Here is a 72,089-nt window from a genome sequence, read left to right as displayed (position 1 = left end):
TCATGTCTTTACTTGTTTTATGGTTTTTGTTTTGACAAATGTGATTGGAAATAGGAATTGACATGACCACCCTTCCACTTAAACTTGGATCATTTTGCATGCAAGGGTAAAGGAGGAATTTGGCTAGAAAATAAGAGTTAGTGGGGTGGTAATTGTCTCTTTAGCCCTTTTGGATTGAATAGAAAGGATTTGCATGCAAGGACAACTATGTAATTTGCTAATTATAACAATTAACATTTATAAAGATTTATTTTTATAAAATAAAACACAAGTTCAAAAATTATAAAATTTATACCATAAAATAACTTGGATTTTTAGAAATTTTATAAAACTACTTTTGAATTTGTGAACAAATAACTTTTAAAAAGATATTTATTCAAGGTTTAAAAATATTCCTTATAAATCAAAAATGAAAGAAATAAATAATATTTTTTTGCTTTGAAAATTTATATACCACATAACGAAAATTTAAGACGCAGAAATTCTCATTCACACAAGCATACAATACTTGAATATATTGGCATTCAGCTTTATAATTACACCAAATTTACAATTAATATTACACAGAAATGCCGGGTGTAACACCAAATCTCTGAGGTCCTGGCTAATCAAACTTCTCAACAGGCTCAATTGAATGATATTCAATCTTCAGTGGAACTTCTTCTCTCACTTCTACTATCAGATAATGCCAAAAGGGGGAGAAGATAGTTAAGTCCAAATGCTCTAATAATCAAAAACTAAAGAAGAAAGATGATGAAGCTGATGATCAGGGAAACCCTAGCAAGGGTATAGGTCAAGTTCAAGGAAAAGAGCAAAGCAGCAAGGTTTCTTCAAGGAAACTAAATACTGATGCAAACAAATCTTCTCAGAAGAAGACAAGTTCTGAAGCTGCTGCTCAAACTCAAAATCTGATAGCAAGTACTGAAACTCAAAATCTGATATCAAGTTCTGATGAACAAAGTCTGATGACAAAGCCTAATGTTCTGATACAAGGTGGAAGTCAAGATTCTCAAAAGTTCATGCAAACTCTGAAGCTCAAGGGAAAGCAGACTACTGTCTACTACAAGGATCCCAAGATTCAGACACTTGATGAGGAAATTGCTAGAAGATTGTTTCTGAAACATAATCCTAGAATGGATTTAGAAAATCTCAAGGAGGAAGAAGCTAGATTTAAAGCTGAAAAGAAAAATCTAAAGCCAAAAGCTTTTGTTGCAAAGAGACCTCCAAGGCCTAAGGTAAAAGGCATTGTGATCGAGGAGAAGTCACATACTAAGGCATCAAAGCCCAAGAAAATATCACAATCTGAGATTGATCCCAAAGACAAAGGGAAAGGAAAAGTTGATGAACCAACCATGCCACTGGAGATAAAAATTCCTCAAATTCTGATAAAGCCAGTGTGCAAAATGGTTCAAGTTACTGATGATAATCTTGCTGAAGATAAAGATGTTCAAACTCTGAAAAGAAAGAAGATTTCTGAAGAATCAAAGACAACCTCTGAAAAGGCTCAAGTTGTTCAAAGTCAAGAATAACAAGCTATAACTGAAACAGCAAGTTCTGATAAAGTCATCAAGACATTAACCTCTGACAGTGCTCAAGTTGATTTAGACAAGATGAAAGTAGCTAACAAAAAGAAACCCCTATGGAAAAATTTCAAACCATCAGATTCAAAGAAAAGCCAATTGTTATCTGATTTCATGATTGTTGGATTGAAAGCCAGAGAAGCAAGAGACAGAGCTGGACTAGGTTCTGATGAAGCTAAGATTAAAACAGGAGTTGAAGTGCTTACTAGAGATCCATTTCTTTTAACTGATCAACCTCTTGAAGATGTTACACAGAAACACCTTGATAAGGTTATCTGTATTCAAATGGTACTGGATGCTCATGACAAGCACAATGTGAAGGAAAATCTAATTCTATTTCTTGAAGATGGAAGGACATATCAAATGTCAGAATCAGATGTGCTAAACAAATCATTGAAAGAACTTCAATTCTTTCATTACCTTTTAGAGGTAAAGTCTAATATTACCAGGAGATGGTCAAACTTCATATTGAAGACCATCAGAGATAAAGCAAGAATTTCTGGTTCAAGAGTTACAGAATTCATTCCTAGTATTGTTGAAAATGATGGAAGTGAAACTCCAATGAAGAAGAATTCTGCTAAGCTTGAAGAGATACTGAAAGAGAAATGTCTGTGCTATAATGAAGATTCTTCTCATCCTAGGGTAATAAGACTTAATGATGGTTTAGAAAGAAACCATATCTCTGCTTTAAGGACTGTAATCTACCAGATTGGAAGTCGGAATGAAGAGATGAAGCAAGTCAATACTACACTCTTTCAAGTCATGAGGATTAAAGAAGAAAAGCTAATATAAAGATTTGTCAAGAATCATTATGGATTCAGATTGACTCAGTAAGATTGGTAAAAGCTACAAGTACTGTAAGTTATAGTTAGTTATCTAGTTAAACTCTTATTGTATTTGTACTTAAATGTTTTTGACATCATCAAATCTATTAACTTGTATATTTTGCATAATTTACAAGTTGGGGGAGATTGTTAGATATATTTTAGATGTCATGTCTAATATGATTCATGTTTAGTTTTCAGATCTTAAAAAATAGGTCATATCAGGACTTACTGGAATCAGGACTTACTGGATGTCAGAACTTAATATCAGAACTTAAGGTCATATCAGAACTTAAGTGCGGGAAGACTTTCATATAAGGAAGGAAGCTGATTTACAGTAGAAGATCGAGAATAAAACAAAAGAAGATATGCATGGAAAGAGTTAGAAGACTGGAAGACTTGTAGAAGATATCTGATTGATATATTTTAGGAGACATAATTATATTCCATATCAATTAGAAGTTATCTTGTAACTGTGTACTATATAAACACAGACTTGGGTTTACACTATATGTGTTATCATTATCGAGAAGATTATACACTGTAACCTAGCAGCTCTTAGTGATATTTGTTCATCACTGAGAGAGAACAGTTCCATTGTAATAGAGTTTATCATATTGAATATATCTGTTTACTGTTACTTGTGTTCAAAATAGATTTGATTTTAATAACATTGTATTCAACCCCCTTCTACAGTGTTATGTGACCTAACAATACATGTATGTAAAGGCGGTTAGAAGTTGAACACTTGTACTTTTATTTTTCCCGGGATTCCACCAAACACGGAAGGAATTAAGAGTACAATGTTAGGATTCAAAAGGATTTAAATCCAAGGGTTATGAAAGATGATTAATGAAGGATTAACAAGGGACTAAGAAGGTTCTAGTAAACCCTAACAATATTTCCCTAAAGATTTCATTTAAATGATAAAAAGGATTGAACGATAAACGAATAATAAAGCAATTAAACGGCCAAAGGGCAACCTAGTGCAAGTGGCAAGCAAAGTAACCAATCTAGTTACAAGATACAACTAATACTTAGCAACTAACCACTTGGTTAAGTATCAAAGACATCATCACACCATAAGAACTTGACAAGTGGCATACAAGTGAGCTAAGCTAGGTGACATCACTACTTTAACAACTTGTACCAAGATATTATCAAGCCTTAAACCACTTTTTGCACTCATCTCAAAAATCACCAACCAAGCAAATCATTTTCTCTTCTTCCTCTTCCTTGCTCTCGAATTTTTCATCATTTACAAACCCTAGAAAACTCAAACACAAGCTATACTCCATGGAAAATTGCAAGGTTTATTTCTTTCAATCCTATATTTTATAACTAAAAAGAGCAGTTTGAGGGCTTGAATCCAAGGCTTTCTAGCTCAAATTAATCATTTTAGTGGAGGGTTAATAGTAATCAAGTTAATTTTCTTTTGATTTTCTTAGGTTTTATTGAAGATCCAGAGGGCCACATAAGCACTCCTTGAAGTTTCTAAGTGAATCTCCACTCCTTAAGGAAGGTATAAATCTCTTGAACCTTTAGAACTAAGTTGGTTTAATAAGGTTTTAAGCATGTTATGATAGTTGTTAGAGTATGCTAGGATTTGATATGATTAGTGATAAGATTTAGATGGGTTTAGGCTTGATTATTGTCTTTGGTTGCTCATGTATGATGCTTAGTGTTAAAGATGTTGTTCTTGAATGATTTGAATTATAATTGGTGGATTAGGATGTTTTATTGATTGTGAATGATGTTTGGGTTGTTCTTGGTTGATTTGATGAAGTTGTAAATTTGAAAACGTTACGTTTATAGCCTTCGTAATGCCCAAATTTTCCATGCCTATTTATGTGTAACTTTTGGATTCCATGAACCACTGATTAGCATCACCACTTCCATTTTTAGATAGCTCATGTTATAAGCTTTATTTTGGTATAAAGAACATATAGAACAGATTAACGATTCAGGAGTTATCATCATTTTAGCTAGCGAAGTTTAACGAAACCGACTATCGCATAATAGATAACTTTAAGGCTGTCTTTAAACCCCTTAAAAGACTAAATAGGTTATGAAACTTTTTAGTAAAGTATTTTGGACAGTTATGAAGGTCCTCGCGAAGATTTCGCGTTAAAACGATTATTTTTCAATTTTATATAATTGTTAGAGTCGAGGGTGTGCGTGCAATAATGTTATGTATTGACTAGAAAACGAGCGTTAACATACATAAAGAGTTAAAACTTAGTTTTCATAATCGAACCGTGATTAATCCCGGGTTATTATGTTATTGTTGTTTATAGATCACCGGACTAACCCGAGACCTCCTATCACCCCGAGACCCTCATGCAAGTTTTCAAACCCTTATTATTGTTGTTATTGTGATCAAAGACTTTATGTTTTATAATGTGATGCAAATGCACGCATGTTTTGAACTCATATCTTACGATAACTAAAGTATGATTTAAATGTTGAGCTTGTATGCTATAATACCTATGATAGCTCTAAGCCAGATTTTTACGAATACCCTGACTATAAGGCCTATAGTTTGGACATTGTATTTTGAACCGGGAGATGATGTTCCCGAATATGTTACGTGTGGTTTTCAATAACGGATAGTCGAATAAAGTTTATTCAATAGTCTTAAATTTTAAAGTGAATATAATTTCGAATATCCATTTAAGATTTTATTTACGAACAATTATTATTAGCCAATATTATTTTGATTATTCAATTAAAGAGTTACTTATAAATACTTATATTATTTATTAATTGGATATTACTTTTGAATATTCATTTAAGTATTTAACTCCCATTTATTTTATTTGAATATATTCTTTAAAAATAATTATTTAAGGAATAATATTTAAATATTTATTTAATATTTTTAAATGAGATTCAGAAATGATTTATATTATTTAAATCATCATTGGCCTTCAATATTTTCGAAGAATATTTTCGAACCTTATCAAAATTATTTTAAAAGTAAAGAGAGTATCCCAAACCCCGTTTTCAAATTCAAATCTTTCTTTATGAATGAGATTTAAATATTCGCTCAAAATATAGGGGATCATGCTCAACGATGAGTTTTATATTCGCAACGAAGTTGCTGAAAAGAAAAATAAAGAGGATTTTGTTACTTACCAAACATTCAGGAAGTAAGTCAGGGAAGAAGTTAATCCACTAACAAGCATCGTTTGGGAAATATTAGCGAGTTTCCCCTTTCCATGCTGATACGACTTCCTTGTGGAGTCCCATTAACAAGTTTCTACTTGGGGAAAATGGAGGCAAACTTTACGTTTCAGAGTCATGGATTTTAATCGAACTAGAAGTTGGCGTAAGCGGCCGAGTGGCGCCGGTCCAACATTATTTATTAGGCCTAAATGGTCAGGAAGTTCCGGAAAGGTGGTTCATTCCTTAGGTGTCCAACGATCAGTGGCCAAGTAAATCTGACTGTTCTCGGACTGTTCTCTCCTACATGTAGGTATAAAGTGGGGTTGTACGACTGCGACTGATCATTGTAAGTTGCACACCCTTGCGCGGAGATACTCCATAAAGTAGTTCATCATTCAGATTGGATTTTTATGCAACATCATTGAGAGCACCCCAATGAGAGAAAGCTACGACTGAGTGACTGGTGAGTGTTGGCAGGGTCGAGCATTAAAAATGTAGATTTTGAAATAAAATATCTTGAAATTTCATCTTTTAAATGACATTCTGAGACTTTGGTTATAGATAATGTTAGATATATTTGATAATGTCATGACTAATGTGATTTATATTTAGTTTACAGATCTTACTTAAACAGGACAAATCAGTACTTAACTGAAATCAGCACTTATACTGAAGTCAGAACTTAAGTCATCAGTACTTAAGGTTCAGAAGATATTTATCAGAAGATAATTGTAACACCCCCAGATCCGGGGTCGGGGATCCGGGTCGTCACGGTCTTTCTTTCCACAATATCACTTCACTTAATTAATAAATAACCTTATGCTGTGACCCCACACTAACACACACCACAACCCGTTATAGTCTCAGAGATGAAATTTAAATAAGTACAAGTCTTTGAATCCACAATTTAAAAGTTATTACAACCCAAAATGATTACTTGATAAATTTACAGTTAATTGCCATTATCTGCCACAAGTTATAATTATACATAATTGATTCTCAAAAGTAGATGGTCTGATCTACAATAGATCTACCTCTGCAGCTATAGCAGCTACAACATCAACGGGAAGACACAGGACGCTTCCCACGTGCTTGCGCTGGGTCTGCTGGAGTCTGGCCATCTTTCCTAACTGTTGTTGTGTGATGAAGAAATAAAGCAAGGGTGAGCAGCAAGCCCACCAAAATAATATGTATAATGATTTACAATATATGAGCCTACTCATAATACTCATGAAAGTCTTGGTCAAAAGAAATGAACCAAGTTGATATCTTAATGCGATGAAGTCGCAAAATATTCAGTATATATATATATATATACATATATACTTTTCAAAATATTGGAAGTCCTCTTCCATGCATAATACACACAGAATTCCAGTGTATAACTGTATAAAAATATCGTTGCAAGGTGATCTCATATATCTAACCTTGTCTCAACGTTTTTCTGAAAATCTTTGTCATGCATAAGTTAATCATTTACTAGATATAAGTTTAAAAGATGAAGTTACAAAATACTCCAATATACTTATATCTTTTCCAAATACTACTTGAACTACCATCATTCAAGTTATAATTAGTTTCCAAAGTTCATCACATAGACGAGACTACAAGATAATACTTGAATAGATTCAACCTTTAAAATATCATCAAAATAAAATGAAGTTATGAGATACTTCATTTGATGCAAACATTATTTTGAAAACTTGACCCTGCCAACACTCAACAATCGCCCAACCGTAGCCTTTCTATCGAAGTGCTTTGGGTAGTGTTGCAGAAATATCCAATTGGATGATGAACTCATTACGGGAGTTTACCGCGCCAGGAAGACCACTTACGATGATCAGTCGTAGTAGTACAACCCCACTATTTTCTACATGTAGAGGAGAACCTGTCGGATTTACTTGTCAACCGAACACTGAACTCCTAAGGAATGGACCGCCTTAGCGGAACTTCCAGGCCATTTGGGCCAATATAATAAGGCTGGGTCGGCGCTACTCGACCACTTACGCCACTCCTAGTTCAGATGAAATCCATGACTCTGAAACGTAAAGTTCGTTTCCCCCTTTTCCCCAAGTAGAAACTTGTTGATACGGCTCCACCAAGAAGTCGTACCTAGTTGGAAAGGAAAACTCACCGATATTTCCCAGGCGATGCCTGTTAATGGATTAACTTGTTCCAAGAATTTTACTTCCCGAATATTGGGTAAGTAATCAAAAACTCTTTTACCAAGACAGCAACCTTGTTGCGAATATAAAACACACCACCGAGCCGGATCCCCCAGGTTTTGAGCGAGTATTTAAATCCCCTTTTTAAAAGGAAGATCTTAAATATAAAAATAGTTTTGGGATCCGCTCTAACTTTTGAAAATCATTTTAAAGACTCGAAAACACTTTAAAGGGTGTTTGGAGTAAAACTGATTTAATGAAGTAAATCAGTCCCCAGAATATTTAGAAAATGTCTGAATATTATTATTTAAATAATATTCCCATAAAAAATAATCTTTATAAAATAGTTGAAGTAGAAGTATTAAAACTTATACTTGAAATGAATAGCAAATAATCAAAGATATACTTATACGAAAGTAATATCTTTATTTGAATAATCAAAAATAAGTTTGATTATCGACACCTTATTCTTTAATAAAATAAAGAATATATCTCAGCAAATAATCGGAGTCATAGATCCTCAAATGAATATTTAAATAATATTCAATAAATAAAATAAGCTGAGTCATAATACCTCGAATGAATATTATAAATAATATTCATTAAATAAAATAAAGGAGTCATACATCCTCAAATGAATGTCCAAGTAATATCCAATAAATAATGTAAAGGAGTCATACGCCTTCGAATAATATTCGAAATAATATTCAATAATAAAATAAAGTTAAAGTTATCGAATAAACCTTATTCGATTAATAGTTTTAAAAACTATATCCATATATATATATAAATATATATATATATATAATATACTCGGGAACATCGACTCCCGGTTTAGAAATATGTTCACATTTTATCCCCTATACTAAGGGTATACGCAACTACTTGCTTATTTCTAGCATAGGTATTATGCAACTATAAGCATTGAAATCAACAGATAGATAACCAGATTACGAAACAGACATGCATATATACCATATTAGCATGCTCCAATATATCGCAAAATTTGCTAATATAAACAATCATGCAATATCACAAGATAATGCATATACACATATTTACATCACAACAACAGTATAACGGGTAGAAAACTTGCCTGAGCGACTGGGGTTACGAATGGCTCGGGACGAGTCTGGTAACCTATAAACAACAAGTAAGTTGGAATTAAACCAAAATCACTTGTAAATCTATACTTTAACTAACTTAGACTCTAACGCTTGATTTGCGCTCACTGATTTGCTTAAGTCACTCGGGTACCCTCGGCTCCACCATTTTTAATAATTTAACCTTTACGAGTTTTAAAGCGATTCCTTCGCGAGTGTCTTACCAACTGCCTAACACACTTACCATAAATGTTTCATACATTAATTAACCCTTTTTGGTCTTTAACCTATGTTTTAAAGTAAGGCGAGGGAAAAAGTTTCGTTCGCGAAACGCCGTTACTTGAAACGGTCGTTTCTCCTAAACCGTGCATCGGAATCGAACGAACTACATATCAAAACGAAGCTCGTAACATGAGCTATCTAAACATGGCAGTGGTCATAATCTAGCAGGGGGTTCTCGGGTCCTAATGCTATGCACAAAAACAGTCCAAAGAAAATCGGACGTTACGACGGCTATGTTTACGCGTTTTCCCAATTTTAAACCATTCAATACCAACCACAAATCAACCCCAAATCAATCATACAACCAATATCCCTCCAAACCACATCATAACAGCCCCAACAAATCCACATTAACCATTTATACTTATTCCTCACATGAACTAAAAGCTTTACTTAGGTTCTTTAACTAATTACCAAGATTTACAACTCCAACAATGCAACAAAACCAACTAATCTCTACAAACTCAACCAAACTTCAACCAATCAAGCATCATGCTTCACATATGCTATATCAAACACATTCAATCCTAATTACTCAAAACTAAAGCTAGGGTTTGTAGTTTATACCTTCCTTGGAGAGTGGAGAATCAAGAGAATGGCTTGGAATCACCTTTAAAGCCCTTATCCAAGCTTAATCTAAACAAAACTTCAAGAACACAAATTTTAGTTCTTGAAAACACTATTCACCATCTTCTTTCATGATTTATAGAAAAAGATTGGCTTGGAATTAGAAGCTTAAACTTATAGGAAGTATGTAACTATCCATGGGGAAGCTTAGATAATTACCTTGCTAAATAGTAAGTGGAGGAGCTTGGATTTCCATTTTTTAAGAAAAAACCCGAGAGCTTGAAGAAGAAGAAGAGATATTTTTGTGTTTTTCTTGGTGAAATGAAATGATTTGCTTGGTTGGTTGATTTTTGTTGTTTGCTTTAGTGAATTACCTAGTTGCCCTTGGTTTTTGTGTGGTTAAAAAGTCACCACATCTCCTTCCTTTCTTGTCATGCCTATGTCATCCTCATGATGTCATTCTCCCTTCCTTGTCCTCTTTCTATTGGTTGGATGACATCATTCCCACTAATCCCTTTGATTATCTTCCTAATCGTTTGCCTAATGACCGCTGATCTGTTATACGGTTCGCTTAACTTTCGTTTTCGTTTATCGTTTGAGGGATCATACCCGGGATCTTATTACTTAGGTTCCCTTAACCTTTCTCAATATATTATATTCCTTTTATGATCCTCTCCTATAATCCTTTTATTTAAATCCTTTTTATCCTGTTACCTTATACTCAATTCTCTCCGTATCTTGTGGATTTCCGGGAAAAACCAAAGTGTTCGGAATTGGATTCTGACGATCTTTACATACACTTATATACTTCATAGAGTACTAATAATATCCCATAAGATCAATAACAGAACCCCTACATAGCGTGGCATGAAAAGTTTTCTCGTTCAGCAAAAACACTATTCATAAGGGTTTCAAAATTTCTCAAAAATTGGGGTTATTACAGCCTCCCCTCCTTGAAAGGATTCCATCCCGGAATCGGATAGAAATAAATAGGGATACTTTCTTAGTATTGCACTTTCTAACTCTCAAGTCAATTTTCCCACATTGTGGTTCTACCATCAAACTCTTACTAGTTTGATAACCCTTCTCCTAAGCACTCGTTCCTTTTCACTCTATAACCCTTCCTGGTTGCTCCATATAGGTTATGTCGGGTTGCATATCTATGCGCTCATATGCCTCTATTTATCTGGCATCTGAATTACACTTCCTTAACATTGATACGTGAAACACGTTACGACCTGCTACATGTTCGGGGTTAGGGCTAGCTCATATGCTAACTTCCCAAACGTCTTAATATATCCAAGGGTCCAACGAATTGTAGACTTAGTTTTCCTTTCTTTCCGAACCTCATCAATCCTTTCCAAGGGATACCTATATCATTACTAGGTCCCCTATTTCATACTCTTTATCCTTTCGTGTCAAATCAACATACTTATCATGTCCATCTTGGGCTACTACCAGCCGTCCTCTGATTAGATCTATCATATCCTTGGTCCTTTGGACTACTGCGGGTTCGAGCATCTTGCGCTCTACAACTTCATCCTAACATAAGGGAGATCGACATTGTCTTCCCTCAAGGATCTCATAAGGCGACATCTCGATAATGACATATGATCTATTGTCGTAAGATAACTCAATCCGAATTAAGTGATCATTCCAAATTCTTTCAAGTCTATTACACAGACTCTCATTATTGCTTTTAACATTAGAGCTTCTACTTCTCAATACCCATTCTTTTCCAGTTCGTAATCGCTACTACCTTCCGTTCCTAATATTATACTGGTTATACTTTTGCTCGTTAGCGTTCTATAACCTTTTAATAACCACGTCAACCTTAGTATCACGAATGTGTTCCCATTCCGCATACTACCACCACTTTATTACTCCTTTTTCAGCTGCTTCTATCTTTGGAAGCTTGATCAATCATATAGAAGTAAAGGAATTTGTTGAGAGATCACTATGATCATGAACACTTGTTATATTGCATAGTTAGTACAGAAGGTGGCCAGCCTTTAGTACTTGACAAGCAATTAAACAATAGATGGTATCCTACTAGGCTTCTATCACACAGATAGATAGTCATTCGGCAATACCTCCCCTTCTGGAAGGGTTGTTCTTCTCAGATTACATGAAATGAAAAGAAGAGAAAAGAACGAACTGAAGAGAATTGTATATATAAAAAAAATATATATATACTGCCACAAAATATCTGGCTTGGAACCTACCTCTGAATTATAGAGGTTTGTCATAGGAGAACAAAACATAAACGTATTTATATCAGCATCAAGTATTATAGCATCATATTTCACGTGCCTAAATATTTTTGTTATCCCGTCCATCATTCTATAGACCCATGCTCTTCCTCGAGCTTATACACAATTACCTTTGAAACTCCCTCGATATCAAAAATCGAATCTGGGATCTCATCCTAGACATCATCGTTACTCAAATTCTATGCTTGCATCGCAACCTTCCTCGTATAATAATACGACTCTCTATTGATAAGAAAGAATAATAATTCACTATGTAGATACTCTACTTAATTAGTCTATCAATGATAACTTATACACTACCACTACCCGATTAGTGGTATTCAATCTCAACATCCATTCCAATACAACTCTCACGGTTATAATCAGCTCACTACTCGCAGAATCATTGCTGCCTTACTATGGTCCACCACTGACCCACTGTCATCATTCACTTTCCATGAAATCTTAATAGCTAACCATACGGAGTCCATACATCTCGTATCTAATTCTCCTAAGGAGTTAACATAACCACCAATCACAATTCATGAATAACACTCCAAACTCTGACGTACTTTCATGACATGAAGTAGATAAAATTGCAGAAGAGTTTCAATCAAAGCAACGATAGCAGGTTAATACCATTCTTAATCATATGCCTTAAATAGAAGACTTAGCTCAAAGGTTCATCTAGTCCTTTTTGAAACATGGTCCTGGCTTATCTCAAGATAGGACCTTCTAAGATAGATAGCCCGTTCTTTGGCAATTACACGAATTAAACTTTTACCAACTACTATTACGGTTGGGTATTGCACAGTCATCAGAAGGAATGTCAATCTTCCAAACCATAATACAACCTTCCCAGTTTTAACCATCATCACTGTATTCCTCTGGCACAAGCGCCTATAATTATCCTCTTACCTTTAAAGTGTCGGCCACCTCTTTGGCCTTTCCTGATATTAAAATTTCCTTACAGTCAATGTCATTTTAACCACCTCCAAATAAATTTTCTACCTTATTTCAATCACTGCTTTTGTGAAGATGTATTCCTTAAAATCTGATGAGTAAAAAAAAATATCACCATTTTTCCATAAGTTATTGCCTCAGTCTTTAGAGGTTAATCACTGTCACGACTGACTCTCAATCATACTTAGAACATCTTTTATCTTAAGTCTTAATTGCCCTGAATAATTTCGACCTTTACTGGTTCGATCCATACTTTCTCGTGGTTTAACACGTGCCCTACTTGGCATCATTATAATTACGTCATATTTCCTTTATCAACATTTCTATTCTTGAGAATTTTGAATATTACCTTTCTCCTTGTAAAACCTCTAAGGTTATCCTTCAATCGTTCCTCCTGTATTCCCTAGATACAGGGCATATCAAAATACCATTTACTAATACTTGAACCATTGTCTATATACTTCTGAAAAATTTCTCCACTGATTCTTAAAGGTTGTTGCTACCTTAACCCTTTCCCAATCATACTGTCAAAACTCATACTGTCCCTATTAAGGGTGAAATGCCAACCTTTATGCATTCCCCAAGGATTCATTTTAAGTTACCGATGTTCTATCCTTAATTCCACCTTTAAAAGGTACCTGCATCCTTCCATGGATAAATCAAGTCATATATCCCTGATAAGGGTGTCTTATTCAATCATTCCCACCTCAATAGTATATGCCTAATTTCACAATAACATTTGTATTCCAAATGAGGTCAATCAATATGGCCTCCAAAAGATAACAACGGTTATCCACTTTTCTTGCCTAATTTGGTAATGATAACAAGGATGTTCTGGAAGATATTGGTCGTGTTCAACGTGAACTTCTTCTTAATAATTCCTTATTTACTTTTGTTGTTTATCCCAGCAGTCATCTCAATGTTGGGATATCTCTCATACCTGGAATCTCCCTTTCTGGGTATCGAGCCACCGGTCTTACATTTCACATTCCTGAAGGTCACTTCCTTCATCTAATTTTCCTAATTTCTTACTTCCTTGTCTCCTCAGTCTATCCGCGTCTCATTATTTATCCTTCGAATTACCTCAAGGTTTCCTCGAATCCTCCCAACTTACAGGGGATAAAATATATGTATCTCTTATGCCTTCAACCAGCAATTTTAACTCATGGAGAATCACCCTCATCCTGACGATTACATACTTTTCTATTTCTATTGCTACGAGTCTTTAGGGTTTCCTCATACCCAATTCCTTTATCATTCCTCAAACTCTATTGCCTTTATATTCCTTTCCACTTCAGTTTTTTTTTTTTCCTTTCTCTTATCATTATTTCATGAACCAACACAACTTAAGCATTGATTTCAAACATCCCGTCATTCTGGATTCGTGTCCTTAGAACGAATCTTGACAACTTTTACAACTTAGATTCATAATTCATCATACTCGTCTGCCTTTGTTCTGGCTCTAAAGCTTTTACACTATTCCATAACCTTGGGAATTACGATCCCGAAAACAATTGGCTGAACTTTAATCAGTTTATTATAATCTCTTGCTCCGTGCCTTCCTTGGCCTTTCACCAGCGGGTGGTCTCTCTCTTGGGAGGGTAAGTGACAAAACAGTCTTTTGTGGTTCGTCAATCATTTAGAATCTCAAATGATTCATCTATTTCCTTTAGCCAGGCTCTTCCCTCGACTGGGTCAGCTTGTTCCTTGGAACTCTGAGAGCTTAGCGACTTAAAGGTCATGAAAGAATTTCCCACCGCACTGTCTCCTCAGAGTGGTGGTTGGGGATAATAGTCTAAGTTCTGTCTAGACAGGTCTATGAATTGCCGTATAGGAGTACCGTCTCGGGTCTCCTTTCCTTACTCGACTTTCTGTTTCCTTATTATGAAATGTTTCATCCTACTCCCCATAATCGGGGTCATCTTTTAATTTAAAATCCTCATTTTCCACTCCATTATGTCATGGGTTCCTTCTATCTTGATGGCGACCTCCCTGACTATCGCGTTCAGGGTTTGCTCTAAATCTTATTCCTCAACTATGGCTCTCATCTAAGTTCTCATCCTTACACTCTTGAACTTTCGGAACCCAAATTCTATAGGAATACCTCATTATTCCCTTATCATCTTTCTCGATATTAATCTTTTATCTAATTGTTGGCTCTCTGCCTTCATTCATAACTTTTTCTGGCACAATATGATCTTTTCCAATAATTCGGGCTGTATTGCAATCTCAAACAGCTTTTCGGTACCGGCTCCGGTTACCTTCACTTCTATTTCCATTTTCTCAAAATCTCTTATAAACTCTCCAAAAGGCATTATCATCTTGAGTCTCTCCTTTTTACTAAGGGCATCAGCCACCATATTGGCTTTCCCCGAATGATAAAGAATCTCCCAATCATTATTCTTGGTTAGCTCTAACTGCCTCTTCTGGCATATGTTGAGCTCTTTGTGACGTGAAAATGTACTAGAGCACTTATGGCTTAGGTAATTCTCGCACTTCTCTCCATACAAGTAGTGCCTCCAATCTTTAGGGTAAAACTATTGCAACGAGCCTAAGCTCATGGGCGGGGATATCGAATTTCATATTACCTTAATTGTCTTGACGCAGACGCGATTATCTTGCTGCGCTAAGAAGCACCCTAATTCCTTATGCGAAGCGTCACTTACAAATCACAAAATCTCCTTTTTCCATCCGGCAACGCCAACATAGGGGCCGTCACCAACCTTTGCTTCAGTTCTTAAAAGCTGTTCTCGCATTTCTCTGTCTATTCGAACTTCTCAGTCTTATGAGTAAGCCGCGTTAAAGGGGGATACTATCTTTACAAATTTGAACGAACCTCCGGTAGTGATCGACCAATCCTACCTCTGGTAGTCGACCCAACCAGGGTCATCAATTCATCAGTGGTCCTTTATCCAATCTCGTCAGGATCCTCCATGGGATCCTCCTCAGCAACTATCCCTTCTAGGATAACATCCTCAACCGCTACATCCTCAATATCAACATCATCCGGTCCTGCGTTAGGATGCTCTATTGGATCCACAATCTGATCTCCAATTAGTAATAAAACATCATCGCGTTGATGTTCCTCAACTTCAGGGTTTGGAGTCCCGCTACCATATACGATAACGAACTACGCTTCTATCGCTACATTTATAAGGGTTCCCATAAGGGTTTTAACTGTCAGTACTACGTTAGGTAGTCCGACTATGAACTTGGCAAGAGTTCTTATTATCTTAGTGAACTTATTATCTTTACGTCCCATCATCTCTGAGGTTTATAACGCTTAGCTCTGATACCATTTCTGTAACACCCCCAGATCCGGGGTCGGGGATCCGGGTCGTCACGGTCTTTCTTTCCACAATATCACTTCACTTAATTAATAAATAACCTTATGCTGTGACCCCACACTAACACACACCACAACCCGTTATAGTCTCAGAGATGAAATTTAAATAAGTACAAGTCTTTGAATCCACAATTTAAAAGTTATTACAACCCAAAATGATTACTTGATAAATTTACAGTTAATTGCCATTATCTGCCACAAGTTATAATTATACATAATTGATTCTCAAAAGTAGATGGTCTGATCTACAATAGATCTACCTCTGCAGCTATAGCAGCTACAACATCAACGGGAAGACACAGGACGCTTCCCACGTGCTTGCGCTGGGTCTGCTGGAGTCTGGCCATCTTTCCTAACTGTTGTTGTGTGATGAAGAAATAAAGCAAGGGTGAGCAGCAAGCCCACCAAAATAATATGTATAATGATTTACAATATATGAGCCTACTCATAATACTCATGAAAGTCTTGGTCAAAAGAAATGAACCAAGTTGATATCTTAATGCGATGAAGTCGCAAAATATTCAGTATATATATATATATACATATATACTTTTCAAAATATTGGAAGTCCTCTTCCATGCATAATACACACAGAATTCCAGTGTATAACTGTATAAAAATATCGTTGCAAGGTGATCTCATATATCTAACCTTGTCTCAACGTTTTTCTGAAAATCTTTGTCATGCATAAGATAATCATTTACTAGATATAAGTTTAAAAGATGAAGTTACAAAATACTCCAATATACTTATATCTTTTCCAAATACTACTTGAACTACCATCATTCAAGTTATAATTAGTTTCCAAAGTTCATCACATAGACGAGACTACAAGATAATACTTGAATAGATTCAACCTTTAAAATATCATCAAAATAAAATGAAGTTATGAGATACTTCATTTGATGCAAACATTATTTTGAAAACTTGACCCTGCCAACACTCAACAATCGCCCAACCGTAGCCTTTCTATCGAAGTGCTTTGGGTAGTGTTGCAGAAATATCCAATTGGATGATGAACTCATTACGGGAGTTTACCGCGCCAGGAAGACCACTTACGATGATCAGTCGTAGTAGTACAACCCCACCATTTTCTACATGTAGAGGAGAACCTGTCGGATTTACTTGTCAACCGAACACTGAACTCCTAAGGAATGGACCGCCTTAGCGGAACTTCCAGGCCATTTGGGCCAATATAATAAGGCTGGGCCGGCGCTACTCGACCACTTACGCCACTCCTAGTTCAGATGAAATCCATGACTCTGAAACGTAAAGTTCGTTTCCCCCTTTTCCCCAAGTAGAAACTTGTTGATACGGCTCCACCAAGAAGTCGTACCTAGTTGGAAAGGAAAACTCACCGATATTTCCCAGGCGATGCCTGTTAATGGATTAACTTGTTCCAAGAATTTTACTTCCCGAATATTGGGTAAGTAATCAAAAACTCTTTTACCAAGACAGCAACCTTGTTGCGAATATAAAACACACCACCGAGCCGGATCCCCCAGGTTTTGAGCGAGTATTTAAATCCCCTTTTTAAAAGGAAGATCTTAAATATAAAAATAGTTTTGGGATCCGCTCTAACTTTTGAAAATCATTTTAAAGACTCGAAAACACTTTAAAGGGTGTTTGGAGTAAAACTGATTTAATGAAGTAAATCAGTCCCCAGAATATTTAGAAAATGTCTGAATATTATTATTTAAATAATATTCCCATAAAAAAATAATCTTTATAAAATAGTTGAAGTAGAAGTATTAAAACTTATACTTGAAATGAATAGCAAATAATCAAAGATATACTTATACGAAAGTAATATCTTTATTTGAATAATCAAAAATAAGTTTGATTATCGACACCTTATTCTTTAATAAAATAAAGAATATATCTCAGCAAATAATCGGAGTCATAGATCCTCAAATGAATATTCAAATAATATTCAATAAATAAAATAAGCTGAGTCATAATACCTCGAATGAATATTATAAATAATATTCATTAAATAAAATAAAGGAGTCATACATCCTCAAATGAATGTCCAAGTAATATCCAATAAATAATGTAAAGGAGTCATACGCCTTCGAATAATATTCGAAATAATATTCAATAATAAAATAAAGTTAAAGTTATCGAATAAACCTTATTCGATTAATAGTTTTAAAAACTATATCCATATATATATATAAATATATATATATATAATATACTCGGGAACATCGACTCCCGGTTTAGAAATATGTTCACCTTTTATCCCCTATACTAAGGGTATACGCAACTACTTGCTTATTTCTAGCATAGGTATTATGCAACTATAAGCATTGAAATCAACAGATAGATAACCAGATTACGAAACAGACATGCATATATACCATATTAGCATGCTCCAATATATCGCAAAATTTGCTAATATAAACAATCATGCAATATCACAAGATAATGCATATACACATATTTACATCACAACAACAGTATAACGGGTAGAAAACTTGCCTGAGCGACTGGGGTTACGAATGGCTCGGGACGAGTCTGGTAACCTATAAACAACAAGTAAGTTGGAATTAAACCAAAATCACTTGTAAATCTATACTTTAACTAACTTAGACTCTAACGCTTGATTTGCGCTCACTGATTTGCTTAAGTCACTCGGGTACCCTCGGCTCCACCATTTTTAATAATTTAACCTTTACGAGTTTTAAAGCGATTCCTTCGCGAGTGTCTTACCAACTGCCTAACACACTTACCATAAATGTTTCATACATTAATTAACCCTTTTTGGTCTTTAACCTATGTTTTAAAGTAAGGCGAGGGAAAAAGTTTCGTTCGCGAAACGCCGTTACTTGAAACGGTCGTTTCTCCTAAACCGTGCATCGGAATCGAACGAACTACATATCAAAACGAAGCTCGTAACATGAGCTATCTAAACATGGCAGTGGTCATAATCTAGCAGGGGGTTCTCGGGTCCTAATGCTATGCACAAAAACAGTCCAAAGAAAATCGGACGTTACGACGGCTATGTTTACGCGTTTTCCCAATTTTAAACCATTCAATACCAACCACAAATCAACCCCAAATCAATCATACAACCAATATCCCTCCAAACCACATCATAACAGCCCCAACAAATCCACATTAACCATTTATACTTATTCCTCACATGAACTAAAAGCTTTACTTAGGTTCTTTAACTAATTACCAAGATTTACAACTCCAACAATGCAACAAAACCAACTAATCTCTACAAACTCAACCAAACTTCAACCAATCAAGCATCATGCTTCACATATGCTATATCAAACACATTCAATCCTAATTACTCAAAACTAAAGCTAGGGTTTGTAGTTTATACCTTCCTTGGAGAGTGGAGAATCAAGAGAATGGCTTGGAATCACCTTTAAAGCCCTTATCCAAGCTTAATCTAAACAAAACTTCAAGAACACAAATTTTAGTTCTTGAAAACACTATTCACCATCTTCTTTCATGATTTATAGAAAAAGATTGGCTTGGAATTAGAAGCTTAAACTTATAGGAAGTATGTAACTATCCATGGGGAAGCTTAGATAATTACCTTGCTAAATAGTAAGTGGAGGAGCTTGGATTTCCATTTTTTAAGAAAAAACCCGAGAGCTTGAAGAAGAAGAAGAGATATTTTTGTGTTTTTCTTGGTGAAATGAAATGATTTGCTTGGTTGGTTGATTTTTGTTGTTTGCTTTAGTGAATTACCTAGTTGCCCTTGGTTTTTGTGTGGTTAAAAAGTCACCACATCTCCTTCCTTTCTTGTCATGCCTATGTCATCCTCATGATGTCATTCTCCCTTCCTTGTCCTCTTTCTATTGGTTGGATGACATCATTCCCACTAATCCCTTTGATTATCTTCCTAATCGTTTGCCTAATGACCGCTGATCTGTTATACGGTTCGCTTAACTTTCGTTTTCGTTTATCGTTTGAGGGATCATACCCGGGATCTTATTACTTAGGTTCCCTTAACCTTTCTCAATATATTATATTCCTTTTATGATCCTCTCCTATAATCCTTTTATTTAAATCCTTTTTATCCTGTTACCTTATACTCAATTCTCTCCGTATCTTGTGGATTTCCGGGAAAAACCAAAGTGTTCGGAATTGGATTCTGACGATCTTTACATACACTTATATACTTCATAGAGTACTAATAATATCCCATAAGATCAATAACAGAACCCCTACATAGCGTGGCATGAAAAGTTTTCTCGTTCAGCAAAAACACTATTCATAAGGGTTTCAAAATTTCTCAAAAATTGGGGTTATTACAATAATATCAGGACTTAAAGGAAACATTCAGATAAGGAAGGCAGCTGATTCACAGGAAGAGAAGATCGAGACAAACATAAGAAGAGATATGCATGAAGAAGGAATTCTATGAAGAATAGAATATTTGGAAGAAAAGATATATGATTGATATATTTTAGGAAGCAGAATTATATTTCATATCAATTAGCGATTATCTTGTAACTGTGTAGTATATAAACACAGACATAGGGTTTACACTATAAGTGTTATCATAATCGAAAAGATTATTAATTGTAACCCTAGCAGCTCTCGTGATATTTGTTCATCACTGAGAGAGGACAGTTCCATACTGTAACAGAGTTTATTGTTTTGAATAAATTTTGTTTTCTGTTACTTGAGTTATTAAAGTTCGATTTGATTGTGCTATACACTGTATTCACCCCCCCTCTACATTGTGTGACATAACAAGTAGAATCAGAGCCTATCTGTTAACACACAAACAGTTTAAGATCCAAAAATAATCATGTCTGAAGTAGAAACTCCAACTAAGCCCACCACAACTGAAGAACCTCCAAAGACACAAATTCAAAGCCGATATGAGACTATTAGAGTTCCCATATTGAGACCATCTGAATATCCCATATGGAAGGTGAGGATGACCATGTTTCTGGAAGCTACAGATCCAGAATATCTTGATAGAATCAAGGAAGGGCCTCACAAACCAACGAAGCTCGCTGTTGCAGTTGCAGGTGAAGCAGCAAAGTCAGTACCAAAAGAAAAGAGTGACTACACTGCTGAAGATATCGCATCAATTGCTAAGGATGCTAATGTACGACACTTACTGCATAGTACTATTCATAATGTAATGTCAAACAGGGTAATAAACTGCAAGACTGCTAAGGAGATATGGCATGCCTTGGAAACAAGATGTCAGGGGACTGATACGATCAAGAAGAACAGGAAGATAATACTCACTTAAGAGTATGAACACTTTGACTCAAAGGCTAATGAGTCATTGACTGATTTATATGATAGATTTGTCAAACTCTTGAATGATTTGTCACTGGTTGATAAGGAGTATGATCTTGAAGATTCAAACCTAAAATTCCTGTTGGCTCTTCCTGAAAGCTGGGATTTGAAGGCAACAACAATAAGAGACAACTATAATCTTGATGAAACAACTCTTGATGAAATTTATGGAATGCTCAAGACTCATGAACTTGAGATGGAGCAAAGAAGAAAGAGGAAAGGAGGAAAGTCAAGGACAGTTGCTTTTAAGGCTGAAGAAGAATTCCCCAAGGCAGCTACCTCAAGGAAAGACAAGGGTAAAGCTCTCTTCACAAAGTCTGATACTGAGTCATCAAGTTCTGAAAGTGATGATGACTCAGAATCTGAAAGCTTGCCTGAGATGGATGCTGATGAAGAGATGATGAAGCTGTGTGCTCTTATGGTGAAAGGAATCACAAAGATTGCATACAGGAAGTTCAGAAAGGGAAAGAAGTTTTCCAGGAAAGGCGCAAGTTCTGATAAGAAGAATTTCAGAAAATCTGAGGGCAGAGGAGGAAAGTCTGACAGAGGAGATTATACAAATGTCATATGCTACAACTGTGGTGAGAAAGGCCACATATCTCCTGATTGCAAGAAAGTGAAGAGTGACAAAGGCAAGGCTCTTGTCATAAAGAAGAAAAGCTGGACAGACACCTCAGATTCTGAAAGTGAGGAGAATTATGCCTTGATGGCAAATGCTGATAAGGCAAGTGCTGAAAGCAGTTCTGAAGCTGCTGAATTAAAGGTACCTCAAACTACTTATGCCTTTCATACTGATGATATTAATGAGTTGAGAAGATATCTTAAAACCATGTTCATTAGTTATAGAGATCAAACTTTAACATGTGAAAGATTAACTTCTGAAAATATTGCTTGTAAAAAGAGGAATGATTATTTAGAAAAAGAGTTAGTCATGTTCCATCAAACTCAGAAAGATAGAGATGATGCTTTCTATGTTAGGGATGAAGTGCTTAAAATAAATGAATCTCTAAAAGCTGAGTTAGAAAAGGAAAGAGAGATTATCAGGACTTGGACTAACTCTGGCAGAACAACTCAGAATTTGTTAAGTAGTGAAAACTGGAAAGAGGGCTTAGGTTATGGAGAGGATAATAATGATAAAGGAACTGTAGATATTAAGCCTGTAGTTGTTAAACAAAAGCCTAAGTTAAAACCTGTTAAGTTTGTAGCTGTAAAGTCTGATATTGAGAAATCAGAAGTTAAGAAGGAATTAACTTCTGACAAACTAAAACAGAAAAAGACAACTGAAGTAAACGCAGGCTTAATGACAAAGAAGCAGCTTAAGTATAAGCTGAAAGAAGTTAAGAATGCAAACAAGGTAAAATCACCTAGGAAAAATAGGAATGGAAAGGAAGGTGTGAATAAAAGCAATGATTATAAGCCTGTTCCTGATGCTCCTAGAAAAACATGTCATAACTGTGGAAGTTCTAACCATCTGGCTTCTTTTTGCAGGAAGAATAAGAACATAAACTCCTTACCTTCAAAGTCAGGAGTTAAGAGTCAGTCTGTTAGATATAAGCCACAAAATTCTTGTTTTCATTGTGGTCGTTTATGGCATTCCATTTATACTTGTAAGGAATATCATAGTTTGTACTATGATTATTATCAAATAAAACCTTTTTTAAAGAAAGTTACCATTGTTCCTTCTAGTGTAAGTTCTGATTCAAAGTCTGATAGTGTAAATTCTGATAAGAAAAATGTTAACATAAACTCTGATGCTAAGTCCGCTGCAAATGTTAACAGACTTAATAAGGCCAAAGGATCCAAGCATGTTTGGGTCCTTAAAACTAATCATTAGTGGTCTTTGTGATTGCAGGGCAACAGAAAAAACATCCTAGTTCTGGACAGTGGATGTTCAGGACATATGACTGGAAATAAAGCCCTGCTATCAGACTTTGTGGAGAAGGCTGGCCCAAGTGTTTCTTATGGAGATGGCAACATTGGAAAAACATTGGGATATGGCAATATCAATCTTGGGAATGTCATCATTAAGGAAGTAGCTCTGGTCTCAGGACTTAAACACAATCTGCTGAGTGTCAGTCAAATCTGTGATAGAGGTTATCATGTGGATTTCTTTGAAGAACACTGTGAAGTTGTAAGTAAATCTACAGGCAAAGTTGTTTTGAAAGGATACAGGTATGGTAACATCTTTGAAGCCAAGCTTTCAACATGTATTGTTGGTTCTGCAATCTGTCTGATGAGTAGAGCATCAATTGAAGAAAGCTGGAATTGGCACAAGAAACTCTCTCATTTAAATTTTAACAATATAAATGAGTTGGTCAGGAAAGATCTCGTGAGAGGACTGCCAAAGTCAGTATTTGCTCCTGATGGTCTTTGTGATTCTTGTCAGAAGGCTAAACAAAGGAAATCCTCATTCAAGAGCAAGACTGAATCATCAATTCTTGAGCGTTATCACCTTCTACATGTTGATCTATTTGGTCCAGTAAATGTCATGTCTATTGCAAAGAAGAAATATGCTATGGTCATAGTGGATGAGTTCACCAGATATACATGGGTGTATTTCTTGCACTCAAAAAGTGAAACTGCATCTATCTTGATTGATCATGTCAGGCAACTGGATAAATTGGTCAAAGATTCTGTGAAAATAATAAGGAGTGATAATGGTACTGAGTTCAAGAATCTGATAATGGAAGAGTTCTGCAAAAACCATGGAATCAAGCAGGAATTCTCTGCTCCTGGAACTCCACAGCAAAATGGAGTTGTTGAAAGAAAGAATAGAACTCTTATTAAAGCTGCACGAACAATGCTTGATGAAGCAAAGTTTCCAACCTATTTCTGGGCTGAAGCTGTGCAGACTGCTTGTTTTACTCAGAATGCAACACTAATTAACAAACATGGAAAGACACCATATGAGATGGTGAAGAAAAAGAAGCCAAATCTGAAGTATTTTCACGTGTTTGGATGCAAGTGTTTTGTTCTTAAGACTCACCCTGAACAGCTGTCCAAATTTGATTTAAAAGCTGATGAAGGAATTTTTGTTGGGTATCCACTTTCCACAAAAGCCTTCAGAGTCTATAACTTGAGAACACGAATGGTCATGGAATCTATTAATGTCTCCTTTGATGATAAGAAGGTTACTGGGCTTGAAGACTTCAATGATCATGAGCAGCTGAGATTTGAAAATGAAGACTTAAATTCTGATACTGAAAATCCTGACAGTCTAAATTCTGATACTGCAAACTCTGATGGATTAAGCTCTGATGTTATTGAAACTGTGGTGACTATGCCAAAGGAAAATGCACCTGTGTAGGGGGAGCATACTGAAGAGACAACCACATCTCAAGAAGCATCAGAACAGACAACTGGCTCTTCAAGTTCTGACTCATCAAGTTCTGATAAGCCAAGTTCTGATAGTTCTGAAAATCTAAATTCTGAAGAATCCAACACAGAGAGCATAGTTTCAGGGGGAGCATCAGAAAATGCTAATGAAGATAGCATGGATCATGGGGGAGCATCCAGTTCTAGAGAAAACCTTCCATCTGCAAGGAAGTGGACTAAATCACATACACCTGATTTGATAATTGGAAATCCTGATGCAGGTGTCAGAACTAGAACAGCTACTTCAAGTGAATGCCTTTACAATTCTTTTCTTTCTCAGACTGAGCCAAAGAAAGTGGAAGAAGCTCTTCAAGATGCTGATTGGGTACAAGCAATACAGGAAGAGTTAAATGAATTTGAAAGAAACAAAGTCTGGACCCTAGTGCCAAGACCAAAGAACAGATCTGTTGTTGGTACAAAGTGGGTATTTAGAAACAAAACTGATAGTGATGGCATAATTACAAGGAATAAGGCAAGGCTGGTTGCAAAAGGATATTCTCAACAGGAGTGAATTGATTATGATGAAACATTTGCACCAGTTGCTAGATTGGAAGCCATAAGGATATTTTTGGCTTATGCTGCTCACAAAAAGTTTACTGTCTTTCAAATGGATGTGAAAAGTGTTTTTCTCAATGGAGAATTGGAGGAAGAAGTATATGTTGAACAACCTCCAGGCTTTGTAGATCCCCAATATCCAGATTATGTCTACAGGCTTGATAAAGTACTCTATGGCCTTAAGCAAGCTCCAAGAGCATGGTATGAGACTTTAGCTCAGTTTCTTCTGGAAAGTGGATTTAACAGAGGAACTATAGACAAAACACTGTTCTACCTCAACCATGGAAAGGACTTACTTCTGGTTCAGATATATGTTGATGATATCATCTTTGGTTCTACAAATGACAGACTTTGCAAGAAGTTTGCCAAACTGATGCAGTCAAGGTATCAAATGAGTATGATGGGGGAACTTAGCTATTTTCTGGGCCTTCAAGTCAAGCAGAATGAAGAAGGCACTTTTATTTGTCAAACCAAGTACACCAGAACTTTGCTGAAGAAATTTGGGATGCAAGATTGTTCAAGTACATCCACTCCCATGGCCACTGCAACAAAACTGGATAAGGATACTGGTAAATCAGTGGATATTACTGATTACAGAGATTTTGCAGGTTGCAAAATTGACAAGAAAAGCATAAGTGGAAGCTGCCAATTTCTTGGAGGCAGATTGGTTTCTTGGTTTAGCAAGAAACAAAAGTCAATTTCCACATTAACTGCAAAAGCAGAGTACATTGCTGCAGGAAGCTGCTGTGCACAGATTCTTTGGATGAAGAATCAGTTACTGGATTATGGGTTAACATATTTTAAAATCCCTATTTACTGTGATAATCAAAGTGCTATTGCTATGACAGGTAATCCAGTTCAACACTCAATGACAAAGCACATCAGCATTAGGTACCACTTCATAAGGGAACATGTGGATGATGGTACAGTGGAATTGCACTTTATTCCAACAGATCAACAACTAGTAGATATCTTCACAAAACCACTGTGTGAAGCTACTTTTACAAGATTGGTAAATGAACTTGGAATGGTTTCAGGTTCTTTCTCTAAATCTGCTTAGTTTTTTCAGATGCATCAGACTTTATGATCAGTATTTATAGAAATTACTCTCTTTGTGTATTCTGTGCTTAATTGAAAATTGCATAAGTACTGACTGTTGTCTAATGTGACTTTCTAAACTCTGATAGTGATATGTCTGTTTATGTAACTATTCAATCCTATGAGGATAATTGTGCTACAAGCTGACCTAGTAGTCTTCAATATACTAGAGATCCCATATTATAAGTAATTATTTCTGTGGAAATCTATTGACACAAGCAAATTATGATATTGAGCTTAGTTGAGTTTACTTTGTCTATCTTATTAATAAGTCAAAAACTAGAATAATGCTTCTCATCTGTTAAGTTCTGATGCTAGTAAATCTGTTGAATGTACTAAGTGCTGATAAACTTCTCTTATCAAAAGAAAAGGGAAAAGAAAAAGAAATAAAAATCAGGCACTCCTTTGAGATCTAGAGTAAAAATGTGGAAGGGACGACCCAAGTGCATTGCTGGTATTAAGTAATATGCATCAGAAAAGCAAATAAATATTTTTCTTGGTGACTTTTCACACTCTATGATTACTGGAGAAATACTCTGATAATAGCATAAATTCTGATAAGCAGTCGTGACTCAATTACACTGAGAAGCCACTGTAAAATGGAATTTAAAAAGATGCACAAAATTAGCACAAAACAGTTGAGGTGGACTCAAGCATGAACTCATTCAATAGTAGGCTTCAGAATAATGACAGATTTTCAGTAAATTTTTAGTTATGCCTTATTTCTAAGATGTTCTGAAGTGAATCAGACTTTACTCTTTTTCTGATATTTAGCTTAATACACACACTAACACTCCATATGAATGATGAAAATTTCTGTGGTGATCCATGTTGTTGTAGATGAACAGTTTATGTGTCAGATTGCATAAATTCTGAGGACAGGTTCTGTTGAATGTTCTGATGATTAAGTTCTGAAGAATTGATATCAGAATCTGGGTGAAGAATTACGGAGATAGGCATTCATTTTTCAAGTTAAGAAATCATGTTCTGATGACTGTTAAGTTCTGATATAAGTCTAAGTTCTGATATTAAATTCTGATCCTTTACTTGACTTATTTGTGGTTACAATTTGAAACATTCTCTTTTTCAATCAGAATATGTTTGGGTAGAATATTAACAGTCAATCTAATTAGGGTTAGTAGAACACGTACATGCACAGTAATTTTTACTTGTTTCTTGTGCGCATTAAACCCTGTCTTACACTTTCAATGACTGTTTTTCGTCTTCCCAGTCTAGGGAGACGGGGTAGAATTATTTCTACCTGTCCGCATTAAATTATCCATGCATCTCCTGGCATTCTATTGCCTATATAAACAAACACCTCCTTCCAGCTAAACATCATTCCCTTCCTCAAACACTTACTCTCTTTTACCTCATATACACAACATCATGGTTAACTACAATATGTTTTTAAACTATGAGACCTTCAACATGGAGTTAAGCCGTGAGGGATGGCAGCAGGAATGGCACATGACTGTCATTCCTGATGAGATTTGGGAATCGGTTCCCCAGGAGGTTCTCACACACCTCCTGTTCTTTTACATGGACTACCATCGCCATCTGGAGCGATTGGAGGAGGAAAGACTGGAAGCTCTCCGCCAGCAAGAGCGAATCATCAGACTCGCTATTCTTTTTATAAAAAGTAGGAAGAAGAAATAACTTATTTTCTTCTTCCTGTTTTTCTTCATCGTCAGCTTTGCCCTGCTTCTTGAGCTAGGACTAAGGCTGTTGATGTTAGGATTAGAAGCTTAGGACAGTCTTGTAATTCTCTGATGTAATTTCAATTTCATGAATGTATTCTCTTAATATATTAATGAAATTTCTTATTTTTACAAGATTCTGTCTCTGAGATGTTTGCACATTTAAATGCACTGTAAAATCCTGATATATCTATGTTCTGATGATCATTTTAATCATTGATTTAAATTAAGTTCTGACTTTAAAGTATCAGTACTTGTTTACTTGATTTACTTTGGTCATTCTCACACTTGAAATTTATTTTCAGAATATTGGTTTTGCAGTGAAAATAATTGAATAAGTGGGAACAATTTAAATTTTGAATTAAAACTGACTTACCTCAATTAATGGGATTACTGGGTAAGTGGAACGGTTTTTCCTTGAAAACCTGCATGTAATAAGTCATGATTACTATTTTCCCGTGCTCATTAACTATTCATTATTGCTGCATGTCTGACAGCAGTCCAACGGTTATATTTTTTTTTACCAAGTATAAGTAAGAGAGAGAGAAGATTATCCAATCTTTTATTTACTTTTATACTTTATCTCTCTTTCTTTGCTTTTACTCTCTCTCATCTCCTGACGTTATTTTTTTTTCATACAGATATTTTGTCAAACACCTAACAGGCACTCTTAATTTTCGATTTTTCTCATGGCACCTAAGGATTTGATCATTGATGGAGCTAAGTTTGTTCCAAATAACTATGCTGCAATTCTCGATCATGATGAAGCTCCATCTGAGTTGCATTTGGTGCAAGATCTTCTTGCACACAGTGAAATTGGGTATGCATTGACCCAGCCTTCAGTCTTTTCAAGCCAACAAGTTCTGACGTTTTGGCGGACTGGGCATTTTGATAATGGTGGGGTAACTGGTACTCCCAGTATTGTTTTTGAAGTGGATGATTCTGAACATGTGGTAACTCCTGGTACAATTCGCAAGGCCTTACATTTACCAGAAGGATGTACTTTTTCAACACCGGAGGAATCAGCTCTACAAGAGTTAATGGACAGTTTGGGGTATGAAAAGAGTTTGGCTAAGCTTGGACAGTTGAAACGGGCACATATCAGAAAGGAATGGAGCTTCTTCTTCGACTGCATCACTAAAGCCTTCGGGAATAAGTGTTCAAACTTTGTTGCCATTCCAATAATGAGTCAGCACATCGGGTATGCTATTATTAACCAAACTCATTTTGATTTTGCAAGTGCTGTGATAGGTTTCATAGGGGATAGGATGACAGAGGATAGAAATGTAGTTTACTTTGCTAGATTCTGTCAGCTTATATATATATTTTGCTGTGCTGATGCCCCTCAACTAGCTAGTTCTTTATATCCACCCTTTAAAATTGCAAAACGAGCCTTTAATGACTTGGTAAATGCTGACCTTAAGAAAAAGGTGGTTAGACCTTTACAGATTCCTCAATCTGTAAAACAGATCTTGATAAATGCTGATCCTGAAACCTATAGATCTGTTTAACCTAATGTGCAACCAACCACCACATCCCAAACACCACATCAACCATCTATACATCTATACCTCAACCCTCCCTCAGAACATATCTCAAATCATATCTCACAACTTCACAGACAGCTCAACCTTCATCCTCAGCACCTACTGTGAAGCCTTCATCTTCCAAGCCCAAGAGGACAAAGACTGTTCCTCAGACACCTCAGAAGAGAAGGAGGATTGTTCTGAGAGATGAGTTTGATAGTGAGGAACATGTTTCTGCATCAGAACCTGTTATTAAAGAAGCTGAGAAGGTTCCTTCTCAGAAGGATTCTGGAATTGGGGGATCTAAGCTTCTCAAAAGGCTTAGAAGAATGACTTTTGCTGAACCTCCCAAGGAATCCCCACCTTCAAAGAGATACAAGAAACAGAGAGCTAAAAGGCCAGCTTCAGATGATGAGAAAGCAGCAGCTAATGAAGGAGATCAGAAATCTCTGATCTCGAAAGAACCAGAATTTGCTGAAGCTACTGCATCTCCTTCTTCCTTGTCTCCACCTCAGGAAGCTGCTACAGACAAGGCAAACACACCATCTGTGTCTCCTGTATCTCCTGTAGACCCAGGCACAAGTGCTGAAATTGATATTCAAAACCTGGTTGTGCCTGAGGTTCTCTACTTAGAAGCTCCAACAGTAATTAATCCATCAACAACACCTGTTACTGATGCTACTCAAACTCCAGAATTGTCTACTACACCTTCTCTGCATCTAGATGTTGATGAGCAGAATATAGGTGAGCATCAGGATATGGCTGTTGATCAGAACTTCGAAACATATCAGCATTTAGAGGATGATGCTGAAGCCTCGATTGCTTCTCATACTGTTGTTTTATCAGAAAATGCTGATTCTGTAAGTTTTGATGCTGTAAATGCTGATGATACTGGTGATGCTGCTCCAAATGCAGATGCTGATGAAGCAGGTCCTTCAGGACATACACCTCCACAAACTGTTTCTAAATCTGAACTAGTCAAGAAGTTTGTACGAGGAGACGCACCAGTACCTTGGAGTGAAACTCCTCGAGGACAGGATTGGACTAAGGAATGGAACTCAGTTACCTTTGTTCCCTCTGAAAAGATTCTTGCTGAGCACTTGGCAAAAGCTGATGAAATGTTAATTAATGATGATTTCAAGACACAGCTTCGAGTCACTGCATTGAGTACTAGACATCTGCAAGGTCTCCATTCAACAACTCATGCAGAGTTACGTCAAGTTAAGGAAGAATTGCTCAAGCAAGATATGACTAGGAAACTTGATAAGAAAAAAATTCTTCCAACCTACCTTTGACAAAGTTGCTTATATTGAGAAGACCCAAGAGAAGCAACAATCTCAGATTGATGATATTTTGAAAATTCAAGCTTCTCAGCAATCTCAACTCGATGACATCCAAGCCTTAGTGGAATTGCTTGTCTCTCTTATGTTACCTGCTGATGCCAAAAAGGGGGAGAAAGTAATTAAGTCTAAATGCAAAACTGATAAGACACTGAAGGGGAAGGATGATGAAAAAGATGACCAGGGAAACTCTGGAATGGGTGGAGGTCATGGTCAAGGTAGAAGTTTCTCATCAAGAGGAGCTGGAATTACAAGTCACAGGACAAGTTCTGATGCTGGAAAAAGAATTACTTCTGCTACTGGTAAAAGGATAAGTTCTGATGAACTTTTGGATCTTGATGAAGAAATGTCAAGACAGTTATTTCTTAAGGAAATTCCAGGAATGGACTTGGAGAGTCTGATGGAAGAAGAAGCTAGACTTAAATCAGAAAAAGTCAAATCTAAATCTGAAGCTTCTGGTAAAAAGAAACTTTCAAAGCTCAAAGGCATTGTGATAAAAGAAAGGACAAATCCTGAAGCAACCAAAGCTAAATCACAACTGCAGATAGATCCAAGGTCCAAGGGCAAAGAGAAAGTTGGTGAACCTATCAAGGTTTATGTGCCTCCTGTGAATGAAGAAATTACTGATGAAGATGATGATCTTGCTCTGACTTCAAGAAAAGTTTCTAAGACAACCTCTGACATGGCTCAAGTTGTTCAGAGTCAAGAGATAGTTAGTTCTGATATCTCAAAGAAGCAAGTAACCTCTGACATAGCTCAAGTTAACTTGATATCAGAAGATAAATCAAAGGAAACCTCTGACATTGCTCAGGTTAAACCTTCGAAGATACTCCTACCAGGATTCACTAAAGCCAAACAGACTCAACCTTTGAGACTGCTGCAAGTGGTTTTGAAGCAAGAGTGGTTAATGGAAAGGAAGCAAGAGATAAAACTGGATTGGGAAGTGCTGATGAAAGAAGAATACAGAACACAACCAACGATCCAACTTCCTTAAGTGAACCAGGTATTAGAGCAACTCCTGAGAGATTGAATCAACTAGAATCTGTACAAATGGTTTACCATACCTACTTGAAAGAACACATCTTGTTGTACTTCATGACAGATGGTAGGGTTTATCATATAAGGGAAAATGTCATTCCACTGAAGTATTTTAAAGAACTGGAACATGTATTATTCTTACTTCAAGTGAATGACAAAATAACAGAAAGTTCTGCAAACTATTTGAAGAATCAGATTCAGAGACAGAAAAGGCTTTATTCTGTTAAGTCTGACAGCACATATTTTCCAAAGTACAGAGATCACAATGGTGATATTGTTGAGATGAAGCCCAACTCTGCTAAGATTATAACTACGTTTCTGGGTTACAGGGCTGTGGAATTCAATCTTGAGTCTGACAAGGCATATTTGATTAGACTGGATCAGGACATAAAGAAAGCTAAAATTAATGATCTCAGGGCTGCAATTTTTCAAACCGGTGAAGATTCTGCAGAACTTAAAGATGCTAAAAGGAGGATGATTGATGAACTCAGATATGCTGAGAGATGTTTGTTGAAGAACTATCTCAGAATAACTACTGACATCAGAAAGATCAGAAGATGAAGCCAAGTCAAGATCTACAACTACTTAAATTCTGGTATGAATACAGACTGAAGTTGTTATCAGAAGTTAAAGATTGGTAAAGCTTTAAGGACTGTAAGTTGTAGTTATCTAGTCAAATTCTCATGCATTTGTACTTAATATTTTTGACATCATCAAATATCTGTTAACTTGTATATTATGCTAATTTACAAGTTGGGGGAGATTGTTAGATATATTTTATAATGCCATGACTAATGTGATTTATGTTTAGTTTACAGATCTTACTTAAACAGGACAAATCAGTACTTAACTGAAATCAGCACTTATACTGATGTCAGAAATTAAGTCATCAGTACTTAAGGTTCAGAAGATATTTTTCAGAAGCTAATATCAGGACTTAAAGGAAATATTCAGATAAGGAAGGCAGCTGATTCACAGGAAGAGAAGATCGAGACAAACATAAGAAGAGATATGCATAAAGAAGGAATTCTATGAAGAATAGAATATTTGGAAGAAAAGATATCTGATTGATATATTTTAGGAAGCAGAATTATATTTCATATCAATTAGCGATTATCTTGTAACTGTGTAGTATATAAACACATACATAGGGTTTACACTATAAGTGTTCATAATTGAGAAGATTATTAATTGTAACCCTAGCATCTCTCGTGATATTTGTTCATCACTGAGAGAGGTCAGTTCCATACTGTAACAGAGTTTATTGTTTTGAATAAAGTTTGTTTTCTGTTACTTGAGTTATTAAAGTTCGATTTGATTGTGCTATACACTGTATTCACCCCCCTCTACAGTGTGTGTGACCTAACAGATAACATAACAAAGGTTTTCAGTGGTTTTTCACGAAAAAAAATATAGTTGAATTATCTTGTAACATTTCTTTATATGCTACATATGTTGAGATTTCGTTCGTACTTTATACTATAAAGATTTTCAGAAAAACGTTAAGACAATGTTAGATATATGTGATCAACTTGTAACGTTATATTATACAGTTGAAATTTAAAACTCTGCTTATACTTGCATAACATAGATTTTCAGTGATTACGGAAAGATATATATTGAGATAACTTGTAACTTCATCTTTTGATATATATTGGAACTCTGTTTATGAAAATAATATATATTGAAATATTTTACGGCTTCATCATATTAAGATATTGAACTTGGTTCATATTTGCATGACAAGGAATTTTAGAAATACTATGAAAATGTTCATATTGTTGATCAATTATATGTTATTTTGGTGGGATGTGTTGTTCACCCTTGATTTATTTTATATATCACACAACAACAGTTAGACAAGATGAACATGACCAAGCTCCCAATTCACAAGCGGATAGAAAATATTTTGCAGTTTCCTGTAGACGTTGATGCCGTTATATCTGAGGTAGGAATTACCAATAGGTTAGACTTTCAACTTTTGGTGTACCAGACTTATGTATAATTATGAATCATGTAATATAATGGCAAGGAACATGTAATTTTACTAAGAAATCCTTTTGAGTTGTAATAACTTATAAATTGTGGATCATATGACTTGTACTTATTTCAGTTTATCTCTGGGACTATAACTTATTTTGTGTGAATGAGTATATTGTGGGGTCAACATGCAGTAGTTAGTTGTTGATTCAAGATTAAGTGTTATTAATGAAAATGAAACTCGTGACAACCAGATCCCCAACGTCGGATTTGGGGGTGTTACAACATAGTTGTTTCATAACTGAACGTATTTAGCGAATGGGAGATGGTCACTAGGAATCTGAACATGTACTTTTAAATGATTTAAAAAGTTGATAATATTTTTTTTTCTTGTGGCAAAACATAAATTAATTTAATTTACTTTCTCTTTTTAATTAATTATAATAAAATCCACCACAATTCTGCATTTCTCATATATTCCTTCTCTTTTCGTTCTATATAATTACAACCTCCACTTATTATCTTTCATCATCGTCTTTCATCTATTTTTTAATCTTAGTTCACATTATTTTGTTTAGAAATGGTTATCAGCTAATTTTAAAATAATATATAAAATAAAAAATAATAAAACAAATGCCAGGGAACTAAATTAATATTATTTGTGTTAATACCAAAATAAACACCCGTCAACTCAATATAAACTCTAGCTTGATAATCTCTAGTTAAAATATTTTCCGCATCTTATTCTCAATAATATTATCCTAAAAAATGTTTTACACATTTCCAATAATTATTTTTTCTTATTTTATAATTCAATTTTATTTTCAGAATATAATTTACACTTAATTTTATAATCCAAATTAATATTTTTTTATTACTACCGTATGTGTTTTTTTATAGATATCAATTTACAAATACATTACTAATTAGATTAATTAATTTTGAAAAAAATAAAATATTAAGTCACCAACATCAAAATTTGTCAAATATTGCTAAAATAACACCCCAATCACTAATTTATATTAATCTATACTAAAACAAACACATTTTCTTCACTATAATTTATATGTAGAAGAAAATTAAGCTATATATTTTAAATGATCCAAACAATCTTTCAATTCAACTAAATATAATAACAATAAAACTTGTATGGGAAAGTTGGATTGTTAATAAGAATAAAGAGTAATAACAATGTTAATAATATAGTATATTAAAGATAAATAACGAATAATTTACATACCCTATAATAAATTCTCATTATTAATCACTAAATTGCAAATTCAAATAATAACAATTTGGTATTGGTTGATTCTGAGAACTCAACTCATTGACCACTAACAAAATATTTCGAAACGTAATTCTCAAAATATAATTTATCACATTTTTTTATTTTTCTTGTCAAAATTAGAGATTTTGACTTATGACATTTTTTTTCTGAATTAAACTTATATATCTATTATTTATATTTCAGTAGTTAATAAAATATATCTAATATCTTTAATAATTATAAAGTTTATGTAATATATCTTTAATATTTTTTAAAATAATCTTATTTTTTAATTAAAATTTAACATCTTAATATATATAAATTATTGTAATCGCGCATGGTAGGGGTGAACAAAAACCCAATTAATCCTCAAACTGACCTAACCCGCCCTTTTTTGAGCCGATTAATCCTAACCGTTCGAAATCGAAGTATTAATAAGTTCATTTTTTAACACGAACATGTTGAGTTGAGTTAAGGTTTAACAAATTTCAACCATTACCCAACCCGTAATATAATTAACTTATAAGCCCATTATAAATTTAGCCCACTACATATTTAGTCTATTTCAAATCCATTATATGTTACCTCATCTCAGCACATTTAACCTATCTCATCTCAGCATGATGATATACGTTTAAATATTTGATTGATGAACTATATAAACTAGTAAACTATTAATTTATTTTAATCTTCGTTTTTACACAGATAAATATATTCTAAAAATAATTACACCTTATAATCGATTATTGTATTGTTGTTGATTTTAGTATTCATTTATTTGTATCTTCACACATGGAAAATGAAAAATTCTTCGATTAACAATATTGACGAATAACTCATCAGTCAGATATCATATTATGACTAACCATGTTATTTAAATATAGATTTTAAATTGCTCTAATTTTAAACTTTAAATTAATGATTTTGTGATGTTGACATTGTGAACTATTATAATATTTTTACATTTGCGGAATTAGTAGTTGAAATTTGGATTATAATTTTTAATTTTATGTTGAATTGTTATTGGGGGTGAGTATTTTAGCATAATATAATAAGAAATTAGTCCAAATCAGCCCAACCTGAAGCAACCTATATAAATACAAGGATTGGGTCAAAAAAATATTTTTCGATTAATGGACTCAATTTTTTTAAACCAAATTAATTGGGTTGATTTATTTTTTTTTCCTTTTAATCTGGCTAACACAACCCGCGTTCATTCCGGTGCATAACACTGATACAAATCTAGTATTATACCAAACTGACGCGAAAACCAACCAAATACAAAAAAACTAATAATTTTAAGAAATTAATTACAACTAAGATATTTTTAATAAGTATTAAAAGAATCGTGATTCAGTGATTGTACATGATATACAAATGCAAGTCCAATGATATCTTAATTGATTGTTTATAAATATTTTAAAATAATGAATCTTGGTGATTTATAATATCATTTTCTATTTTAACTCTAGCAATAATTCCTATACTCACTACTTATTGTTATTATAATAATAAATTTTAGAAAAGGTTGATAAAAAGAGAGAAAGAGAAAGAAAGTGGATGAATTACTATTAATATATTATAAAATACTAGTATATAAGCCGGACGATGCACGATTATTTTTATCATTATATATTATAAATTATAATTTTAATAATATGTTACTTGTAAGATTTGATCATATATCACTTGAATAATAATTTTTAAAATTATATCCAACAATTCTCAATTTAATTTGACGGTTCTAGATTAAATGATCAAATACCAATAACTAAATTTTAATGTTCGTCTTTAATATAATAGTATAGATTATGTGGGAGTGTATTGTGTCTCTAAGAAAGACTTTGGAAGTCGTTTGTTTCAAAAAACGGTATAAGTTTGGAATAAAGAATCACGTTAAGTGTTAAGTTGATATGAGGCTGAGGAATCATTTATGATATTATGTGTTTGGTTCGGTGTTGGGATAAAATATGTTTAATTTAAAAAATTTTGATTCATTGATTAAATCAAACTTTTATGTATTGCATATATCGAATTTAGGTTGTTATACAATCTAAAAAATTAAATATAAGTGATTAAAAAATTTAAAATTTTAATATTAATTTATAATTTTTAAAACAAATAAAATATTACTAACTTGTATTAAATAAAAATAAGCATAATTTAATTAAGATTAAACAACATGATATTCAAGATATATGTTTTAAGATTGTATTTAATTTTATAAATAAAATAAAATAATGAAATTTAATTTGATAACTCATTCCACTTTCTGAAACCCATCCGCTAAGATATTAAATCTGATTTTACATTGGTATAAGAAATGAATATCAGATTTTATAAAAAACAGTCGACCGAGCATCATATCAATTTAGAATGAAAAAAATTCATATCTAATACACAAAATGAGCCTAACCAAAGAATAAGTTGGAATTGAAATTTCGTTTTTTTATTTAAATAAAAAAATAATTGGACTTGCTCCAACCTGAGTAAAATTCAGAACTGGACTCCAATCTAATCCAATACTGCAATGGCCTAAAATTTACTCTAGTACACAGAGGATTATATCTATTAAATTATTATTATGGTTAAAAAAACAAACAAAATAACAAGGCGTCGGGAGAAATGGAAATGCAGGATTAAAAAAACCCCACACAGAGACACACACACACTTTACAATCCCGCGCATCTCTAACCGAATTTACAATTCAATTCAATCTCTCTTATATAATCTCTCTGCAATTCACAGCTATTTATCCAAACCCTAGGTTTATAAATGGAGGAAGGCGGAGGCAGTGGCACTGCCGCCGGCGGAAGTGAATTACCGAGGGTTTTGACCGACGGTGGCCGCCAGAGATTTCAAGTTGAGTTGAGGCCTGGAGAGACGACGATTGTGTCTTGGAAGAAGCTTGTCAAGGACGCTAATCGAGCTGCTTCCAAAGTCAAATCTCCTGCCAAAGAGCTGCCAATTGTTGACAAACCTGTTGTCGAGCCTCCCGTTGATCCGGTCAGTATTTCTTGTCAATCGTGTTATTTTATTTTTATGTGTTTTGGAGTTGAATTTGTGGAAACTTCGATTGAATTCTGGATTTTGGTTGGTTTAACTGAATTCTTTTATTTCCAAAAATGTGATCTGTTGTGTTTTTGTAATTTCTATGAATTGAATTGGTGTGTTATGTGAATTTACGTGATAATTTAATGTGTTGTATGGTAGTTTTGAGTGTTTGGATTACGGGTGGTGATTTTGGGTTTTATGAGTGCTGGTTTCGGAATGATGTTAACTTCCGGTTGGTTAAGAACCTTGTCAAATCTCGATAAAATTGAATACGTCTCTTTGAAACGATAAAATCTCATTAAACTAAGCATATTTACGTCAACTGAGCTTCTCTGTGATTTTTGGGTTTTGTCTATGTTATCGTGTGAGGCTTTGTCACTTCTAATTTGGTGAATCCTTCTCGCGTCCAATCTCCACTTTTGAGTGTTTTTAATTCTGACTAGAATTTATGATCCAATCTTTTTATCTTATTTTGAAGCATATTCTTTCGTGTGATAGTAAATTTCCATTAACTCTAATTAGAATTAATGACCTATCTTTATATCTTTACATCTTTAAAGCATATCTTTTGTGTAATATCAAAATTCCTTTTTCTACCACAAGTGTCTGTATGTGAGAAAAAGTTGTTGAAGATATGCTATACTGCGAACAACTTCATTGTTACTTGAATTTGGTTTTGCAGGGACAGCCTCCTGAAGATGATGCCAATGATGCACCCCCTGCAAGTCGGTTCAGTGCTGTAATTGAGAAGATTGAGCGGTTATATATGGTAAGTGCGTATGTTATTATATGTTTTATTTCCTATGTACTAGCTTTGGCGTAGTTAATCAGCATAAGTATCTATGAGGAATCTGTATGCACAATACATGAGCAATGCGTTCTATATCATGCTATGCCCTCAAATGCTATAAATTGATACCATGAATTTTCCAGGGAAAGAATAGTAGTGATGAGGAAGATCTAAATGATGTTCCTGACGATGATGAATACGACACTGAAGATTCTTTCATAGATGATGCTGAACTGGTTAGTATTCACAATTTTTTCTCCGCACTTTGTAGTACATGGACTTGTGTAGCATCAGTTGTTGTTGATAAAGAGAATGGGCAATGACCAGAACCAAGTTCAGCCAACTGTACCTTTCTAAAAAGCAAATATTATTAATGATGCAGGATGAATATTTCCAGGTCGATAACTCAGCAATAAAGCATGACGGGTTTTTTGTTAACCGCGGGAAATTGGAGCGCATGTTAGTATCTCACAATCTTTATGCTATTCATTTGAAAATTTTCAGACATTAATCCTTTTTATAAAGTGTTGCTATTATCTTCACATGGTCATAACAGAAAAACATGACCAACAAGGTTTGGACCGGTATGTGTGATTTAACACGAACAAGACTTGATCCTAAAACAGTAGCCTTAGTAGACTTTAAAAAATGGAATTTAAACAGTTCATTTCTTTGGTCACAAGAATAATTTAAGCATTAAACTAGTACTCGTTGATGAAGGAGATGTATTCCTCAAACCTATATTGCTATTTCAGTGCTTTAGAACGTAAATAATATTAAATTGCCAAATGCTAACAAGGAGGTAGTTGGCCTAAAAGGTCAATGTTAAGCACCCCATGTTATACCTTGTACTACCAGTATTATACAACATCTTTCTATAGAACTGCCACTTCTTTCTATTGATCCAGGGATATAAAGTAAACTTAGGTTCTTAATAGACCCATGACCTCTACCTAAAAGGTTCATGCTAGACATCCAGTAACATTTCGTAGTCTGTACCATCCCTGAACTTAACCACCCCTCCTTTACTAAATTGCCACTGTTATCATATGCAGGTTTAGCGGAGTTAAGGATGAAGGTCAATAGAGTTCATGACCTTAAGGCTCTTTAATTTTTTACTGTTCTTAAGTCAAACCCCAAACTTGGTAGTCCACTTCTTTATTTGTTTTGTTGATATCATTTTTTTTGGATGCAGACAATTTCTACTATGTAAATTAATATGTGCTCATCTTTAGTGGAGGTAGTGGGAAAAAAGGAAAAAAAGAAAAATAGAGCACATAGGGTTATGTTCGGAGAAATCCAGAACCTATAAAAGAAAGCTACCTGGCCATTTATTGTTAGGCTGTAAATTATAATATGCAATTGTTTTAAATAATGTGCATGTGTTATGTGTATGAATGCTGTAGTTTCATCCAGTGGCATGCTCAGTTTTCAAACTATGCACATGTTTAGGTGCCTCCTGTGAATTGCTTCAGCTTAACCAAGTTACCTGCTCTTGTATACTTTTTCGGAGCGATTATTCATGACATGAAAATTTACTGATTTGTATCAACTAAACTAAGTTTTATATATTCTATAAAAACTGCTAATAATGAACATAATAACCATCATATATTATAATATTACATGCTTGATAAGGTTATGATGCATTACTTGTGTATAGAGTTTCTTCTTAGTTGTTTTTTTAAAGAATTGGACACTGGACGTCTTAGTTTTTGTTAAAGATGTACTAGTCCCCAATACAGTAAGGTTTGGAGAGAGTTGGTCAGATATCCTGGTATCAGAATCCCAGTATTTGGAGAGGTCTTGAGATTGAGTGCCTGTATATTATGAATGTTATTTGAACACCAAGGTTTCATATTTTTCCAATAAATGAGCTCCTAGTGATATATTCTTGAGTTCCTAAATGGGATTTCAGGTCAATTTCAACATAGGCTTGCAAGGGGTATTAAACATATAGATTTTAAATAGTAGCTTTCCCCAACACCTAAAGATTTTGGGATAGTTATGTAACAGTTTTGCGAGGCTATTGCTCTCAAACTGCTGCACTTGCATCCTTGGTCCTTGTCCTTGTCAAATTTAGGATTCAGTGTATCAGATACGGGTATCCTAACTCCTAAGATTACATGACAGGTCCATCTTACATTGAAGCCTGATCATAACTTATTATCCAGTAACTTGCAAACTAATAGCATTGCACGGCATCACTCAAACCCTATGAATAATAATCCAGTATTCAAGTCAAAGTAGCTCTAGATTGGTAGCAGTTAAATTCTGAACAGTCTGGATAGGTTATATATGTGTGTTGGTTTGGATATGTACTCTGGCTGCTACTTAATCGTTCTTTTTATTTATCTTGTATTTTTACATTTGCACAAATTAGGTTTTATCACAGAAGTCACGTGACAAATCGGATTTGCTCATAAGTGACAAAGTATATGTTGTTTTTTGTGTATGTTTTATCTAGGACATGTATCTAGACCTATTATTTGCTCACAAGTGACAAAGTATGTGTTTTTATTTTGTGTATGTTTTATCTAGGACATGTATCTAGACATATTTATTTATATTTTTCATTTGGAAAATCATGTATTAAAATCCTTAAACGTTTCAGAGCATTATAGAATTGTATTTAACTATGTAGTTGAGAGTCACATAGGCCTATCTTAATTGACTGACTTTGAGTTTTTTCTTCCTCTGGATGATGTTTTGACTTTCTTAAAATTTTTTTGTTCTCTTCTCCTAACTCTGTTTTCTTTTCTATTAGAAATGAGCCTACCACATCACCACACCAACAACAAAAGAAGCGGAAAAGGAAAGACATGGCAAAAGTTCCTGGGGGGAGTGATGAAGGAAATGCTCCAAATAAACATTTGGCAGGGAAGAAAGCTGCTGTAAGGTCTTCGACTTCAACGGAGAAAAACTCTACATATCCAACTCTTGTTGTGGCTCTCCCAACTGTAAATAGCGAAGAGATGATAGTTCAGAATCAGTCAGGCTCTTCAGGAATCAATGTTAAAAAGAAATCTGTGACTATGAAAAGTGCTTTATATCAGTCCTCATCGAGAGTTACAAGTGGTGAGCCCTTAACAGAGGAGAAGGGTGGAAAAGCCAAGGCCGGAGTCCTCCCAGCAAAGAACCATGGTAGCAAATTGAAAGATGGAAATGCAATTTTTGATATGTCAAATCAGTTGATAAATGGAAATATCTCTTCTCCGCAATGTAAACCCCAATACGGAATATCATTGGGCAGTGGTGAAGATGTAGGGCAATCCGCTCAACAGGGGGAAAAAAACAGAATTCATGAACAATCTGATAGCATCTTTTCTGACGGTAGGAACCCTATGCAAGCTACGGTGAGTAATTTTATAAAACATCTCTTGTCCTATTTAAAAGTTATTACAATTTATCTTGAAGATCATTCTGTGGTGCTTAATTGATATTGTTATCTGAGATCATATAATATATTATAAGCAAGCACAGAAAGTTGATATTTCACACCAAGTATCAATGGATTTTCACATGTTGCGATCCTTCAATATAAGCATTCTAAAAATCACTGATTAGTCTGATTAATCCTCGGGTTTATCACTACAAGGTGCCATGCTGATTATATTTTTTTTACACCTCGCCTAGACCCAACGTTGTCCCTATAATATCAAAGTATATAATTGTATTTATACTAGAATAACATTATTTTAGTGTAGTATAAGTTAATAACTAATCTATAGTAATCAATAAATGATTTTACATGATAAATTAAATCTACAGAAAATCATTATGATAAGTATATATTTATATGATTATACCAAAATGCATCCAGTTTGTATTCAAGTAATTTCTAGAAAAAACCTTAGCTACCTAGACCCGCCTAATAATTTTTAGAACCTTAAATGAGTACACATAGCTTAACCCTTTCGTAGACACCTAAAGCCCCGAAACTCTTCCTATCCTATCTTCATAGAGTCTTTTTAAACACCTGTCCAGATCTTATTGCCTTGTTGCTTAGGCATCGTCTAAAGTATCATACTTAAATGACCAATGAATATATGCAGATGGTTTAATTTCATATATATATATAATGCTTTTAATTTAAATAAGTAAATAACATACTCTATCACGTCTGGCCTCAAATAAGGTGCAGAATAGCATTACTCGAAAGACCTCAACTTATGATACTGGTGCTCTGAACTTCCATCTATATATAGATATGGTGCATGATGTGACATACCATAAAGTATAAAGTAGGAAAACATAATTTTTTTAATGTCAGGCAGCTCAAAAAATATTTAGATCTCATAGAAGCTTACGGTTTATAGAAGAAATTTTAGGATTCATAATTAGTTCTATATTTTGAATATTGTCCTCACTTAAAGGTCTCAATTATTTCGACTTGCATTAGTATTTGTATATCAACAAAGGTTGATCATCCTATGTTAATTTAGAAATACTCGAGTTTATGCACCCAGTGATATTAAGGGATTCCCGTTTTGTAATTATATGCATTGCATTGTTTGAAATTGTTGTTTGGGCTTGATTTTGTTCTACGTTGATTAATTTTTAATGCAATGCATGCAAATTTGATATTATAGTCAATATTAATCTCCTTTTAGTTTGAGGTTTTTTTGTCTTTGTTACTATTGTTGGGGGCTTAAATGCATCGCTGGACCACATCTGCCAATTTGGGTATCATCAGACTTCTCTTTGTAATGTAATATTAGCTCTCGACTGGGTTGTTATTTGTTATTGCCTCAGCTGCTACCTGCACGGTAACATAAATCAGTGTCTTATTATTCTTAGGACGGTGATTGCCTAACCAGTATTTTTTCACTTCTTTTTTTTTGTTTTTATTTCTGACTTGTGAAGGTGTTGCAAGGAATTGATATCTTCGGTAAGTATATGACTAAAGCCATTTGGTGAATCAGCAGAATTAGAAATAATCTAAAATATCGTCTGAGCAATGCTTCACATATGGCTTGATATTATTTATTAGATTGCTACCTCCTTACCTTTCTTTTTCTTTCCTCTTATATATTGATTAAAAATGAGGAATATTATCAGAAAAAGTACTTGAATCACCTGTTTTTCTAATGACTCTTTTGTTTGCAGCACTTAAAAATGAACACATCTACATACCTGTGAGCATGTCGTAGTTACTTTCTCTATGAAATCTCTCTAATTTTTGTTACATAAAAATTTCTAAATAAACCGTGCAGAAGGTTCCACACGTCCAGAGGAAGGAGGTTTCTAGTGTTAAATCAAAAACAACAATGCTTGAAAAAGCCATCAAGGAGTTGGAGCAGATGGTTACTGAATGTATGTTCCGTAACCAGTTAGTAAATAAAAACTTTTAAGGATGATAATGTCGAGAGCTGATGATATTTTGCTTTTCATATACATGTCACGACAGCAAGACCTCCAAGTACAGAGGCTTCAGATGCTGATAACTTGGCTCAGACCAGCAAAAGAAGGATGCCTCCGGAAATAAAGCCTAAACTTGCTAAAATTGCCAGACTAGCGGTACTAAGACTAGCTAACATGACAGTTCTTATATATAGATGATGGTTTATGCTGATTTGAACTGTATTTCTTGACATTTATTTGTTTTCCTTTCTCTCAGTCACCCCCATTATTTTATTGGCTTTGTTATCCATATGTCATAAGTACTAAATTCATATGCTTGGATATTTGTAGCATTCAACCCAAGGAAAAATATCAAAGGATTTGCTTAACCGTTTAATGAGCATAGTTGGCCACCTAATACAACTGAGGACACTAAAGGTAATATTTGCAACTGTTTTGAAGAACTACAGCATGGACTCTGTGTTAGATCTACTCTCCTGCTCTGTTGAAACAAATAAATGGGGGATATATAAATATAAAAATATATATATATATATATAGATATAATACTGGCATCTAGATTAGTTATGCATTATAAAGGTTTGATTTCACTTAGCAGGAAAAAAGGGCTTGATTTTGTACCATGATTTGTCTATACACACATGGCTTTGACTTGGTTGTGAGGCACTTATTAAGCATCCCATTTTAAGCTACTTGCGATTTTTGAGAGCTCTCAAAACGGGCTCTGCATGTATTGCTGCTTTTTATGATAAAATAATCTCAAACTTTCATTTTATTAAATAATGAAGGCATAAGCCTTAATTCATTTACAATATAACAATTGTTTATGTAGTCAACATTTAATCAATAATGAAGGAAATCAACATGACAAGAGAATTCTCCCTACTTCGCTAATAAGTAATAATAATAATTAAGGTAAATTTCTGTGTTTTTTATACAATAATATAATTGTAAGATTTTGGCTTATTGAAATCCAGCATTCTCACTTTACCCTTTTGATTACACTCTCCTGCTCCCTTATAATTTTTGTCGCCACCTTTGAAAACTTTACCAAGCAAAAATGCCACAGTAAACCCAAATCAGTCAAATTGGCATTTACAAAAATTTATCAAAGTAAGAATGCAAACAACATTTAATTACTTCATAGAGTGGATACGCTGTGAACCTTCACCAGTGAATATTGAGTTGGTTGATGTCCACACTGGTACATCTAATCCACAATAGCAACGAGTAGTCAGCTTACATTCAGCATGTGAGCCAGTAGAATATAATTTTGTCAAAAGTAATTGCAGGGCCTGGTACCCAAGATGCACCGTAGTTCTAAATTTCACCCGATGTAATTTTTACCAATAGTTGGATTGGATTTATATCTGGTGGGGTTGAAAAAGTGATGCAGCAGCCGTGCTGTTTTTACCCAAGTCTACCATCCCCTTCCACTAGCTTAAGACTATTAATCAGTGCATTCAACCTTAGTTGTTTAAGTAATGATTTGAACATCGCTCTTCCACTAATGGAAATTTTAATGACTTGATGCAAAATGTTATCGCTGCAGAGAAATTTAAAAGTCCTCAGTGACATGGGATTGTCAGCAAAGCAGGAGAGAACTTCTAGGTTCCAGCAGATAAAGAAAGAGATTAGTGAGATGGTTAAAGTTCGTGTCCCTTTGATCAAATCCAAGGTATGACTCCAATCAGCGCTTACGAGCCTCCGTTTTCTTAGTTCTGACTACTGTGTACTAGATATGGTAAAAGAATTGATCAGGGAAATTTGTTAGTATTTGGCTGCTGGACTATTGTGCCTAATTTTTTAAGTAATGTTATTAATCTTCCAAATAATCTCGAGTGCAAATTATCTCATCTTCAGGCTCTCGAGCAAACAGGTGGAGCATCTGATGACTTTCAAGAAAATGTTGCTGCAGATAAAGAAGTCCTTAAAAGAAAGTTTAGCATGGATGATGCATTAGAGGACAAGATCTGCGACCTTTACGATTTTTACATTGAAGTACTATATGAGTTTGTTACTCACATATAAAGATTTATTTACATGGGGTGCGCTCAACTTAGAACCAATCCTTAAAATAGGACCTTAGAACCATTACAATACAAGGCAAATTCTGGTGCAAAACCCTAAATTTTAAATAGAGTATCATGATCTAAACCTATATACATGTTTTTTGCGTGGTTGTGTATGCTTAAAAATGTTTTCAAAATATAATTGCGGAATTCTGCTGCAGAACCCTAACAAATAAGGCAAAGTTCTGCAGATGAACTCTTACCTAAGATGTTTAGGTTCTAAGGGTTCTTAGGCTAAGGGTTCTAAGAGGAGCCTGACCCTTGTTTACATTACGTTTCCGTGTATTTTATATGTACTTCATCATATTGTTCTAGGGGATGGAGGAAGATCCAGGGCTTCATGCACACAAGCTTTATGCAGAGGTATTCCCTTTCTGTTTTCGGTTTAGGTCTGATTCTTCCAATTCTGCCCCAAATGCATTTGGGAATGTTCAGTACTTGCACTATACCCAAATACAAGTATTTATTTTGATCACCTTTTGTAACCATAATTGCTTTAGGTTCTAGCTTTAATGAAATATTAATCTAGTAACATTGTATGCGTAGAAATCATATTTATCGTCAGTTCTTTATAGAAGCTGGATTTGTTGGATTCCCTTCAGCTCTGCATTCAATTGAATTTATTTCGGTCATTGTGAATGCTTCGATATTTTCCACTTGTCCATTTTAAAGGCTGCTAAATCTATTGTTGAAAGTTTTTTCTGTTTCTTTTGCAGCTTGCAGAACTATGGCCGAAAGGCTTTATGGACAACCATGGCATTAAACGTGCTATATGTAAGGCCAAAGATAGAAAGAAAGCAATGCACGCTGTGCACAAGGTATAGCAATCAGTGAACTTTATGTGTATATTTGTATTTTTAAGGTTACTCATGAAGTTGAAAGAAGGGGATAAAAAGTTTCTGAAAATAGAATACAGTTTATATTTCATTAAATTGGAGTCAAGTAACATGAGAATAAGAACAATCCAAGTATAGAAACTGTTGGATAAGGACCCTAAACTGTAGGTTGAACTATAACACAAATGAGTCTTCAGACTGTTTACTGACACGAGTGTCCTCTTGTAAGAGCATAAGATAAGCCTCAGTGTTTCTAAACACTGAAATGACTGGAAGAACTGCATAGCTTAAGATAAGAAGCCCTCAGATCAGTGACCCAAGGAGTAGAGTTGGTTTATTAATCACATGTGTTACATGCCTCAACTAGTGAGGCTAGCAATGGAAGAAGCTGAATACCGTTGATGTTGAGAAACCTGGAATCAATTTAGTATTGCATGCTCATCAGTTGTTTCTTGTCAATTCAGTGCATGAGGTAGCAGGCACTTATGAACAGTCATATTGCCAAATCGTGAAGTCCCTGCTATGCTGAATAAACGGTTCAAGGTGTCCTTGTTCTCCAAAGTATAAAAATTGTCCTAGTGTGAAAGGTTATTGGCCCCGTCCACCACTGTGTCCTCCAACATCAGTAGCCTACTCTCCGATGCACTGATATGGCTACAAAAATGAACTGCAAATTGTCCTTTATTATGCATTATATTATTGAAATTAGGATATGATTTTTAACTGTCAGATACCAGCAATTCGTCTAAAGAAGGATGCTTGGAATTTGACCAATTAATTTATCTGGAAATAATATAATTCTTTTTGTTAAGTATTTGAATATCAGGTGGATTCTTGATCTATTTCTTTATTCTTTCTACATTAGAGCTCCCAAATCACAAATAAGTAAAGGTGAATATATTCATAGTTTAGATACTTTGTAACAGACCTCATGCAGGAGAGAAATATTGGCTTGCGTAGAGTGTAGACTAAACTAACAAGGTTGAATCATTTAAAATTCATTGACAATATAAAAGAAATGTCAGAAAAGAAAGCATTCACCCCTCTTTTATATCTTGAGTCTATAGTATTTTTTCCGTTGGTGAATTCCTCTCTCATTTAATAACATCTGTAATCTGGGGTTACGTATTGGTGAATACTAGTCAATTTGTTGATCGTATTCCAGCGGTCTGTGTTAACACTTCTGATTTATGGCATTAGAGTGCCCAACATCAGTATTGGCTTCGTTAGCTCCCTCATACAATATGCCAAAATGAATGACTTCATTAGGGCATCACCAACCCATTACACTATTTTGGTGTAATTTTTACACCAAAATAGTGTAAAAACTACACTATTCTCAAATTCAACTCCAACCCATCAACAATTTTACATCATTCTTGTACTATATAGATTATTTTATTACTAAGAGTTAAGTACAAAAGTAAGGTTAAAAGTAATAAAGTGGTGGGATACAAATGGAACAAATTTGTTTTATTTAAAGAGTACAAGGGCAAAATGGGAATATACAAAAACTCTAAAAATTAGTGACACCAAATTTGGTGTAACTTTTGGTGTCACACCAAAATAGCATCAGTAGCTTCAAAACTTCCTGCCTGTTCACTAGGGCTAGCAGCTTACAGGAACCGTTATTTTTTTAGATAGGTTTATGAGAATCACTTAGAGGTTACTTGGTTTCATATCTAAATACCAGTAAGTGCAAACACCTATTAGTAGATTACTAAGTTGTTTGGTTAACATTGACGAAGGAACTGCAAGTTCCATGGAAGTTTTAATACCCACACAATACGGGAAGTTAATTACCAACTCCATCCTTGGTTACTTACACTTCTTATAGAAAGTTAATACCAATATGCTGTCCAAATACATTATCTGATTTCCTTGTAATTACAATTTCATTGGTAAATTTGAATCCGTACGAAATGACTTGCCAAGATAAACCAATCAAGCAACTTAAAGTAGGTAGTATCGCACATGACACTTGTAGCAGTAGAACTAGCGCAGACCTATCCTTCACGAATGGGAACTTGGTACTTTATGAAGTTGAGATCAAATACTTTCAAAGTAGGGGTCAAGAGATCAAAAAAATCCATAATTTGCAAAATACATCTTTTTTAAGTTTGATGTAAGAGGCTCCAAAGAGTTGTTTTCCTTGTATAACTAATTATAGGCCCATGTTCTGAAAATTGTTTTATCTTTTACTCCCTTCATCTCATATTATGTGTCATGTTTTGACTAGTCTATAGTCAAATTATTTAAAATTTTGACTGCAAATTAGGCATAATATATAATTAAATAAATTCTAAAACTAGTATCATTAGAAAATTTATCTAATTCTCTGTCAAATGTATATTTTATTTTTTTAAAATAATACATAAAATTGTTGTAATTATCGGTCAAAACTTGGTCAATTTGACCACATATTAGTTAAAAGAAAACACATAAAATGAGATGAAGGGAGTATATGTCAGTTATATTTCAGGATATTTATTTTTATGTAGTGTAGGCATATGGTGTATTCTACAATAAGCCTCCGTTTGTTTGTCAAAGAAACAATTTGATTTTGGGAAATATTTTTCCGGAAATGGAAGTCTCAGAAAATATTTTTACGGAAAATAAATTTTGGGAAAATATTTTCCGTCATCTGACTAGTGTGAAAATATTTATAAAAGTGGCTAGGAAATGTTCAAATTTGGAAAATGTTTTCCCCTTAATGGGTGAAGTGTTTTCCGAGGGATTCTTAACATTTTTTGAAGGAAATTTCCTCGAAAAATATTATATTTTCTTGAAACCAGTGTTTGTTTTTAGGACAATAACATTTTCCGTGATTATAGGGCTGTCAAACGGATAATTCAGATACGGATATGCCTATATCCGTATCCGCATCCGCAATCATCGGATTCGAATATGGATAATATCCGCTTTATTTCGGATACAGATAATATCCGTTTTTTTTCGGATACGAATGCGGATATTTCAGACGAATATCGGATTTTTTGAATTTTTTTGTTGCCCCTGCCGTTTTGACGATGATTATAGAACATTTTCTACGATTAAATACAAATAATATATTTATATATGTATAAAGTATGTGTGCAATTATATAAAATTTGTATAAACGTATTATTTAATACATTTACATACACTGTAAACTAAAAAAATAAATTTTAAATTATATGTAATTATATATTTATATAATTTAAATATCATATATGTATTTAGTTTCGGATTCGAATATCCCGAATTCGGATACGGATAATATCGGCTTTTTCTTGGATACGGATAATATCCGCTTTTTCTCGGATACGGATACGGATTTTTCGGACGAATATCGGTTTTTTCGATTTTTTTTGACAGCCCTATCCGTGAAATATAAGGAGTCTAATATCTACAATTTTAGGAAACCTTGCATAAAAACCCTAGTTGTTAAACAGCCAAGAACCGTCATCATAAGAAGAAGAATACATGTGGAGATGGTGATGTGAATTAGTTTGTTTGTATTGCCCTTGCATGCAAATAGAAAATGCTGTTAACTATATTAGAAGTTGATGATGATACTTATTTATTGGTTATAATTGCTTTCTCTTTAATTCTTCAGAGTCAGGAGAAAATGAAAAGGAAGTTGAGTTCAAAGACAGAGGAGACCCGTCAAGGGGAAACTAGTTCTGTTGTGCAGTCGCAGTATGCGCAAGAGAAGTTGATAACTGATTCCCGTGCAACTACAGTAGACAACAAGGTTGTCTCTGTTATAAATGCAGTGGATGCAATCGCTAACGTCCCCCCCATGGTTGTGAATGGCCCGAAATTGGAACAGCCAAAGCAAGAGAAGCTGAAGGGAAATTCTAATGATATGAAGGCAACTGAACCATTAGTGAGAAAGAAGCAAAAAATTAAGCCAGAACTGGAGTCGAGCAAATGTGATGTTCGTTCAGATAAGTTGATTTCACAGCACGGCGAAGAAAAAATAAAAAACACATCCCTTTAGAGCGTGTTGGTGCTTCCAGAAGAGCATCTAGTCAATTGGCGTTGCACCTATAAGTTAACATGATCTCTAGGAGCTTTTTACCATCTAATCATGTTAGTCTTAGACAACTGTGTGTTGTAATATTGTTTTATTTAATTTAAATATTTCGTAATTAGGCTGAATAAAGTTTAATGTATTCTAATTAGATATTGAGCGGCAAAATAGAAAATATTTGGACTCATATTGGTTGAAATACGGGAAAACAGTATTCATGACCCGGTCACTATTATTTGTGTCTGGGTATATAAATATTCTCTTGTTGATAGGTTGGACTTTTGTCGTAGTATAAAAACAAGAGGTGTTTTACAATAAAAACTTTAAAATTGGGTGCACTTGTGAAATGCATTGAGCCGTTTTTCACCAAACTATGAGTTCGTTTGGACAAGACAGTTCTTATTTTTAAAAGAAAGTTACTTATTTTTTTTTAAAAATGTATATATGTACTTCTCAAAATAATTAACATATTTTTTAAATTTTGAAATTAAGAATTGATATTAAATATTTTTATTATATATCTTTGTGTAATTATGATTCTTTAATAGAAAAGTTATTCATTACTTACAAGGAATTTTGCCCAATAGGGTAATGTACTCCCTCCGTCCCGCTGATAGTTTACGTACACTGTTTATACATATTTCGAGACTTCAATAAATTATAGTTTCATAATGTTTTTTCTTAATTTTTTTTTGAATAAAAGTTTAAACATGAAACTTTTTTTCAGATTTTTTTTTTGAAAATATTATGGAAGTATACTTTAAACAAGTATTGAAAAGCGTGCCAAAAATAATGTAAACAATCCAGTGGGACGGAGGGAGTATATTATAGTTCCTACTGCCTGTTTTGAATACTAACTTCACCTCATTTCTAACCTTTTACCCTCAAAGTTGCAAAGAATAAATCTCTTGTCATCATGCTTTCCAATAATACTACAGCTAAATGTACTTCTTTGAACTCTCACATGTAAACAAGCTTCCGACGGAAGCTTTAACTTTGAAATTCAAATTTCAAATTTGGGTACACATTTCCCTCGAATTTGGAGTTTTGATTTTCATGAGCAGTACAAAACTAATACATGGAGTTTTGATTTTCAAACTGAACCATCAAATTCAACATTACACATACTTCAAGAATTCAAATTTAAATTCAAACCATATATATCATTGTTATTTCATTATGTCCAGAATTAGTATTACGATTTCATTAATCCTTCTTATAGTCTCTTTCCATTAGTTTCATATTACGAACTATTACTTTCCTAACAACTCTTTATATGTTACTTGCAGTATGAAGTTTATTGATTTTTCCAAGAGGTCAAAGTGGATAAAGTTTCCCAATTTAAGGTATCATTCTTGATGAGTTTTAACAATTATTCTTCCTACTGATATTAACTAGTATTAAACTTTGCTCACGAAGTGTTTGATAATTTTTCCCAGTGAAAAAATTTATAAGTTTGCCATTATGAACGAGTATGATGTGCATTTGATTGCTAATAAAGTTGTTGATAAGGATGAGGATAAGTTTGGTGGCCATCGCTCTGGAAATTCAAATTCAATTTAAAAGAGCTTCTAAAATGGGGAATGAGATTTCGAAAATGCTTGAAATTGGAAAACATCCGTCAAGTCGCAAGCATGCGGCCTATCAAGGTGAGAATTACTTTGTGATTTAGTAATACAAAGTTTGTATGAACACAACTTTTACGTAATAAGTAAAATACAATCTTATCTTTTATATGGTTGAACAATTTCCTCATAATATATCCTTAATTTTTGTTTGTTCAATGTGTTTTCACCTGTTTTCTCCAAGATGTTAAGTGTAGTTGTTCCTTCACTTTCAATTGTATCATCATAAGCTTCTACTTCTGAAAGAGCTCCTAGCTTAAATTACGATGATGCTCCGGGTTGAGCTTCAAAAATCTTTCTTCTATTATATATTCCTCGGTATATAATAAATTCTGAACTTAATTGCACTTGGATGATGAAACATTTCAAGTTTTGCATTATAGTGGCTAATTTGTTTGTCTCAACAATAAATGATTTACTGAACAAATAATATTTAAGCAGATGAGGGCCTCTGCACTTGGGCCGTTAACAACGTTAACAAAGCTGGGGTAAAAATGTCAAAACATAATTCAACGGCTCTATTTGATTTATATATATGTATAATTAGCTCTCCCAGCCGTATACAACACTTTCCTCTTCTCTTCTCCATTTTCTAACCAAACTAAACCTAAAATTGAATTTGCAAGACTCTATCTCAGAACAATGAATGAGAAGTGTTACTGCAAGAACTGGGCTGTTCAGAAGACTTGATGGACGGATTATAATCCTGGTCGTAAGTTTCTGATTTGTGCTACTCAATCTTGTGACTTCTTCAAGTGGTCAGAACCTGAATTTGATGCTAGAAGCAAGGCTGTGATCAAACATCGAATGGGTAGGAAGAATGATGAAGCTATACCGGAGTTGGTTGCCCAGAGAAAGGAGTATACTGAGGAGATAAAGCAGCTGAAGAATGAAATTTGGAAATGGAAAGCACTATGTATTTTATTGTTTTTGTTCATCTACCATATTTGGTTCAGCTCTGGTAGGAAGTAAGAGAGTAAAGGAGAGTGATCTTCTCTGTTGGCTTAGCTTTTGTTGGCTTAGATGTAGTTTGTTTTGTGTTTTTTAGGTATTTATGCATTGTGTTTGTAGGAAATTAGGTATATAATGAAAGAAAATGTGTTGATGATGCTATTATGTATTTGTGATGTTTGTGAATGAATGAAAGCTGCATTTGCCCTAAATCTTTTGATATGTTCTAATGAAGTTGAAAATCACAGGAAAACATCTTGGCAAAGTAAATAAAACCTAGGTTCATAACATTGATCCAACCATGAGTTTAACAAAACAAACTTAAGAAAATAACAGCTTGGCCTAGTTAACAAAAGATCAGTTTGGCCAACATATGGTTGAGAACATATTACATTCATGGTTTGACAAAAGAACAAGACTAGAACAAGACATTCATGGTTGGCCTTCTTTCCTTCCATCCTTTTTCTTCTGAGTTTTTGAGGCCCCTTGTTGGTTCTTCCTGGCATCACTTTGTTTGGATCTCTTTGCAGCCTCCAACTCTCTTAGTGTTTTTACTTCTTTTCCCCTTACTTTGAGAGCTTTAGTGGCTAATATTTTATCCTTTCCCTTAGATGCCTCACCTTCAACCACCTTTGTTTTGACCTTGTCCTTTGTTGTTGGTGATTGAACATTTGTAGGTGCCCTTTCTGTATCAGTTCTTTGGTCTCCACCACCCTCTTTTTTCAGGTATTTCTGCATTATGTGTTTGGCCTCCAGCATTCTATGACACATCAATAGGATTTGTAAATTTGAAGCACCTTTCCTTTGCAATAAATCTTAAACACAATAACATCAATACATTACTTTCTTCCACATGTCCTCTTATTGTGGCCCATTCCCCCGCATGTGGTGCATTTCACCTTGGTTATACCAATGTTAGGTGCCCTATTTTATTCTGCAGCCTTGGCTATTTCATTATCCCTCTGCAAGCATCAATATGTAGCAATTAGTTTCTACCTTTTACTGGTTTAATTTACAATTATTGAGTAGTTTTCATTACCTTCTTTGTGCATGTTCTATGGTTATGAGTTCTGTCCTTACAATAACTACAACCTCGCTTGGCCCCAAACTTAGGTAGTTTAGTTGCATCTTTAGGAATTTCATTCTTTTTGTTTCTTTTCTTTTTAGGCCTACTGGTTTGGACCTTAATAATATGTGGCAGAGGAAGGGGCTCAGGTGTGTCTTCCTAGAACTCAGGGCCAACAATTGGCTCAAGAGTGTAGCTCTAAAGCTAAGAAAAACAACATGTTAGTATGACATATTAGTATGGCAGAGTATAGCTCTCCTTCTTATAATAGTCATTCACATGTTCAGGCCATTCACTATTTCTGAACTGGATGCATTCACATGCATGATAGCAATGAATTCCAGTGAGTTCCCACTTCCTGCATGTGCATGACTTCTTGGTCAAGTTCACAACTAGTTCATGGCCACCTTCCGAACATGTGACACTGTATGAAGTGCCTCCTGACTAGGTGACAATACAACCACGTGCATAATGTAGTGCCCTGTAAAGTGCATAAAATTACAAAAAAACATTAGTAAAATGTAGTAATTGTTAGAAAAAGTAGTATTGATTGTGCTTACTTTGTCAATTTTTTGAGCACTAGGGCAGATGACAGATTCCTTATCCTTCATTTTGTCCCTTCTCACTTGGATTCTCTTCATAACAACTTTGTGTATTTCTCTCAACATTGTTATAATTGGCAATTCTCTGTATTTCCTTATACTGCTATTGAACACCTCACAGTGATTGTTTACAAACATATCACTGCAAGGTGTGGTTCTAAAAGCAGACCTAGACCACTGACCTATAGGTTTATCCATCAACCATTCATAACAAGGCTTTGAAACCTAGGAAATATTACTATAGGAAGAAATTAGGGATTAAGAACTAGGTGTGTTAAATTTGAAGTTATGAAAGAATACATACCTCTTTCATCTTCTCCATATGCAGTTTAAATTCCCAATTCGTATATTAGGCCCTTAATCAACTATAGAAGGGGGTGAATATAGTTAATACAATCGATTCGACAAAGCTTCAACAGAATCAATAATTTTTATATTACTTGATAAAAACTTATTACAAACGTACCCTTTCGAAAGGATGAACAAATATCCTTGAGAGCTGCTAGGTTATGTGAAAGATATAATAATGTCACAGTGCATATAACATGAACATAATCTGTGCTTTATATAAAGTACAGCTACACAATGTATAAAGAATCCTATTCTATTAACAACAAGAAAACCTATACAATGCTTTTGAGATAAAGTCATTCACCGCCTCAAGTTCCTGTTTCCTTTTCCTTATCAAAGATCAACAGATGTGATAAATACTGATTACATCATCCGTTGACATCATCATCCGTCGATATCCTTATTCGCCGATATCATCACCCGTTGATATCATCATCCCTTGATGTCATCATCATCCGTTGATATAAGTTCTGATGTAAACTTCTGATAGTTTTTGCTTGATATCATCAATTGCTCCCAACAATCTCCCCCAACTTGTTTATTATGGAAATATGGAAAAGTTTCAATTGATGATGTCAAAACTATCTAAATACAGGAATCAAGTATGCATATTCAATCTTGCTTCAGTGAATATCAGACTTTACTCTTCTTCCTGAACTGCTTCTTTAACTTGAGCAATGTCAGCGGTTAATTCCAATTCTTCAGCTCAGAAAGCTCCATAAATCTTCCTTCTTTGGTGAGCTTGGATGATTTCTTCTTCTTCATATTTTTCTTCAGTATCATAAGCTTGAACTATTGTATAGATTGGATCTATCTGTATTTGAGATTTAGTTTCCTTAGATACTGTTTTCTTCTTTGCAACAGCTTTGGCTTTAGACTTTGAAATCTTTGACTTCTCTCCTATCTTCTCTTTTCCTTTAAGCTTCATGTCAGCAGTTACAGTAAATTGTGATATGGGATATTCTACCTGACTGATTTCCCTTATAACTATACCCTGGTTGGTCTGTTAAAAAATCATCTTCATAAAGTACTTGAGAAACAACAGCAATATCAGCACTTCATGGAATTCTTGAAGTCTTCCTCCATTTGCCTTATCTGTTCAAGATCAACTCCAGGATTTTCTCTTGTAAATATTCTTCTACTCACCTCAGAGTCAAATAATTGAATCTTTGGATCCTTATAGAACATAGTTGTCTTTCTTCCTTTAACTTTCAGAGTTTGAAGAAATCGACTTGTTTCAGCACAAACTTCTATATCCAGAATACCTTGGTCTTCATTAGCAGCAGTTGTGACTTGTAAAGATTTTTGCATTTCTGTAGTCACAATGAAATCTTCTACTCTTCTTTCATTCCTCTTACTCTCTCCACCTTGTCTAGATTGAAATCTAGTGATTGCTTTTGATGAATCACTAACTCCAACTAGCTCTTCACTTCTTCTCCTTTCACTATCCTTTTGTCCCCCCTTATTACCTCCATCAGGATTTTCATCATCAGTACTTGTCAATGTCAGCTGTTTGCATTTAGATTTAACAATTTTCTCCCCCTTTTTGGCATTATCACCAAGCAGTAGAGAAAGAATCAGCTCCATTGAATTTTGTACTTCTATAAGTTGAGCAGACATTTGAGCTTGTTTAGCTTCCAATCTAGCTTGACTGGCTTCAATTGCAGTTTGTCTGACAACTATGGTGCAATTTATTTCTGAATTTCCCGATGAGTAGTCAGCTTTGAAGCAATCAATGATTCTTTGATCTGATTAATTTGAGAAGTAGTTGCTTCTTGAGCCTTATGTAGTGATCTGACAACTAAAGTTGATGCTTTCAGATGATTCAGCATATCAGGATCTTTAATATTCTGTTCTTCTTGTTAAATATATTTGAGATGTCATGTCTAATATGAGTTGTATTTAGTTTTCAGAACTTAACAACAGGACAAATCAGGACTTATTGAAATCAGGACTTACTGAAGTCAGAGCTTAATATCAGAACTTAAGGTCATATCAGAACTTAAGTGTGGGAAGACTCTCAGTTAAGGAATGAAGCTGATTTACAAGAGAAGTTCGAGACTAAAACAATAGAAGATATGCATGGAAAGAGTTAGAAGACTAGAAGACTTGTAGAAGATATCTAATTAATATATTTTAGGAGACAAAATTATATTCCATATCAATTAGAAGTTATCTTGTAACTGTGTACTATATAAACACAAATTTAGGGTTTACACTATATGTGTTATCATTATCGAGAAGATTATACATTGTAACCTAGCAGCTCTTAGTGATATTTGTTCATCATTGAGAGAGAACAATAGTTCATATTGTAACAGAGTTTATTGAATATACTTGATCTTTGTTACATACTTGTGTTAAATCGATTTGATTCTATAAACACTGTATTCAACCCCCTTCTACAGTGTTGTGTGACCTAACAATTGGTATCAGAGCTTTTCTGTTAACACACATACAATAAAGATCCAAACAATCATGTCTGAAGAAACACAAACCCCAACTAAGCCCACCAAAACTCAAGAAACTCAAAATACCCAAACCCACAGTCGATATGAGACTATTAGGGTTCCCATACTGAGATCTTCTGAGTATCCCATATGGAAAGTGAAGAGGGCTATGTCTCTGGAAGCTATAGATCCAGAATACCTTGATAGGATTAATGAAGGACCATATAAGCCTACCAAGCTCTCTATTGCAGTTGCAGATCAACCAGCAAAGTCCATACCAAAGGAGAAAGGTGATTACACAACTAATGACATCTCATCTATTGCCAAGGATGCAAGGGTAAGGCATTTACTGCATAGTGCCATTGATAATGTCATGTCAAACAGGGTAATTCATTGCAAGACTGCAAATGAGATACAGGATGCTTTGGAGACAAGATGCCAGGGAACTGATGCAATCAAGAAGAACAGGAGGACTATACTCACTCAAGAGTATGAGCACTTTGACTCAAAAGCTGATGAGTCATTAACTGACTTATATGACAGGTTTGTCAAACTCTTGAATGATCTGGCACTGGTGGACAAGGAATATGATCTTGAAGATTCAAATCTAAAATTCCTTTTAGCTCTTCCTGAAAATTGGGATTTGAAGTCTACTACCATAAGAGACAACTATGACCTTACTGAAACTACTCTTGATGAAATTTATGGTATGCTCAAGACTTATGAACTTGAGATGGGTCAAAGGAGCAAGAGGCATGGAAGAAAGTCAAGCACAGTTGCTCTTAAAGCTGAGGAGGAATCTCCTAAAGTGGTTGTCTCAAAAAGGGGCAAAGGAAAGGCTCTCATCATAAAGTCTAATTCAGAGTCATCATATTCTGATGATGATGATTCAGAAACTGAAAGTTTACCTGAAATGGATGTTGATGAAGAGATGATGAAACTGTGTGCTCTTATGGTGAAGGGTATCACAAAGATAGCCTACAGGAAATTCAGAAAAGGCAAGAAGTTTTCCAGGAAAAGTGGAAGTTCTGATAAGAAAGGGTTCAGAAAGTCTGAAGGCAAAGGAGGAAAGTCTGACAGAGGAGACAACTCAAATGTCAAATGCTACAATTATGGTGAAAGAGGCCACATATCTCCTGACTGCAAGAAAGGAAAAAGTGACAAAGGCAAGGCACTTGTCACAAAGAAGAAAAGCTAGATAGAAACTTCAGATTCTGAACATGAGGTGAACTATGCCTTGATGGAAAATGTTGAAAGCAGTACTGAAACTGCTGAATTGAAGGTACCTCAAACAACTTATGCTTTTCATACTGATGATATTACTAAGTTGCGATTATATCTTAAAACCATGTTCATTAGTTATAAAGATCAGACTTTAACATGTGAAAGATTAACATCTGAAAATCTTGCTTTTAAAAAGAGAAATGACTATTTAGAAAAGGAGTTAGTTTTTCTTCATCAAACTAAGAAAGAAAGGGATGATGCTTTGTATGTTAGAGATGAAGTGCTAAAATTGAATGAATCTCTAAAAGCTGACTTAGAAAAGGAAAAAGAGATCATCAAAACTTGGACTAACTCTGGCAGAACAACTCAGAATTTACTAAGTAGTGGAAACTGGAAAGAGGGCTTAGGTTATGGAGATGATAAAAGTGAGAAAAGAACTGAACAAATTGAGCCAATTGTTGTTAAACAGACTGCTAAGCCAAAGGTAAATTTTGTTAAGTTTGTAGCAGAAACTGTAAAGTCTGATTCTGAAAAGATGAAAGAGTCTAGGACAGAAGTCAAAGAAAAGTCAACTTCTGACAAATTAAAACAGAATAAACCAGCTGAAGTAAACATAGGCTTAATGACAAAGAAGCAGCTTAAGTATAAGCTGAAAGAGATTAGAAATGTGAACAAGGTAAAAGAAGTTAGGAAAAATAGAAATAGAAAGGAAGGTGTGAATAAAAGCAATAATTATATGCATGTTCCTAATGCTCCTAGAAAGAAATGTTATAACTATGGAAACTCTAACAATCTTGCTTCTTTTTGCAGGAAAAATAAAGATATAAACTCTTTATCTCCTAAATCAGGAGTTAAGAGTCAGTCTGTTAGGGTTAAACCACAAAATCCTTATTTTCATTGTGGTAATTTATGGCATTCCATTTATACTTGTAAGGAATATCATAGTTTGTACTATGATTATTATCAAATAAAACCTTCTTTGAAGAAAGTTAGTATTATTCCTTCTAGTGTAAAGTCTGATGCAAAGTCTGATATAAAGTCTGATAAACAGTATGTTAGCATAAGCTCTGAAATTAAATCCGCTGCAAATTCTAACAAACTTAAAAAGGCCAAAGGATCCAAGCAAGTCTGGGTCCTTAAAACTAACCAATAGTGGTCTTTGTGATTGCAGGGAAACAGGAAAAATATCCTAGTGCTAGACAGTGGATGTTCAGGACATATGACTGGAAATAAAGCCCTGCTATCAGACTTTGTGGAGAAAGCTGGCCCAGGAGTTTCTTATAGAGGTGGCACATGGGAAAAACTCTAGGATATGGCAATATCAATCTTGGGAATGTCATCATTGAAACAGTAGCTCTTGTCTCAGGACTTAAACATAATCTGCTAAGTGTGAGTCAAATCTTTGACAGAGGTTATCATGTGGATTTTTTAAAGAACACTGTGAAGTTGTAAGCAATTCTACAGGGAAAGTGGTTCTGAAAGGTTATAGGCATGGTAACATTTATGAAGCCAGACTTTCAACAAGTACTGATGGTTCTGCAATCTGTCTGTTGAGTAGAGTATCAATTGAAGAAAGCTGAATTGGCATAAAAGACTCTCTCATTTAAATTTTAACAATATAAATGAGCTAGTAAGGAAAGATCTTGTGAGAGGACTGCCAAAATCAGTATTTGCTCCTGATGGCCTTTGTGATTCATGTCAAAAGGCAAAACAAAGAAAATCTTCATTCAAGAGCAAAACTGAATCCTCAATTCTTGAGCCTTATCAGCTACTGCATGTTGATCTATTTGGTCCAGTCAATGTCATGTCTATTTCAAAGAAGAAATATGCCATGGTTATTGTGGATGAGTTCACAAGGTACACTTGGGTGTATTTCTTGCACAAGAAGAATGAGACTGCATCTACTCCAACTGATCATGTCAGACAGCTGGATAAATTGGTCAAAGATTCTGTCAAGATTATATGAAGTGATAATGGCACTGAGTTCAAGAATTCAATCATGGAAGAGTTCTGCAAAGAGCATGGAATAAAGCACGAATTTTCTGTACCTGGAACTCCATGGCAAAATGGAGTTGTAGAAAGAAAGAACAGGACACTCATTGAAGCTGCACGAACTATGCTTGATGAAGCAAAGCTACCAACCTAATTTTGGGCTGAAGCTGTGCAGACTGCTTGTTTTACACATAATACTACACTCATAAACAAGCATGGAAAAACACCATATGAGATGGTGAAGAAAAAGAAGCCAAATCTGAAATACTTTCATGTATTTAGATGTAAGTATTTTGTTCTTAAGACTCATCCTGAACAATTGTCAAAATTTGATCTAAAAGCTGATGAAGGAATTTTTGTTGGATATTTACTTTCCACAAAAGCCTTCAGAGTCTACAATTTAAGAACAAGGGTTGTCATGGAATCTATCAATATATCTTTTAATGATAAGAAGATTACTGGACTTGAAGATTTCAATGATCATGATCAGCTGAGATTTGAAAATGAAGATTTAAATTCTGATTCTGTAAATTCCGATGACTTAAATCCTGATCATGTAAGTTCTGACGGGTTAAGTTCTGATGTCATTGAAACTGTGGTAACTAATCCAAGGGAAAATGCACCTGTCCAGGGGGAGCAAGCTGAAGATCCTACCATAACTCAAAGCAAGGCTGGTTTCCAAAGGCTACTATCAACAGGGTGGTATTGATTATGACGAAACATTTGCACCAGTTGCTAGATTGGAAGCCATAAGAATCTTTTTGGCTTATGCTGCTCACAAAAAGTTCAAAGTCTTTCAAATGGATGTGAAAAGTGCTTTTCTCAATGAAGAATTGGAAGAAGAGGTATGTGTTGAACAACCTCCAGGCTTTGTAGATTCAAAATTTCTAAATCATGTCTATTGGCTTGATAAAGCACTTTATGGCCTTAAGCAAGCTCCAAGAGCATGGTATGAGACTTTAGCTCAATTTCTTCTGGAAAGTGGATTTCACAGAGGTACAATTAATAAAATACTGTTCTACCTCAACCATGGAATGGACTTACTTTTGGTACAGATATATGTTGATGATATCATATTTGGTTCTACAAATGCCAAACTATGTGAAAGGTTTGCAAATCTAGTGCAGTCAAGATATCAAATGAGTATGATGGGAGAACTTAGCTATTTTCTGGGACTTCAAGTCAAGCAAAATGAAGAAAGTACTTTTATCAATCAATCCAAGTACACCGGAAATTTACTAAAGAAATTTGGAATGCAAGACTGTTTAACTGCATCCACTCCCATGGCCACTGCAACCAAGTTAGATAAAGATATTGGTTCATCATAAGATATTACTAACTATAGAGGTATGATTGGCTCTTTACTCTATTTAACTGCATGTAGACCTAATATCATGTATGCTACATATCTTTGTGCAAGATTTCAGGCTGATCCAAGAGAACCTCATCTAATAGTTGTGAAAAGAATTTTCAAGTACCTCAAGGGTACAACTGATCTAGGATTGTGGTATCCTAGAGAATCAGATTTTAAGCTAATAGGTTACTCAGATGCAGATTTTGCAGGATGCAAAATAGACAGGAAAAGCACTAGTGGAAGCTGCCAATTTCTTGGAGGCAGATTGGTTTCTTGGTTTAGCAAGAAATAGAAATCAATTTCCACATCAACTGCAGAAGCAAAATATATTATTGCAGGAAGCTGTTGTGCACAGATTCTTTGGATGAAGAATCAATTACTGGACTATGGGTTAGAATTTTCTAAGATACCTATTTACTGTGATAATCAAAGTGCTATTGCTATGACTGGTAATCCAGTTCAACACTCAATGACAAAGCACATCAGCATTAGGTACCATTTCATAAGGGAACATGTGATGGAAGGTACAGTGTAATTACATTTTGTTCCAACAGATCAACAACTAGTAGATATCTTCACAAAACCACTATGTGAAGCTACTTTTACAAGACTGGTAAATGAACTTGGAATGGTTTCAGGTTCTTTTTCTAAATCTGCTTAGTTTTTGTTCTCATGCATCAGACTTTTGATCAGTGTTTACAGATTGTCTTATCTTCATGTAATCGGTGCTTAAATTGTAATACATTAAATACTGATTGTTATCTGATGTGGAACTATATACTCTGATAGTGTTTTGAATGTTCTGTGACTATTAAATCCAATGAGGATTACTGTGCTGGATGCTGACCTAGTAGTCTTTAACATACTAGAAATCCCATGTTTGAATTAGTTATTTATGTGGAAATTCATTAATACAAGCAAATTCTGATGTTGAACTTAGTCAAATTTACTTTGTGTATCTTATTACTAAGTCATAAACTAGATTCTTGCTTCTTATCTGTCAAATTCTGATGTCAGTAAATCTTAAAGATGAACCACATGCTTGATAAGCCTCACTAATCTGAAGAAAAGAAAAGAAAAGAAAATTGAAGTCATGTACTCCTTTGAGATCTAGAGTAAATATGTGGAAGGGAAGATCCAAGTGCATTGCTGGTATTAAGTTATATGCATTAGAAAAGCAAATAAATTTTTCTTGGTGACTTTTCACATTCTCTGAATACTGGAGAAATACTCTGATAATAGCATAAATTCTGATAGCAATTGTGACTCACTTACACTGAGAAGCCACTGTAAAAAGGAATTTCAAAAGATGCATAAAATGAGCACAAACAGTTGAGATGGATTCTTGCATAAATTTGTTCTATAGTAGACTTCATAATTAATGACAGATTTTAAGCACTTTTCTTAGTTATGCCTTATTTCTAATATGTACTGAAGTTTATCAGACTTTAATCCTTATCTGATATTTTGCTGAATGCACACACTATCACTCCATATGAATGATGAAAATTACTGTGGTGATTAAGTTGTTTTTGACAAACAGTTAAGTGTCATTTGCATAAATGCTGAGGACAAGTTATGATGGAAGTTCTGATGCTTAAACTCTGAAGAAACAAGTCAGTATTTGTATGAAGAATCACAGAAACAAACATTCACTTTTTGAGTACAAAAGCCATGTTCTGATGACCGTTAAAATCTGATAATAGTCAAGTTCTGATATTAAATCCTGATACAAACTCTGATGCTTATGTGGCATTATTAATTTACTTAATTTATTTGTGGTAAATACTGTAACGGTCATATTTTATCAGAATATAATTAGGTGAGATAAAAATAGTCATAATCATTTAGTAAATGAGAAGCGTGTTTTCCTTGAAATACTGCATGTGCATATTTATTACTGCTTAATACCCGTGCCTACTAATAATGTTTTGACTAATGATATGCTACCAGGTGTCTAAAATCTGTTCTGCTTCAATCATAACAGTTGTCAAAAAGAGAGTATATATATGGGAGTTAAACGATTTTATAATCTTTTACCTACTTTTCTTTCTCTAATCTCTCTTATTCTCTCTCTCACTAATATTCTCTGAAGCTATTTTCTTACAGGACTTTTATCAAAGACCTTGTGCACACTCTATTTTCTCACTTATTTCTTCCAGAAATGGCACCCAAAGACATCATTTTCAATGGAGCTAAGTTTGTTCCTAGCAACTACTCAGCTATTCTCTCTAAGGATGAAGCTCCATCAGAACTTCACTTTATCAAAGACTTTTTGTCTCGAAGTGAAATAGGCTATGCTTTGACTCAACCTGAAGCAATCTCAGGGACTTAGGTACTGGAGTTCTGGAGGTCAGGAATTTATGATGATGGTGGTGCTAATGGGTCCCCAAGTATTATCTTTACTACAGGGGATGATGAGCATGTGGTGATTGTGGCTACAGTTCATGAAGCACTACAATTGCCAGAGAACTGCACTTATTCAACAGTTGAGGAGCCAACTCTTCAACAGCTAATGGCCAATCTGGGCTATGAAAAAACTTTAGCAAAGCTTGGACAGTTGAAGAGACCCAACATAAGGAGGGAATGGAGTTTCTTCTTTGACTACATCACCAGAACTTTTGCAAACAAAAGTTCAAACTTTGATGCAATTCCTATCATAAGTCAGCAAATTGGGTATGCTCTGATTACTCAATCTCATTTTGATTATGCTAATACTGTACTAGGATTCATAGGTGATAGGATGACAGAAGATAGGAATACAGTCTATTTTGCTAGATTCTGTCAACTTATCTACAGTTTCTGTTGCTCTGATGCACCCCAATTAACAAGTGAGTTAATTTCACCATTTAAACTTGCTAAGAGAGCATTTACTGACTTATTATCTGCTGATAATAAGAAAACTGTTCTAAGACCCCTCCAAATTCCACAATCAGTCAAACATTTTTTAGTAAACTCTGACCCAGCCACATACACTGCTAAATATCCTGATGTCTAACCAACCCAACCTCCATCAGCACCTCCAAACACTATAAAACCAACCACCTCTCAAACTCAACCAACTCAACCTACCATCAGAACATACTTCCAACCAGCTCAATCCTCACAACAACAACAACCATCAGCACCTACCATCAGACCTTCATCTTCCAGGCCTAAGAGAGCAAAGTCTGTTCCTCAACCTCTACCAAAGAGAAGGAAGATGATTTTAAGGGATGAGTCAGATGATGAAGACGCACAGGTTCATGCATCAGAACCTGTGACTTTTAAAGCTGAAAATGTGGTTTTTCAGAAAGAAGCTGAAGGGTCAACCCATCAGAATTTAGATGAAGCTGAGGGTTCAGGTACTTTGAAAAGGAAAAGAACTGTCAGTTCTGATGATCAAACAACTCCTTCACTATCAAGGAGATTAAAGAAAATGAGGGCAATAAGGCACATGGCTAAGCCTCCATCATAGAATACTAAAGAAGCTGAGGAAGGGGATCAGGAATCTCTGATCTCACAGCTAATTGTAATTGAAGCTTTGCCATCTCCAACTCAAGCTCAAGACACTGCTCAAGACACTGCTCAAGATACTGTGCTCGCACCTCCTGTCTCTCCTATTCATGACAAAGCTACAGATAATGTTGAAGAACAAGTTGCAAGTTCTGAAATAGATATTCACAATTTGAATATACCAAATGTTCTATATCTGGAAGCTCCAACACCAGCAGCTCAGCCATCTACAGTCAATTCTCCAATCTTAAATGCTGAGACACCAACAACACCAATTCTGGAGATAAATTCTGATGATCAGAATTTAGATGAAGTTGTTCCAGAATCTCCAGTTGCCTCACATACTCTAGTACTTTCAGAAGATAATGAGTCTTCTTCAAGTTCTGGGGACAGTGTTTCTGTTGATACTCCAGCTCCCATTCTAGGAAAGGAGGCACTTCTTGAGAAATTTGTTGAGCAAGCTGTACCTATTCCTTGGGAAGATACTCACAGAGGTGTGGAGTGGACCAAGAAGTGGAATGACACTGATTTCATTCCAAGCTCCAAAGTACTGACATACCATATTGGAAAAGCTGATGAGTTGCTCACTAATTCTGATTTCAAGACACAACTCAAAGTCACAGCTCTGTCTACCAAAAATCTTCAAGGTCTACACTCTGCTACTCATGAAAAGGTTGACAAACTTCTTGAAAAGGCTGAAAAGCTGGATATGGAGACTAAGCTTGATAAAAAGAGGTTTATCAGACCTATTTCTGAGAAAGTTGAAGCCATTAAGAAGATTCAAGAACAACAACATGCCCAAATCACCGAGGTCCTGCAGAATCAAGCTTCTCAAAAAGCTCAATTGGATGAAATCCAATCTTCAGTTGAACTTCTTCTCTCTCTCCTACTACTTGATTATGCCAAAAAGGGGGAGAAGGTAAGTAAGTCCAAATGCTCAATCACTCAGATACTGAAGAAGAAGGATGACAAATGTGATAACTAGGGAAACTCTGATAAGAGTTGAGGACATGGAAAAGAGCAAAGCAGCAAGGTTTCTTCTAGGAAACTAATTACCGATGTAAGCAAATCTTCTACTCAAAAGAAGACAAGTTCTGAAGATGCTCAAACTCAAAATCTGATAGCAAGTGCTGATAATCAAAATCTGATATCAAGTTCTGATGAGCAAAGTCTGATGACAAAGCCTGATGTTCTGATTCAAGGTGGAAGTCAAGACTCTCAGAAGTTTATGCAAACTCTGAAGCTCAAGGGAAAGCAGACAACTGTCTACTACAAAGATCCCAAGATTCAGACACTTGATGAAGAGATTGCTTGAAGATTATTTCTGAAGCATAATCCTGGAATGGATTTAGAAAATCTCAAGGAGGAAGAAGCTAGATTTAAAGCTGAAAAGACAAGTCTAAAGCCAAAAGCTTCTGTTGCAAAGAAACCTCCAAGGCCTAAGGAAAAAAGCATTGTGATCAAGGAGAAGTCAAAGACTGAGGCATCAAAGACCAAGACTAGATCACAGATTGAGATTGATCCCAAAGACAAAGGGAAGATGAAACTGTCCAAACTCTGAAAAAAAGGAAGATTTCTGAAGAATCAAAGACAACCTCTGACAAGGCTCAAGTTGTTCAGAGTGAAGAACAGCAAGAAACAACAAGTTCTGATAAAGTCATCAAGACATCAACCTCTGACATAGCTCAAGTTGATTTAGACAAGATAAAAGTAGCTAACAAAAAGAAACTTCTATGGAAAAATGTCAAACCATCAGATCCAAAGAAAAGCCAATTACTGTCTGATTTCATGACTATTGGGTTTAATGCTAGAGAACCAAGAGACAGGGCTGGACTAGGTTCCGATGAAGCTAAAATCAAGACATGAGTTGAAGTTGAACTAGAGATCTATTTCTATTGACTGACAGACCTCTTGAAGATGTTACACAGAAATACCTTGATAAGGTTATCTCTGTTCAAGTGGTACTTGATGCTCATGACAAGCATAATGTCAAAGAAAATCTGATTCTATTTCTTGAAGATGGAAGGACATATCAGATGTCAGAATCAGATGTGCTAAACAAATCACAGAAAGAACTTCAATTCTTTCATTACCTTTTACAGGTAAAGTCTGATATTACCAGGAGATGGTCAAATTTCATATTGAAGACCATAAGAGATAAAGCTAGAATTTCTGGTTCAAGGGTTACATAATTCATTCCTAATATTGTTGAAGATGATGGAAGTGAAATTCCAATGAAGAAGGATTCTGCTAAGCTTAAAGTGATACTGAAAGAGAAATGTCTATGCTACAATGAAGATTCTTCTCATCCAAGGGTAATAAGACTGGATGATGGTTTAGAAAGAAACCATATCTCTGCTTTAAGGACTGCAATCTACCAGATTGGAAGTCAGAATGAAGAGATGAAGCAAGTCAAGACTACACTATCTCAAGTCCTAAGGATTAAAGAAGAAAATCTGATATCAAACTTTGTCAAGAATCACTTTGGATTCATATTGACTTAGTGATATTGGTAAAAGCTACAAGGACTGTAAGTTTTTGTTAGTTATCTAGTTAAACTCTTATTTACATTTGTACTTAAATGTTTTTGACATCATCAAATCTATTAACTTGTATATTTTGCATAATTTACAAGTTAGGGGAGATTGTAAGATATATTTGAGATGTCATGTCTAATATGAGTTTTTTTAATTTTCAGAACTTAACAACAGGACAAATCAGGACTTACTAAAATCAGGACTTACTGAAGTCAGAGCTTAATACCAGAACTTAAGGTCAGATCAGAACTTAAGTGCGGGAAGACTTTCGGTTAAGGAATGAAGCTGATTTACAGGTGAAGATCGAGACTAAAATAATAGAAGATATGCATGGAAAGAGTTAGAAGACTAGAAGACTAGAAGACTAGAAGACTTGTAGAAGATATCTAATTGATATATTTTAGGAGACAGAATTATATTCCATATAAATTAGAAGTTATCTTGTAACTGTGTACTATATAAACACAGACTTAGGGTTTACACTATATGTGTTATCATTATCGAGAAGATTATACGTTTTAACCTAGCAGCTCTTAGTGATATTTGTTCATCACTAAGAGAGAACAGCAGTTCATATTATAACAGAGTTTATTGAATAGACTTGATCTTTGTTACATACTTGTGTTAAATCAATTTGATTGTATAAACACTGTATTCAACCCCCTTCTACAGTGTTGTGTGACCTAACACTGCTATTTCCAGATGTGCAACAACTTGTGTTCTGGAAATAAAATATGTATCATCTTTCCAATGAGCATTCCAGAGATTATCAAAATAATCCATTTCTTTCATAGCGTCTAACTCTTTCATTTTTTGTTGTCTCACATGCATAGGCATATCTTCAGGGAAGAAAAGATCATCCTCAGGATCTATAATAGCATTAGAAACATTAGCTTCTTCACCATCAATAGATTCTTCAATAGCAATTGGATTTTGCACTAATTGCTGAACTTCATCACCAGCTTCAGCATGTAGAATAGAATTAGAAATTGGTGCAGTACGTGATCCAGCAGCCTCAGAAGCTTCCACACCTTCAGCAGTTAACTCCACATCTTCAAGTATTGTAGATAAATGAATTGGAGCTTCAAAAGATACTTCCAGGACCTCAGTTCCTGTAACATGGCATGGTGATTCTGAAATGGATGAAACTTTATGAATGGACTGTTGTGCTTGTAATATCCAGGAAAATTATGTGAATATTATATGTTAAATAAATAAAAAGTACGTGTCTTATAAATTTAAAGTGATTATTGTCATGATATTAGAACCTTATAGCTGTTATGTGTGTTCCTGTGCGGGCCACAAAATTTTTGATTGATAAATATATGTTTAAACTGCATTGATATGAATCGATCTGCAATTTGGACTTGTACTTATTCGCGTTTCTATCGAGATATTCCTTTTATTTCACTTTATGCGCGTTTGAATGTATTTTATGCATATTCGGGTTTTTCTATTAATTTAAGGATCGTTTCTGTATTTTTTTAAAAATAAACGGACCGGGACCCCATAGGACGTTAAAGTCCACAAAATTCGTGTTTTTATTTTTATAAAATTATTTGTATTTCAAATACCCAGGATTTATGTATTTTCGCATTATTCACAATTTTTGGGAAATCTTGACATTAATTTTGTATTTTATCGTTTTCAAATTATTCCCCGTAATTATTATTTTGGGCCCTATTTATTTTAATTTAGGGGATAAAAACACCCTAATTTAATTTTAGGGATATAATTTTAGGTTAATATAAATAGCTGATTAAAATTAGTTTTATTCATTTTATTTTAATAAAATTTCAGAAAATAAGATTATTCAAGAACAAACCTTGGTGGTGAGATTTCTTCTTCAACTTCAATCCCTGATTTCGATCGATTTAGCAAACCAAATCAGACACTCGAGTAGTCAAATTGAAGCTTGATTCACGACCGATCTTTCGGTATAACTATTTCGATTTAAGATTGAGTAATTTGAAAAATCGAAGTTTATGTAGTTCGATTTGATTCTTGATCTTTTGGGATTATTGATTGATTGTTAGTTGATTTTGATGATTCCAATAGATTCACGACCTTGTTTATAGTCGATTCATGTATAAATTCAAGTTGTTTGTTTGCAGAATGATCGAATCGAGTTTAGGGGGTTAAGTGTTTTTATTTTTTGATTGTTCTGAATTATCCGTGATATGGTTGTTTGTTTTGATTTTGGGAAGTGATTATAGGATTTACAAGCTTTATTTTTATGTGTAAAGCTGTGAATTTGATGTTAAATTTGCCAAACCCGAAGTCTGGCCGGAGCACCGCCGCGGTTGTTCGGTTTTTGGCCGGATTGAACGAATCCTTGAACGATTGTTGCTGTTGAATAGATAATTGAGATACTGGTGTTGTTTTGTATTGATTCGAGGGAAGAAACAAAGAGAACGAGTGTTAAAAAGGGGGGGGGGGTTGCCGGCGTCGGAACCCGACCGGAGTCCGGGCTCGCCGGCCGGAATCTGGAAATCCCAGATTTCCGGCGACATGTTCTTGAACTCGGTGACCCGACCCAACTCGTTCATGGTTGACCCGTTAACCCGATTTAATTGACCCGCTTTTGATCTTAGAACCACCAAGTTACTTTCCATAAATCTATTTTTGACAATTTCTCTTTACTTTTAATTCAAAATTTGATTTTTATTTTTAAAAATCATTCTTTTATTTTCAAAAAAATCATTTATTCATTATTTTAAATTCTGAAAATCACTTACTTAATTATTTTAATTTTCAAAATTTATTTTCTTTTATTATTTTTAAAATTCAATTTGATTTAATTATTTATAATTTGTTTTAGTTAATTATTTATAGGTTTAATTAATTGATTAAATATTTAATCAATTAATTTTATTTATAAATAGTTAA

At 34.6% G+C, this 72,089-nt stretch overlaps 1 protein-coding gene across 1 annotated transcript; it reads left to right on the top strand.

The window, feature by feature from the left end:
- The first annotated feature begins 38,009 nt into the window (after positions 1-38,009).
- On the top strand, positions 38,010-51,740 carry LOC141720376 (ubinuclein-1-like). The gene is made up of 13 exons (XM_074522752.1): positions 38,010-38,425; positions 39,156-39,242; positions 39,407-39,499; positions 39,646-39,722; positions 42,031-42,619; positions 44,480-44,579; positions 44,674-44,783; positions 44,958-45,044; positions 46,180-46,305; positions 46,491-46,628; positions 47,015-47,062; positions 47,416-47,517; positions 51,134-51,740. The coding sequence occupies exons 1-13, from the start codon at positions 38,195-38,197 to the stop codon at positions 51,518-51,520; spliced, it is 2,175 nt and encodes a 724-aa protein (XP_074378853.1). The 5' UTR covers positions 38,010-38,194; the 3' UTR covers positions 51,521-51,740.
- Positions 51,741-72,089: the final 20,349 nt, after the last annotated feature.

This window comes from Apium graveolens, chromosome 4 (genome assembly GCF_009905375.1).
Source record: "Apium graveolens cultivar Ventura chromosome 4, ASM990537v1, whole genome shotgun sequence".
Classification (NCBI taxonomy): domain Eukaryota; kingdom Viridiplantae; phylum Streptophyta; class Magnoliopsida; order Apiales; family Apiaceae; genus Apium; species Apium graveolens.
This window is presented reverse-complemented; position numbering and strand designations above follow the sequence as displayed.

What these genes read in the sequence shown, in the direction of transcription:
- LOC141720376 (XM_074522752.1), top strand. Translation starts at nt 38,195, where the DNA reads ATGGAGGAAGGCGGAGGCAGTGGCACTGCCGCCGGCGGAAGTGAATTA. An exon ending in GGAGCAGATGGTTACTGAAT is followed by an intron (nt 44,580 to 44,673) that starts GTATGTTCCGTA and finishes ATGTCACGACAG; the next exon opens with CAAGACCTCCAAGTACAGAG. An exon ending in TTTACGATTTTTACATTGAA is followed by an intron (nt 46,629 to 47,014) that starts GTACTATATGAG and finishes ATATTGTTCTAG; the next exon opens with GGGATGGAGGAAGATCCAGG.